The sequence below is a fragment of the Bombina bombina genome, unplaced genomic scaffold (genome assembly GCF_027579735.1).
Source record: "Bombina bombina isolate aBomBom1 unplaced genomic scaffold, aBomBom1.pri scaffold_847, whole genome shotgun sequence".
NCBI lineage: Eukaryota > Metazoa > Chordata > Amphibia > Anura > Bombinatoridae > Bombina > Bombina bombina.
Window position 1 is genome coordinate 1 of NW_026511124.1, and position 72,089 is coordinate 72,089.

The 72,089-nt window shown below is 37.7% G+C and overlaps 1 protein-coding gene across 1 annotated transcript; it reads right to left on the reverse strand.

Annotated features, from left to right (window-relative positions):
* Positions 1–2,596: 2,596 nt before the first annotated feature.
* LOC128643614 (anaphase-promoting complex subunit 1) lies at positions 2,597–26,070 on the reverse strand (the record flags this gene model as incomplete). The annotated part of the gene is made up of 9 exons (XM_053696456.1): positions 25,906–26,070; positions 23,286–23,522; positions 21,408–21,569; positions 20,762–20,810; positions 18,916–19,016; positions 9,397–9,479; positions 4,058–4,131; positions 3,718–3,863; positions 2,597–2,823 (listed from the first exon to the last, which is right to left on the reverse strand). Coding segments are annotated over exons 2-9 (1,055 nt in total), but the record flags the coding sequence as incomplete, so codon positions are not given.
* Between the last annotated feature and the right edge of the window lie 46,019 nt (positions 26,071–72,089).

Sequence of the window (72,089 nt, forward strand, 5' to 3'; positions counted from 1 at the left end):
TTTCCTTCTATACATACATATATTATCACAACACTCTTATACGTGTATATATACACATACACACACATACATACACACATACTATATTATCTCTTTCCTCTCTACATACATATATACACACATATATACTGTATACATACACACATACTATATTATCTCTTCCTCTCTACATACATATATACACACACATATACTGGATATATACACACATACTATATTATCTCTTTCCTTCTCTACATACATATATACACACACATATACTGTATATATACACACATACTATATTATCTCTTTCCTCTCTACATACATATATACACACATATATACTGTATATATACACACATACTATATTATCTCTTTCCTCTCTACATAACATATATACACACACTATATCTGTATACATACACACATACTATATTATCTCTTTCCCTCTCTACATACTATATACACACACACATATACTGTATATATACATACACACACATACATACACACATACTATTATCTCTTTCCTCTCTACATACATATATACACACATATATACTGTATATATACACACATACTATATTATCTCTTTCCTCTCTACATACATATATACACACATATATACTGTATATATACACACATACTATATTATCTCTTTCCTCTCTACATACATATATACACACATATATACTGTATAAATACACACATACTATATTATCTCTTTCCTCTCTACATACATATATACACACATATATACTGTATACATACACACATACTATATTATCTCTTTCCTCTCTACATACATATATACACACACACATATACTGTATATATACACATACACACACATACATACACACATACTATATTATCTCTTTCCTCTCTACATACATATATACACACATATATACTGTATATATACACACATACTATATTATCTCTTTCCTCTCTACATACATATATACACACATATATACTGTATACATACACACATACTATATTATCTCTTTCCTCTCTACATACATATATACACACATATATACTGTATACATACACACATACTATATTATCTCTTTCCTCTCTACATACATATATACACACATATATACTGTATACATACACACATACTATATTATCTCTTTCCTCTCTACATACATATACTGTATATATACACATACACATACTATATTATCTCTTTCCTTTCTACATTACTTATTATACACACCACATAACTGTATATATACACACATACTATATTATCTCTTTCCTCTCTACCATACAATATACACACACATATACTGATATATACACATACACACACATACATACATACTATATTATCTCTTTCCTTTCTACATACATATATACTCACCACATATACTGTATATATACACACAATACTATATTATCTCTTTCCTCTCTACATACATATATACACACACATATACTGTATATATACACACATACTATATTATCTCTTTCCTCTCTACATACATATATACACACACATATACTGTATATATACACACACACACACATACATACACACATACTATATTATCTCTTTCCTCTCTACATACATATATACACACACTATACTGGTATATATACACACTACTATATTATCTCTTTCCTCTCTACATACATATATACACACACATATACTGTATATATACACACATACTATATTATCTCTTTCCTCTCTACATACATATATACACACATATATACTGTATAACATACACACATTACTATATTATCTCTTTCCTCTCTACATACATATAAACACACATATATTACTGTATACATACACACATACTATATTATCTCTTTCCTCTCTACATACATATATACACACACAATAGAGATATCAAAAAGGTTAGGATCTGAAGTAAAATCCTGACTGCCAGAATTTAAGACCTGAACTATATATTAGCTGCATTACTTTATAGAAGTAGCAGCGTTCGCTCTGGATGCCATCACGTTTGAGTCCTATCTGAACAGTAACACAAACAGTGCATGTTTTTTTTCTCTATTTTCTTTCCCTTACTCACACTGCTATTATACCTGGGCAAAGGCTATGAGCCACTCACACCAATCCCCCATACTTGGAAGAAATCAGCAGCATATAATAAAATAACTGGTATTGTAAATGGAAACACAAACACCGGTGAGTCATTTTTTAGTTTTCTAGTAAATCAAATTCTAAATGGAACATTCATGATTCAGATATAACATACAATTTTAAACAGCTTTCCAGTTTACTTCTATAATCACATTTTCTTCATTTTCTTGTTATTCTTTGTTGAAAAGCAGAAAGGTAAGTTCGGGAGTGTGCACGTGTCTGCAGGTCTATATGGCACCAGTTTTGCTACAATGTTATACATTAGCAAGAGAATAGCACTATTTCCTGTCATGTAGTGCACCAGATATATGAAAGTTACCTATCTAGATATCTCTTCAACAAAGAACAACAAGAAAGTATAGCAAATCTGATATTAGAAATAAATTGGAACCTTTTTGTTTAAAATTGTATCCTCTATCTGAATCATGAAAGAAAAAATGTCAAGTTCATGTCCTTTTAAGCTTACATTTCAAATTGTCTTCTTACCTCAGAGCAGCCATGTTGGAGATGGAAGGAGAGTGGGAGCGTGAATGAATGCTGGGGGAAGACACCGAGCGACTCTGGCTGTGGAGTGAGGAATAGTTTTGGAAAGGAGAGGCCATTGGGGATTCCCCTTTGGAGACACTGCGAAGGTGTGCGGCCAGTGACCCAGCAGTTACCCCGTGTTGTGGGGTGCCAAGCTGATCTGCATACTTTAGCACCACATTCTGTTCCTGTTAATCAGAAAACAAATTTGCTTATTTTGGTATACATGCATATCAATTAAAAACGACACTGCAAACTTAACATTATTTTGCTGCTCAGACCCTTAAAAAGAATCATGAGTATGTTAGTCTTATCTTTGCTTCTAAATAGTGACAGGAATAAATGAGTTCTACTGCACAGAACTAATCACACAAGCAACTCTAGGGTCGTGGGGAAAATACACGCACACATTTTCAGAGTTAAAGGGATAGAAAGGTCAAAATTAAAATGGGCATAAGTATATTTCAATATGAAATATAAGCAATTTTACAATATACTTCCATTAGCAAAAATGCTTTTTTTTTTTATTTATTTTTTAGCAGCATACGCACATATCCTGTAAGGGCTCTTGCAGCAGTATTCAAACACTATGCATGCTCAGAGGTGTGGCTGCGGTGTGTATTGCTTCTGAAGATCTAATTTGTGTCATACAATGCTACAGCTGACCCTCTGAGGTTTAGTGGTTAAATACTTGTGCATGGGCCCTCACAAATTATGTGCATATGCCACACACACAAAAAACAGTAATAACTTATTAGAAGCATTTTTACTAATGGAATAAAGTAAATTGCAAAAATGCTTATATTTCAAGTTGAAATGCACATTTAATTTTTGACAATTCTATCTCTTTAAACTACAGAAAAATTGAGAAAAAAATAAGTTAAAAGGTACATTAAAATGTTACTATTGATTCATTTGTTTTTGTATTTTTGAATCTGATTTGTATGTCTCTTGAAACTATTTCAATAAAATAGAACTTGGAACAAAAAGTACATTAAAATGTTTAATGCATGTATGTAGACGTTTTATGGAGATAGCATCTGAAGATATGCACAAATACATACAATACTATCAAACCTTACCTCTGGCTTAACCTTGCGGAGAGCCCACACAGTGTGCAAGCACTGCAATGTATCATAGGTCATTACTATTGAAGGATCTGTATTGGTGAAAACTATTCTGAGGGTATTATCAGAAACATACTGGATGCGTGCGTTGCCAAATACACCTGCAATAAGACAGTGAATATAATACTAATTAGATGGTTAAAAAAGGTAGATCTTAAGAGTTTTTTTAATTACTAAGCTATTGCTACTAGTAAATATGAACTAAAAATACTACTCCTTACATATTACTACTTATAAATAAATAGATGCAGCTGTGTGATGTTTTTTCAAACTATATATATATATATATACCTACCGCCAGATCTGCAAACTAAAGGAGTTATTTCATCTAATGGATGCAACATGCTGAACATTGTTGGCAAAGGTTCTCTGGGAAGAAAAAGAAAAATTGAAGAAAAATAAAGAGTAATCGATTTTGCATAATTATCACATTAAGTATACTGGTTATAATAAAAGCAAAATGTGTCTTATAAAAAAAAAAATCAATAAAAAATCTATCAACTGTACAAAATTATGTTTGTTTATAAGGATTTTTTTATTTAATTATTTTGTTGAATTTTTCAAAAGGATTTCTGAAAACAAAAATTAATGGAAAAAGAAAATACAAATATGTAAAGATAGTGTTCAGAAAAGGTAGCAAAATATACTTCTACAAATATATACTATATGAAAAATTAGGGGGAAAACCCACAATGGAATATGTTTCTTTTACAATTATAAAAAATAGGTTTATGACATGGTGTTTGTATATTTAAAACCTCCAATATTTCTAAAAATTATATAAAATGAAGACATTTATGAAAAACTTACAAATCTTTAAAGGGACACTCAAGTTAAAACTAAACTTTCATGATTAAGATAGAGCACATAATTTTAAACAACTTTCCAATTTACTGCCATTAACATAATGAAGCACTTACTTTTGGAGTGTTCTATCTTGTAAATTAATTCTTTACTTAAAGGGATAGTAAACCCAATTTTTTTCTTTCAGGATTCAGATAGGGCATGCAATTTTAAGCAACTTTCTAATTTACTACTATTATCCATTTTCTTTGTAAGCTAAGGAGCCGGCCCATTTTTGGTTCTGCACCTGTGTTGTACTTGCTGATTGGTGGCTAAATGTAGCCACCAAATAGCAAGCACTATCCAGGGTACTGAACCAAAAATGGGCCGGCTCCTTAGCTTACAAAGAAAAATTGATAATAGTAGTAAATTAGAAAGTTGCTTAAAATTGCATGCCCTATCTGAACCATAAAATATATTTTTTTGGAGTTTAATATCAATACCTTCGTCACTTGATAGGCTGTGAGAATGGATAGCACAATCAAGTAGGGGACTGTGGTCTTGGCTAGCAGATAGTTTGTTTGAATAATCTTCTAGGATGACTGGAATCATCCATTGTTGAAATCAGTTGGTGTAAACCTAGAGACAGCAAACTGCATTCAACTTGCAAACGTGATTAACATCACTGTTTGGTATAAATAGGAAACGAAGGATTCGCAAAACTAAATAAAATCCAAAGTTTTATTGAGGTAACATTAAAATGAACATCTCAAAGAGGGGTACTGCAACCCGCAAAGTAAGCATGCATACAAGTGGCGTGGCACTGGGACGGCTTACGCATTTCGGCTTACACAGCTGTAATCATAGCCTGTAGTGCTTTGTGTCACACCTGTTAAAAGACCTAAATGGTTCCAAGTTGGTTAAAAAAACAACTACACCCACTTGCACAAAGCCAATAGTGGTAACAATTTACAAGCCTCTATTATGAATATCAAGCCTTGTAAAAACATACATAAAACCGGAAAAAGTGCAAACAGACAATAGTGAATGAACAGAAAAAAAATGGGACATAAAATATTGCATAATATCAGGTTGATATGATAGATCTATAAACAAAATAATGCGAGACATTTCATCTTATTAATGCATCTATGGTGGAAAGAGCCGCACTTTGTAATAGCACACTGTTTACAATGGCATAAAATCAGGGAACCTCTGTGGTTGCTGATTGGATGCACAACCTCACGCCCTCTTCAGCACAGCAAATAGCGGTGTGTTACATAGGTAACCAACTAATACATTACAAGTTGCAGACCTACAGTCACAAGATACAGCGCAATGGTTCACTCCCCTAGGTAAAGAGGAATGATGATATGCTAGGCTGACATATACTTAGCTACAATCATATAAGGATTAACTTCATACTTGCTACTTACTTATAGTATGGGGGAGGCTATTGCCATGTAATGTTTTCATTATACTATATCATACTATATCTATATGCTTGTGGGTTTTAAGTGCTGTGACATGTGGGGTTGCATATTGTCTGATCAAATTCTAAAGATAATAGAAAAAGGGGTGTCACCTGATAGGAGACAAACTAACATGTACCTGAATACACACACTGAATAGTCCTCAAGGCAATAAGTCTAGTATGACATACTTGGTGACCTAATAAATCCCTCTATGTGCGACGCTTTGGTAGAAAAATATTTCTACAGTCATACAATAGTGGACTGCTCTGGTTAAAAACATTGGACTAGAGTAACTTATTTAAAATTGCTGTATATCATAGCTACTCAAAACCTTGCCAGGGGGATAGGACCATGATTTTCGTCTAGTGCGCATGTATTACTAAATGGTATAGTTACTATAAGTCAAGTTGATAGTCTTATCTGGAGTACACCTATCTGCAATACAGTGATACGCTAAATATACTATTCTCTTTCTCAGCACAGAGAGTTATAATCCCATCTGGATACTGTTAAAGAGGGCAGTAAGGTTACTACAGCAGTTCCACTCAATCCATCATTAAACCTCCATCCTTAACTATATGTAAGCATTAAAACACTCCCTAATCAAAAACTGTCCTAGGACGATAATCCCATGGGCAAAGAATCACAGGGAGAAGCACTTCTTGGAGATAGGATAGAGTGAGCAATTGTCTTAGAGTAAACAGACTGACACACGGCCCTTATATTATATAACATTACATTGAACAAGAGTCACATATCAATGCCCCAAAACATCAAAATATCAGATACCGTCAAGGAAGGCCTACTCCCAATGGTTCATAACATCATACCTTGAGTTAAGACCCATGGGTACTCTGGTCCCCAGTGTAAAGATCCAGTACACTTCCCTCTTTGCCAAGAGGCGATCCATATCTCAACCTCTTTTGGGTCTGTGGATTTTTTCAATTGCACACCATGTAAAGGCGTTAAGGCCGCCTTTATGATAGATACCAAAATGCTGGACTATCGGGGTTGTTGATCTGGTGGTTTTAAATGAGGAAAAATGCTTCCTCATTCTGGTATTCACGTCTCTGGAGGTGAGTCCAACGTACTGGATCCTACACTGGGTGCATTCAATGAGGTACACCACATATTTTGAAGTGCAGTTCATGCATGCACCAATGTTGTAAACCTTATGAGTAACATTGCTGGTAAAGGTTGTTGTTACTTTAACATATTTGCACGGTTTGCACTTTTGGTGCCCGCATTTAAACATTCCCAGATGTTTAAGCCAGGAACTGTTAGAATGCTTTTTATTGGGTAGGAGAGTTGGTGATAAGATTGATCCCAATGTTGGACTCTCTTTATAAGAGCATCGAAGGCCCTTTTTGACTGTATCAACAAGCTTATCATCAGCCTTCACTGTTTGACATACCTGGACTTCTTGTAAAAGCATTTCCCATTAAACCAGATTATTTTACATTGGACAAAAATAAAAATGTATTGAGAATATTTGAAAAATAAAAATAAAAATACATTTTGAACCATGGAGCAAGATGAGGAGAACATGAAGGTCTGCAGTTCAGCTACTCATCAAACCAAATTTATGGTTAGCATTAAAACATGTTGCACATACAATAGCACACTAAGTAGTGCTCTTTCAGGAGGATGTAAATAATAGTATGAAAAAGGCCACTAAGCTTATAAATGCCTTGGAGGTCTGGTGATGAAGTCTGTCAATACATTGTCTGGATTCATTTCAAAGATGGACCAGCTGAGGCTCTGTAAGCAGCTTCACATGGACAGAAGGAATCATGATAACTATCAATGACTGAGATTGAAAAGATTAGCATGCAGAATATAACAAAGGAAGAAATCTTGCCTTTGACAAAAAAAACACAATATACCCAAAAATGAATACAAAGCTCGTAAGCTTACATTCCTGCTTATTGGGTTCAGTGTCCCTTTAATGAATGTTTCTGAAAAGATAAATTTTGCTAAAAGGGCAGATAAATAAAAATCATGAACTTCAAACATAAACCACAGCTACATGCCACTGGCCCTGTCTAGCTATATTAGCTGCCACTGTACTTTTTGCATTAAGCCTCATTACATCTGTAGTAGGTTTGACCAAAAAAGAAGACAGTAGGCAATATCTGAAACAATGTCCAGAAGAATTTGAAGGCAGGTGCAATAAAAATATTGCATACAGAGTTAGAGGAATAGCATTGAGAGGTTTTGCTTATGGAAGTTAATGCTAATAGGGAATGTAATAATGATGTCTAAGCAGGGCTCGATAAACTCAGGGAGCCACAGGCTCCTAGAATTGTAACCATACTTTTGGGTTGTTCTCCGTGTATCTATATACAAATACCCGTCTGGCTCCTAAATATTCTTACTGACTACTAAATTTTAAAAAGATTTGTCAACTCCTGGCCTAAAGAAGGAAAAGACAGATTAAGAATAGTGACTTTTTTTTTAACCAAGTAATCCTTAAATGCTCCAGAAACATCAACTGAGTATCTTATAATCTTTTGAAACATGTGTAATTACAGCCTCATCCCTAGACATTTATCACTATACAAGGTAATAGAAGCGTTCACAAAATTATAGACTGCAAATCAGGAAATGGTGGAAGATTATCATTTTAGGAAAATGAGAAACTAGAACCTACAAGTTAACACCTCTAAACTGCATTATTTAATTTTGGGATCAAAAAAAGAAAGAAAGAAAATAAAAGGGCCAGTTCACCCGTAAAATTGATTTTTAATTAATGTGTTCCCTGTGACTAGTTATCCCAGCTGCAGCGTATAAAAATGTATGAGAAAAAGCTAATATATGCTGCTTTTTGCAAAATAAATAGCTGGATTTGCTCTATGAAACCACAGCACATTAAAATAGGCAAAGCTTGCAGACAGATCAGATCTTGTTATCTTATCGCTCAAATGCTTCCCTTTCTTATCTCTGTCTCTGTACAATACTTAGAAAAAACAATTGAAAATTAACATTTTAGAGCTTTATCTCTTCCACCTCCCACTGAGTGTATTTTCTGCTGGCTGTGTTTACATGGTTTTCTCAATAGCCTATACCTAGGTATAGACATCTTTTAGTATAGGTAGAGATACTACAGGCTAAATCAGCGATTTCAAATGCCAATATAAAGGCTAAGGAGCTATTTGTAAACAATTTAATACACTCCAGTAGGAAAAATGGATCACTGGGAACAAATTAAAAAGGAGAGAACATTATTTGGCTAAACTGTCCCTTTTTAAGTGCCATGGATTTATCAAACCCTTTTTATCCTGGGCCATGTATACATATGCGATAATAAAAACAATGACAGTGATCATCCACTAGTAACATACTAGACATATAGAAAGATAAAAATAATGCATACCTAGGTGGACTCTGGGGAACTTCATGTGAGTAACTGTTGCGCTCAAACAGTAATCCATATTTTGTTGGCCAAACATTAGCAACCTTAAGAAAATCAAATGAAAATGTTTACAACATTAATATTTAAATTTGCAAAATAAAAGTGAAAACTGAAAACACAATCAGAACCAATGTAAAGAACAGAGATGTAGAAGTTGTCCTTATGAGTCAGTAAACAATCTGTGTACCCAGCAACACGCCATTAGCTTCTGTCTAATTTTAAAATACAAAAAAAGTATGACAATTGTTTAATAACAAAAGAAAAATAGTTTTAAGGGAGCTGCTAAAAATGAATATATATATTATAAGTCAAAATATGTATATGGTATACTTAGAGGTGCAGACCCTATAAGTTAATATAGTATCAACATTAGAAGAAAGAAAATAAGGATAAGTAGGCCTTATAAAAAGATAGGGAATTCAGCACTCTCTACGCATAAAGGGCAATAGAAAAAATTGTTCTGCCAATTTTAAAAAAAATATATATGTGGAGTAATAAGTGTGAGGACCTGAAACAAGCAAGAGACAAGAACTTGAAAAAACAAACATGTTCAAAGCACTATAAATTTATTAAAGAACAAAGTCATATTAAATAAAAAAAGAAAAATGATAAAATGAAACAAACAATCATTTGAAATACTATAGAGTTCAATTAAATGAGACGTCTCATGGGAAATGTAGCAGGAATATCAATATCCAAACAAAACAAGAGAATCCAGCGAGAATCGTTGAAAAAGGAGGTACTTTTATTAATTAAAAATAATGATACAACACACTCAAAAAATCGGGGAAATAGAAAATATGAGTTAAAAAGTAAAACAATTGCTCATGAGCAGCCAGTAAAGGTCTTACGCGTTTCGGCTGCAAAAATAGCCTTAGTCATAGACCATATTGTGTGTCTGGTTAGCATCCCTTTTAAAAGCCTGGTCAATACAATTAAGGATGTTCAGCTGATGAGTATTCGATACCTTACTTAACCCTTTATGGCACTTGAAAAACAATAATAAGGAAGTGATTCATATTAGAGTTTGCCTTTTGGTATCACACATGTATAAAGAGAGGAAAATTAGAAAAATAACAATAACATTTTTACATTTTGTAATATATGAAAATACAGAAATATAGGTCAGAAAAAATCATTTTAAACTATTAGTATAATTTCTCTATGTACTTGTATATGTACTTTTTCCTTTTATTTCCACAAGCTTTGAAAAACACTAGATCCTAACCTTAGGGAGATAATGTTTATCTCTTAACCAAAATAGATAAATCTTCCTCATGGGAAAATTATTCCAATTTATTGTAGTGTGCTAGTTAAGAAAACATTTTTAGCTTGGAACTAAGGAAACTTTAAGCAGACATAAATATAAAGAATTACTAATTCATTGCTTTATGAATATTTTTGTATGAAACTTCTACATTGGGCTACCATTGTGTACTATTTATGTTGCCAATGGTTAATGATATCACCAACTGCATTAAAGCCCTTTGGGCGTCTAGTTTGCAGGGTGAATATCCAAAAAGCCTCTCTATGTAGTAATTTTTGTTGCCTATCACCTCCTCTTGCAGTATGTGTGATACTCTCAATGACCTGCCATCTAAAACTAGAAACTGATTTATTATGTTGGTGAATAAAATGGTGTACTAAGTCTGATACATCAATATCCTTGTCAATGTTATTGAGGTGTTCCCTAATACGCGAGCGTGCTTCCCTTGTGGAGCACCCTACGTATTGCTTGTCACACTGCGTACATTCCACCAAATAAATCACAAACTTGGTACGACAATTTGTGCAACTAGATGATAGAAAAATTCTTTGTGTAGCTTTAGATTGAAACCTGTCAGTTACTTTTGCATGACTGCAAGCTATGCAGTTTGAAAAATGACATTTAAAATGACCTTTTACAACCAACCAGCTACTCCCTGTTGTTGCAGTTTTTCTAAGTGAGCTAGGGGCCACAATATTACCAATTGTTCGGCCTTTTCTAGGTATACAATTTATACCTTCCGTTGCCAAATCCTTGAGACTATCTTCACCTGTTAATACAGGGAGGTGTTTTTTTATAATATGACAAATTTCAGCAAATTGTGGACTGACATTTGTGATAAACTTAGGTTTCTTTTGGTCAAAGATTCTATTTGGAGGTTCTTTATGATGTAGCATGTTATTCCTATTCCTGTATAGGCCAATATAGTATAGCTTTGTTATAGAGAAATTACAACTCCTCAGTCAGAGGACAGCCCCAATTAATATTAAAGGGAACTGCTGTCATGAACAAAACATGGAGGATCTATGTAATTCACTCAAAAACACAACAGCTGACAATGTAAATTAATTAGCCAATGATAACAGCTATATGTACACGCAAATACACAAGTAAATGATGGAAAATATTGCAGCATTCCGGTATACCTAAAGCCAGACACAACACCACAATCAGAGGACAGTCCCAAAGTATAGAGGGATAACACTGTCTTGATATACAATGAGGATCTATGTGTGTGGCAAAGCGGTATAGCGTTATTAATAATGAAGTGAGTTGTCAAAACATAAATCACAGGTAATAACGACCAGACTTATTGTACATTCATTATAACCCTTGTAAGGGAGAAATTGTAATACAGAGTCCATCCAGGTGGTTTGTGAAAATAGATTTTGTGTCCAGGCATCCACTTAGAAATGCGGTAGAAAACATCAAATTCCTCTGCCAATAGGACAAACACATCCAGACAACACACAACTTAAGGATAGTTCGGTTAACGAAATTACTGCTGCTCCAGGAAAAGCATTGTCATCATGCCGTGCAAACAAGGGCTTCAGCAAACCCAACTTTTAATTTAATTGAACTCTATAGTATTTCAAATGATTGATTGTTTCATTTTCTCATTTTTTTCTTTTTTTTTATTTAATATGACTTTGTTCTTTAATAAATTTATAGTGCTTTGAAAAACATAATTTATGCTTACCTGATAAATTCCTTTCTTCTGTTGTGTGATCAGTCCACGGGTCATCATTACTTCTGGGATATAACTCCTCCCCAACAGGAAATGCAAGAGGATTCACCCAGCAGAGCTGCATATAGCTCCTCCCCTCTACGTCAGTCCCAGTCATTCGACCAAGAATCAACGAGAAAGGAGTAACCAAGGGTGAAGTGGTGACTGGAGTATAATTTAAAAAATATTTACCTGCCTTAAAACAGGGCGGGCCGTGGACTGATCACACAACAGAAGAAAGGAATTTATCAGGTAAGCATAAATTATGTTTTCTTCTGTTATGTGTGATCAGTCCACGGGTCATCATTACTTCTGGGATACCAATACCAAAGCAAAAGTACACGGATGACGGGAGGGATAGGCAGGCTCATTATACAGAAGGAACCACTGCCTGAAGAACCTTTCTCCCAAAAATAGCCTCCGAAGAAGCAAAAGTGTCAAATTTGTAAAATTTGGAAAAAGTATGAAGCGAAGACCAAGTTGCAGCCTTGCAAATCTGTTCAACAGAGGCCTCATTCTTAAAGGCCCAAGTGGAAGCCACAGCTCTAGTGGAGTGGGCTGTAATTCTTTCAGGAGGCTGCTGTCCAGCAGTCTCATAGGCTAAACGTATTATGCTACGAAGCCAAAAAGAGAGAGAGGTAGCAGAAGCTTTTTGACCTCTCCTCTGTCCAGAATAAACGACAAACAGGGAAGAAGTTTGGCGAAAATCTTTAGTTGCCTGCAAGTAGAACTTGAGGGCACGAACTACATCCAGATTGTGTAGAAGACGTTCCTTCTTTGAAGAAGGATTTGGACACAGGGATGGAACAACAATCTCTTGATTGATGTTCCTGTTAGTGACTACCTTAGGTAAGAACCCAGGTTTAGTACGCAGAACTACCTTGTCTGAGTGAAAAATCAGATAAGGGGAATCACAATGTAAGGCTGATAACTCAGAAACTCTTCGAGCCGAGGAAATAGCCATTAAAAACAGAACTTTCCAAGATAACAATTTTATATCAATGGAATGAAGGGGTTCAAACGGAACACCCTGTAAAACGTTAAGAACTAAGTTTAAACTCCATGGCGGAGCAACAGCCTTAAACACAGGCTTGATCCTAGCTAGAGCCTGACAAAAGGCCTGGACGTCTGGATCTTCTGACAGACGCCTGTGTAACAAGATGGACAGAGCTGAAATCTGTCCCTTTAATGAGCTAGCTGATAAACCCTTTTCTAAGCCTTCTTGTAGAAAAGACAATATCCTAGCGATCCTAACCTTACTCCAGGAGTAACCTTTGGATTCGCACCAGTATAGGTATTTCCGCCATATTTTATGGTAAATCCTTCTGGTAACAGGCTTCCTAGCCTGAATCAGGGTATCAATAACCGACTCAGAAAAACCACGTTTTGATAAAATCAAGCGTTCAATTTCCAAGCAGTCAGCTTCAGAGAAGTTAGATTTTGATGTTTGAATGGACCCTGTATCAGAAGGTCCTGTCTTAGAGGTAGAGACCAAGGCGGACAGGATGACATGTCCACTAGATCTGCATACCAAGTCCTGCGTGGCCATGCAGGTGCTATTAGAATTACTGATGCTCTCTCCTGTTTGATTTTGGCAATCAATCGAGGAAGCAGCGGGAAGGGTGGAAACACATAAGCCATCCCGAAGTTCCAAGGTGCTGTCAAAGCATCTATCAGAACTGCTTCCGGATCCCTGGATCTGGACCCGTAGCGAGGAAGTTTGGCGTTCTGGCGAGACGCCATGAGATCTATCTCTGGTTTGCCCCAACGTCGAAGTATTTGGGCAAAGACCTCCGGATGAATTTCCCACTCCCCCGGATGAAAAGTCTGGCGACTCAAGAAATCCGCCTCCCAGTTCTCCACTCCCGGGATGTGGATTGCTGACAGGTGGCAAGAGTGAGACTCTGCCCAGCGAATTATCTTTGATACTTCCATCATTGCTAGGGAGCTTCTTGTCCCTCCCTGATGGTTGATGTAAGCTACAGTCGTGATGTTGTCCGACTGAAACCTGATGAACCCCCGAGTTGTTAACTGGGGCCAAGCCAGAAGGGCATTGAGAACCGCTCTCAATTCCAGAATGTTTATTGGCAGGAGACTCTCCTCCTGATTCCATAGTCCCTGAGCCTTCAGAGAATTCCAGACAGCGCCCCAACCTAGTAGGCTGGCGTCTGTTGTTACAATTGTCCAGTCTGGCCTGCTGAATGGCATCCCCCTGGACAGGTGTGGCCGATAAAGCCACCATAGAAGAGAATTTCTGGTCTCTTGATTTAGATTCAGAGTAGGGGACAAATCTGAGTAATCCCCATTCCACTGACTTAGCATGCATAATTGCAGCGGTCTGAGATGTAGGCGTGCAAAAGGTACTATGTCCATTGCCGCTACCATTAAGCCGATCACCTCCATGCATTGAGCTACTGACGGGTGTTGAATGGAATGAAGGACACGGCATGCATTTTGAAGCTTTGTTAACCTGTCTTCTGTCAGGTAAATCTTCATTTCTACAGAATCTATAAGAGTCCCCAAGAATGGAACTCTTGTGAGAGGAAAGAGAGAACTCTTCTTTTCGTTCACTTTCCATCCATGCGACCTTAGAAATGCCAGAACTAACTCTGTATGAGACTTGGCAGTTTGAAAGCTTGAAGCTTGTATTAGAATGTCGTCTAGGTACGGAGCTACCGAAATCCCTCGCGGTCTTAGTACCGCCAGAAGGGCACCCAGAACCTTTGTGAAGATTCTTGGAGCCGTAGCCAATCCGAATGGAAGAGCTACAAACTGGTAGTGCCTGTCTAAGAAGGCAAACCTTAGATACCGGTGATGATCTTTGTGGATCGGAATGTGAAGGTAAGCATCCTTTAAATCCACAGTGGTCATGTACTGACCCTCTTGGATCATGGGTAAAATTGTCCGAATAGTTTCCATTTTGAACGATGGAACTCTTAGGAATTTGTTTAGAATCTTTAAATCTAAGATTGGCCTGAAAGTTCCCTCTTTTTTGGGAACCACAAACAGGTTTGAGTAGAACCCTTGTCCTTGTTCCGACCGCGGAACCGGATGGATCACTCCCATTAATAACAGATCTTGTACGCAGCGTAGAAACGCTTCTTTCTTTATCTGGTTTGTTGACAACCTTGACAGATGAAATCTCCCTCTTGGGGGAGATAATTTGAAGTCTAGAAGGTATCCCTGAGATATGATCTCTAGTGCCCAGGGATCCTGAACATCTCTTGCCCAGGCCTGGGCGAAGAGAGAGAGTCTGCCCCCCACTAGATCCGGTCCCGGATCGGGGGCTCTCGATTCATGCTGTCTTTGGGGCAGCAGCAGGTTTCCTGGCCTGCTTGCTCTTGTTCCAGGCCTGGTTAGGCTTCCAGCCTTGCCTGTAACGAGCAACAGCTCCTTCCTGTTTTGGTGCAGTGGAGGTTGATGCTGCTCCTGTTTTGAAATTCCGAAAGGGACGAAAATTAGACTGTCTAGCCTTAGCTTTGGCTTTGTCTTGGGGTAGGGCGTGGCCCTTACCTCCTGTAATGTCAGCGATAATTTCTTTCAAACCGGGCCCAAATAAAGACTGCCCCTTGAAAGGTATATTAAGTAATTTGGACTTAGAAGTAACATCTGCTGACCAGGATTTTAGCCACAGCGCCCTACGTGCCTGTATGGCGAATCCTGAGTTCTTAGCCGTAAGTTTGGTTAAATGTACTACGGCCTCCGAAATGAAAGAATTAGCTAGTTTAAGGACTCTAAGCCTGTCCGTAATGTCGTCTAGCGTAGATGAACTAAGGTTCTCTTCCAGCGACTCAATCCAAAATGCTGCCGCAGCCGTAATCGGCGCGATACATGCAAGGGGTTGCAATATAAAACCTTGTTGAACAAACATTTTCTTAAGGTAACCCTCTAATTTTTTATCCATTGGATCTGAGAAAGCACAGCTATCCTCCACCGGGATAGTGGTACGCTTAGCTAAAGTAGAAACTGCTCCCTCCACCTTGGGGACCGTTTGCCATAAGTCCCGAGTGGTGGCGTCTATTGGAAACATCTTTCTAAATATTGGAGGGGGTGAGAACGGCACACCGGGTCTATCCCACTCCTTAGTAACAATTTCAGTTAGTCTCTTAGGTATAGGAAAAACTTCAGTACTCGCCGGTACCGCAAAGTATTTATCCAACCTGCACAGTTTCTCTGGTATTGCAACGGTGTTACAATCGTTGAGAGCTGCTAAGACCTCCCCTAGTAATACACGGAGGTTCTCCAATTTAAATTTAAAATTTGAAATATCTGAGTCCAATCTGTTTGGATCAGAACCGTCACCCACAGAATGAAGCTCTCCGTCCTCATGCTCTGCGAGCTGTGACGCAGTATCAGACATGGCCCTAGCATTGTCAGCGCACTCTGTTCTCACCCCAGAGTGATCACGCTTGCCTCTTAGTTCTGGTAATTTAGACAAAACTTCAGTCATAACAGTAGCCATATCTTGTAATGTTATCTGTAATGGCCGCCCAGATGTACTAGGCGCCATAATATCACGCACCTCCCGGGCGGGAGATGCAGGTACTGCCGCGTGAGGCGAGTTAGTCGGCATAACTCTCCCCTCGCTGTTTGGTGAAATTTGTTCACATTGTACAGATTGACTTTTATTTAAAGTAGCATCAATACAGTTAGTACATAAATTTCTATTGGGCTCCACCTTGGCATTGGAACAAATGACACAGATATCTTCCTCTGAGTCAGACATGTTTAACACACTAGCAAAAAAAAACTTACAACTTGGTTATAATCTTTTTTAGCAAAAACGTACTGTGCCTCAAAGAGGTACTAAACGATTAAATGACAGTTGAAATAATGAACTGAAAAACAGTTATAGCATCAAACTTTAAAACAACACAACTTTTAGCAAAGGTTTGTTCCCATTAGTAAAATAACAATAATTAAATTTGACATAAAAAATACAAAGCAACGTTTTTATTCACAGTCACTATAAGAATTCTCACAGCTCTGCTGAGAGAATTTACCTCCCTTAAAAGAAGTTTGAAGACCCCTGAGATCTGTCAGAGATGAACCGGATCATGCAGGAAATATAAAAGTAACTGACTGGAATTTTTTGATGCGTAGCAAAGAGCGCCAAAAACGGCCCCTCCCTCTCCCACACAGCAGTGAAGAGAAACGAAACTGTCACAAATAAAAGCAAAAAAGGCTGCCAAGTGGAAAATAATGCCCAAATATTTATTCACACAGTACCTCAGCAATGTAAACGAATCTACATTCCAGCAAAAACGTTTAACATGATAAATAGTTATTAAAAGGATTAGTGACCTTTAACAGAGTAGTTCCGGTGAAATACCATCCCCAGAATACTGAAGTGTATACATACATGTCATTTTAACGGTATGGCAGGATTTTCTCATCAATTCCATTCAGAAAATAAAAACTGCTACATACCTCAATGCAGATTCATCTGCCCGCTGTCCCCTGATCTGAAGCCTTTACCTCCCTCAGATGGCCGAGAACAGCAATATGATCTTAACAACTCCGGTTAAAATCATAGTAAAAAAAAAACTCTGGCAGATTCTTCCTCAAACTCTGCCAGAGAAGTAATAACACGCTCCGGTGCTATTGTAAAATAACAAACTTTTGATTGAAGTCATAAAAACTAAGTATAATCACCATAGTCCTCTCACACATCCTATCTAGTCGTTGGGTGCAAGAGAATGACTGGGACTGACGTAGAGGGGAGGAGCTATATGCAGCTCTGCTGGGTGAATCCTCTTGCATTTCCTGTTGGGGAGGAGTTATATCCCAGAAGTAATGATGACCCGTGGACTGATCACACATAACAGAAGAAATATGTTTGTTTTTTCAAGTTCTTGTCTCTTGCTTGTTTCAGGTCCTCACACTTATTACTCCACATATATATTTTTTTCAAATTGGCAGAACAATTTTTTCTATTGCCCTTTATGCGTAGAGAGTGCTGAATTCCCTCTTTTTATAAGGCCTACTTATCCTTATTTTCTTTCTTCTAATGTTGATACTATAATTGTTTAATAACCTTTTAAAGGACCAGTAAATACAGTAGATTTACATAATTAATACATGCATGATAAAAAGACAATACAATAGCACTTAGTCTAAACTTCAAATGAGTAGTAGATTTTTTTCAGGCAAATGTCTGTTTATTTCCACTCCCCATGTATCATGTGACAGTCATCAGCCAATCACAAATGCATATATTTATATTCTGGGAATTCTTGCACATGCTTAGTAGGAAATAGTGACTCAAAAAGTATAAATATAAAAAGACTGTGCACATTTTGTTAATGGAAGTAATTTGGAAAGTTGTTTAAAATTGCATACTCTATCTAAATCATGAAAGTTTAATTTTGACTTGAGTGTCCCTTTAAAGCATTTTTTTTTTCGCTGAAGACTACCTTGAATACAAAGCTACATTTGAGTGTTTATTAGCTTGACTACTGAACATACAAAATACAAAGTCCTTCACCTGAAATGGTAGCGGTGCAATGTAATCCTTCCCTTCTGTGTTATGGACATTGATACAGGAACTTTGCAGTATACAGATACACCTCTCTACTGTATCCTGACCTAAATAAAGACAGACATGCTTCACAGATTTCTAGTAAAAAAAATTGTATACACAATCAACTCTTGCTTTACAGTGAGCTTTTATCTTTGTATTGTAGTTAAATAAAATAAATAATTTCAATACTCCCTAAACACACACACAACCCCAATTCCAAAAAAGTTGGGACTTTATGGAAAATGCAAAAAAAAAAGTTATTTGAAAAATTAATTCACCCTGTACTATTTTGAAAACACATAATTTGATGTTTTATTTTGTGAATTTAGTGTATTTTTGTAAATATACACTCATTTCAAATCTGATGACTGCAACATGTTCCAAAAAAGTTGGGACAGGGGAAATTTAGGACTAATAGCGATGTGACACGTTGAAATAACAAGGTGATGTGAAACAGGTGAGGCAATCGTGTAATCATAGTATATATGGAGCCTTAAAAAAAAGCATAGTCCTTCAAAAGCAAGGATGAGTTGAGGCTCTCCAATCTGCCAACAGATGCGTCAGAGAATAATCCAACACTTTGAAAACCACATTCCCCAAAGACAAATCGTAGGTTTTTGGGCATTTCACCTTGTTCAGTGCACAAAATAATTAAGAGATTCAAGGAATCTGGTCAAATCTCAGTCCGTAAAGGGCAAAGCCTAAAACCACTTCTGAATGTGCATGATCTCTGATCCCTCAGACTTCACTGTGTCAAAAACTGTTGTAAAGGATATCCTGACATGGGCCGTGGAATACTTTAGTAAACCTTTGTCAGTCAACACCATTCGCCGCTGCATCTACAGAAGCCATACATTAACACGGTCCTGAAGCGCCGCCAAATTCTCTGGGCTCAGTCTCATTTGAGATGGACAGTAGCACAGTGGAATTGTGTTTTGTTGTCCGACGAGTCAACATTTCAAATAGTTTATAGAAAAATTAGCTGTCATGTTCTCCGGGCCATCCAAGCTGTTATCATCATTAGGTCCAAAAGTAATCGTCTGTCATGTTATGGGGGGGGTCGGTGTCATCTGTGAGAGCACCATTAATGCAAAAATATATGTATATATTTTGGAGCAAAATGTGCTGCCATCCAGAAGTCGTCTTTTGCAGGGACGTTCCTGCCTTTTTCAGCAGGACAAGGCCAAATCACATTCTGCCCGGATTACAAGCGCATGGTTGCGTAAGCAGAGTGTGGGTGCTAGTATGGCCTTCCTGCAGTCCTGAACTGTCTCTGATAGAGAATGTGTGGCGCATTATGAAACACAAAATAAGACAACGAAGGTCCCTACAGTTGCGCAGCTGAAGACATGCATAATGGATAAATGGGGGGAAATTCTGCTTGCTAAACTTAAACTGGTGTCTTCAGTGCCCAAACGCTTAATAAGGATTATTAAAAGAAAAGGTGATGTTACACATTGGAAAAGACTGTAAAAGAAGAAGACTGTAAAAAATACATTAAAGTCACAAAGTAAAACATCAAATAATGTGTTTTCAATATAGTACAGGGTGAATTGAATTTTAAATGACACTTTTTGTTTTGTTTTTTTGCATTTTCCATACTGTCTCTACTTTTTCAGAATTGTGTGTGTGTGTGGACAGATAGATAGATAGATAGATAGATAGATAGTAAAGAGCAGAGATTCAACAATATACTGGAAGTCTCTGCTTCTCTAATAACAGGTTAAACATGTGAAAAATGTGTAATCCTTAGATTAACTCATTTTAATATAAATAGCCTAGATGGGAATACAAATTAATTAAAACTTACCATTCTCATTTTCCGTTTTACTAGATATAGTAAAATCACACCACAATGCCTAAAAAAAAAAAAAAGAAAGAAAACAACTTAGCAAATAACTTTAAAGCACACAATTTAAGAGCCCACAATACAAATCAAAAACACTGATGACAGTCTTATCTTTGTATCTATTAATCAGTCTGTGTTCAAAGGGTTACATTCAGCATCCCTAAGTAGTATAAAAAGTACAGGAAATACTTTGAGATGCCAATTGCTTCAGATGTGAAATGCAACATTATAATAATGCCAGCGTCTGACTTTTTCTATGACAATTTACCATAGCGAAACTGAAGCCGGAACTACTTCTGCATTTGTGGAACACAACTTAAAAAGGGACATTAAACACTAAATTCATTTAACACATATAGTATTGAGGTTATTCCCTATCTCCCTCTAGTCATGGGTGCTGCCGTGTTGAAATCTAGCTTTCACTGTATTCCAGTGCAGACACCTGCAGTGAAATCTAGGTTCCCAATGGCAGCACCCATAATTAGAGGGAGGAACATGAAATGTGTTTAGTGTTTAATGTGCCTTTAAGGAACTACATTTGTGAAAATAGTACTATTAAGTGGTATTTCACAATGGCTTTGGTAAACGCAACACCTGAATTGTTTACCTGTAAAACTGGGCTATCAACAGTAAAGGCCTTGTAAACTGCAGCCGCGTGAGCCTTACTTCCTTTACTCCAAATAACAATGTTCCCAGCCACGTACAGCTCTTCATCGTACTCCACATCCTCGCCAGGATCCCCTACACCTTTCCTCAGCTGCCAACTCTCCTGAAGCACATGGAAATGTGTTAAAGTAAAACCATAAGTCAACTCAGAACAGGACTAATAAAAAATGTACTGAGGAAATTCATAAGAAATATTCGACAAACATCTTCGATCTAGCATTAAAACACAAAAGGAAAAAACAAAGATCAATAATGAAACATTTTCCATGAAAACATGTTGATGGGTCAGGCATCTTTAGCAGATAACCACAACAATTCAGCACTGTCAGGGAAGCTATATCAAAAAGAAGCTATTTGTGACACCGTTTATAAAGTGACCATGCAATTTCACCTTAAAAATGTCAAAATCAAAACTGCATCTCCAGAAAAATGATTTAAAGTAAGTATAATAATTATATAATGTGCATTTATTCTTTATTTTGCCTGCTTTATTATTATTTTTTCTTACTAATGAATAGCTGCAGTCCATAATTCAGACTTAAGAATTTTAACTCCGCAAAGTGCTGCCCAATCACTGTAATCATTTACATCTGATCCCAACTGAACACAGAAAAAGAAAAAAAAACATGCCCATAAGGCTTTTAAAGTGGTATTTCCGTGAAGTACTCAAACAACATAGCCCAAGATGATTGCAAAACATTTTATTTATTTATGTTGAAGTAGTGTGTACTTAATTGTTAATATATACTATGTATATTTTAAAATACTTTAAATATTACTTTGATCTTGTTACTTATAATGGATACTTTTCAGATATTAGTTAATGCTGTTGCTGAATTTAGCTATTAAAACAGTATTTATTTTTTTTATTTTACAAAAGAAGTTAATCTTAGGACAGTTACACCAACAGCATAGATGTCCACCTCAGCTTCTACAGTCCTTATAACAATGTACCTGATATTATACAACATACTTGTAAAGCATTGCACATAAATATATGCAAGGTACAGATATAGCCTATAAAATTATGTTTGCCTAAAAAAACTACTGAAAATTTTAAATATATACATTCAATTTTTCCACCCCTCTAAAGAAGAGCCTTTTTCCTAAATGAAGAAGCAGCAGTTCTTCAGTCTGTTGTACAGCAGGGGCTCCGGGAATATATGTTGTTATAGCGAAGGGCATGGCTTCAAATTGGCTGAACAGACCGCTTTGTCATTTAGAAATAAAAAGTTGCTCCCTGCATCAAGCATGTTAGTGGATGACAGTGACTGTGCATTTAGCACATAGCAACAGGACTAAATTTGAAGTGACACTGAACCCAAATTTTTTTCTTTCATGATTCAGATAGAGCATGCAATTTTAAGCAACTTTCTAATTTATCCCTATTATCACTTTTTCTTCATTCTCTTGCTATCTTTATTTGAAAAGCAAGAATGTACGTTTAGAAGCCGGACCATTTTTGGTTCACAACCTGGGTTGTCCTTGCTGATTGGACAGCACCAATAAACACGTGCTGTCCAGTGGTCTGAACCAAAAATTGGCTGGCTCCTTAGCTTAATTGCCTTTTTTAAATAAAGAAAGCAAGAGAACAAAGGAAAATTGATAATAGGAGTAAATTAGAAAGTTGCTTAAAATTGCATGCTCTATCTGAATCATGAAAGAAAAAATTTGGGTTTAGTGTCCCTTTAAGAAATGTTAGCCAAACAGAGCATTTTTTTTCTTCGCTAGAATGCCCCTTTGTGTCTCAGATCTTTCTTGAACCTTGTGCAAGTGCATAAATAGATGACACAATTATGAAAGTCTAGCTATATATTACCTTCTGCTTTTCATGGATCGATACCTCCCGAAGTGATCCCACCAAGCCCGCTGCCCCATCAGAGGACCACAGCTCAGAGGCAGGCTGCAGCTGCCGTAGTTGAAGGTTCAATGCATTGGGATGGTGCTTGCTGTGGTCACGCCCAAAAGGAACAAACTCCTGCAAATCCCCTGCTGCAATCATTGTTTGCCTCTCTTCATAGATGTTCGACATGGGTCCCAAATATCCACATTATTTCTGGAGGGGGGAGAAAAAGGAAAATCAGTGAGGGAGAATATCAGATTGAATACATTTAATTAACAGACACACATTAACTATAAAGTCCTATAGATGAAGAGCATTCACTCGGTCTTATTTTCAATAAATTTGGTAATAAATTGCATTGAATATAAAAGACGCATTGAGTGCTCTTCATCTAAGGGACTTTGTTTACTTATGACTTGACACACCCTGGGCATTTGGATATTTAAAACATGAGTGCATAGCCTTTCTCAGATAGGTGGCTTAATAGACTAAGCTTATAGCACTTTACTTTTTCAGTATGTATATACGCTAAGAATGTATGTCTTATCACAATGTTATTTGTGTTTATTGGTGATTCTTGTATGCAACACTTTTTTCTTTACAACCTCAATAAAAAATGTATTTTTTTTAAAAAAAAACACGAGTGCTTGGCCTGGGACATGTGTGTATATATATATATATATATATATATATATATATATATATATATATATATATATATATATACACACATATACATACACACACACATATATATATATCTTGACATTTCCAGTGGTCCCGGACAACTTAGAAATTGCTGAGGACGACTTAGAAATGAGGCCTTTTCCTATCTTTAACATTTAGTGGACTACTAACTTTTCCCTCTGGACTAGTAGCTTTTAATCCCTGACAAGTAAACCAAACATCCTTGGACGAATAAAAAATATTTTATAAGACAGAGTTACATGTACAACTAAATACATTCTATATTTGTTACATTGTCCATGTGGAAAGTTTTATGTAGGGAAGTCCTAGGATGACTTGAGGACAAGGATGGTTAACCACTGGTCAGCTATCCGGGCAGCCATCAAAGCTGGTAGCTCGGAGCAGCCGATGGCTAAACATTTTATGGAGCATATTTATCAAAGTGCGAGCGGACATGATATAATGTAGCGTATCATGCCTGCTGCACATCGATAAATGCAGACAGCATACGCTGTCAGCATTTATCATCGCACAAGCAGTTCACCAGAACTGCTGGTGCAATACCGCCCCCTGCAGATTCGTGGCCAATCGGCCGCTATCAGGGGGTGTCAATCAACCTGATCGTATTCGATCGGGTTGATTTCTGTCCGCCACCTCAGAGCAGGCGGACAAGTTATGGAGCAGCGGTCTTTAGACCGCTGCTTCATAACTTCTGTTTCAGGCTCGCCAGAAACAAGGGGCATCAAGCTCCATTCGGTCTGATTTTATAATCTTCTGAACTTTACTGTTACTAAGCATTAATAACTAATGAGTATTGATTAGGCTTGTATATGACAGTGTGCAAGCGAGCCTTTTGTATCATAGCTTAAGTTATTATAATCATAGTTAATTTGCTTGAGGTAGTGAGTGTGGAGTTTAATGCATTAGAAACCGCTAGTTGCTAAGAGAAAGTAATGCTAAACATTACTGTCACTATGAAGGTCCCTGTAACTAAGGGTGTTTTGCTTTTTTAGTATGACTGCTTTGGTGCTTCTCTGCGCAATTTGCGCTTGATGGACGCCATGGAGTGCGATGACGGATTTGGCTGGAGCTGGGAAACGCATATTTATAGGGGTGAGTAATTCACTGTTAATGAGTCTGAGGACGGGGGTAACACCGAAAACGTTTAATTTAATAATTTATTTTATGGAAAACAGAGTGCCTTTCCAGTAGTATTGACAATTTCTTATGTAAACTTTTGAAGTGCATCCTGGCAGCTGATTATTGAAGTGTGTGCTGGATCCCCACACACACAGTCACAAGCACTTTGTATAAAATTATGGAAAAAAACACATATATACAGTATATATATATATATACACAGTATATATATATATGTATACACATACATATATATATATATATATATATATATATATACACATACATACACAAACTCTGAACACCACAAACAGTTGGATTATAACTCAAATATAGTGAAAAGGGTAACCGTATGAAAAAAAAGGTTAGGACACAGCAGCTTGGGAATGATTTTGGGGTGTTGCTGCTGTGCAATTTATACATATTCAACGTGTGTGCATATAGTTTAGATCTCTGATCACACAAAATCCAGACGTCATTTCTGTATTTTCGGCATGATGAACAAATAAAAAAGCAAAACTGGTGGTGATTCTGCTTTATCTTTTACTAACATTATAACCATTGTAAAGCAGAAAGCACAACTAAAGGCAAATAACGTATGTCTGTAACTCACTGTCTGCCAAACATAGAAGCAGCGTATTCCTTAGTAACAGAATACCGACGGTTCTGGCAACAAGGTGTTAAAATCGTTTACCATGCCAATGTACTGCTATGATGGATGCTGTAAAGCGCATTTTGCAAGTGATGACAGGATGAGAGTTGGACAGACCTGGTTATAAAGTAATGGTTCGTCAGTGCTCTCGGCGCTGTAGAGGAGCCTGGAGCAAAGCTTCTCTCTGATGAAATGTACTGACAACTAGATTTGCAGAAACCTGGCGCGCTTCACATATACTGCTAGAATTAAAATGGTTCAAATGCACGCGGCCATCTTGGATTTTCCCGTCAACCCGTGTGTTGACAGAGGTGGAGCTAATCTGATAAACTGGCTGATTTGACAGAACAGTGGAGACTGTGAACACTGTGGGAAGGAATGTGAAGCTAGCAGCAGCCATCTTGGTAAAGGTGAACGTCCTAATGTTTCCGACCTAGAGAGTACTGCCAAGTGCCAATACGATTACAAACATAAAATAACTTGATCATCCATCATATAAATATACCAATTTTATCTTTGCTCAGTTTTACACTTTTACAGGATTATGTAATTATTCATGATAAAACATAAGACCTAACGCTGAGAGCTAGTAAAGTAAAACTCTCTTTATCTCCTACTCTCTTAACCTTCTGGCTTTTACATAAACCTGTCTCTGTGTACCTTCTGGCTCTTACAAAAACCTGCCTCTCTGCTTCAGACACAGCATCCACTGCTGCACTGTCACATGGGGGTCTCCATTTCAGCCACACTCCTAGGTCTGGCAATAGACAAGGAGGTGGTGTTGGTATTTTACTTTCCTCTCATTGCACCTTTCAACAAATACAGGCCTTCTCTTCCCTCACATTTTCTTCATTTGAAGCACACATGATTCGTTTATTTTCTCCCCTCTCTATACGTGTTGCAGTCATATACCGCCCCCCTGGCTCCCCAACTCAATTTTTAGATCACTTTGCTGCCTGGCTTCCTTATTTCCTTTCCTCAGACAACCCTGCCCTCATTCTTGGTGACTTCAACATCCCTCTTGACAATCCCACTGCCTCCTCCGCAAAACAACTTCTGCAACTCACTTCCTCTTTCGGCCTGTCACAATGGACTGACTCTCCCACTCACAAAGATGGTCACTCCCTTGATCTGATTTTCAGCTATCGATGCACTATCTCAAATTTCACAAACTCCCCTTTTCCTCTTTCTGACCATCATCTCCTAACTTGCAACATCACTTCCCTCCCTACAACCCCCCTTCCTCTACCCCTTACACCAAACTTCACAGAAGCACTAAGTCATTAGATCAGTAACAGCTCGCTAGCTCTCTCAAACCTCTCCTCTCTTCCATCACCTCCTTTTCCTGCCCTGACCAATCTATCTGCCACTATAACTCCACCCTTACATCGGTCATTGACACTCTGGCCCCTCCTACCATAGCTCAGAACCCACACTCTCATCCTCAGCCTTGGCATACTCCTCTGACACGGTACCTACGCAGATGTTCCCGTACTGCTGAGCGACACTGGAGGAAATCTCGGAGCTCAACTGACTTTCTTCACTACAAGTTCATCCTGAACTCCTACTATTCTGCCCTTAATCTTTATAATGAACAATACTTCTCTAATCTCATGTCTACTCTTTCCTCTAACCCAAAATGTCTGTTTTCCACGCCCACCCCCACCTCCTAATACAACTTCTCTCTCAGCTCAAGATTTTTCCAGCCACTTCAATAACAAAATTGAGAAAGGTCCTTTAGAGGGCTAAAACGCGTAGACGCATTTGAAGGAGAATTTGTGAGGCTTTATATACATCTAGGATTAGACGTTTGGGTAAGTCGATTTTCGATAGAACCCTTTTTGTATTAGCAATTGGTAGATTGCTTTTTCTCTTCTTTTTATAGGTAACATCCGGATATCAAGCACTTTTTTGATTTTTTATTGGTATATCAACATACAAGGATTTCATTTTATTGGGACGTTTTTTGGGACTATATCATCTCCTATGGAATGAATTGGGCTCTTAACATACTACGTAGTAATAAGGATTTATGTGCCTGCACAACCTATTATTTTATCCTATTATTTTTAATCTTATTGTCATTTCCGTGAATTATTTTTAACCATATTGTCATTTCCATGTGTTGTGGTTATTTGGTTATTTTGATAATTTATGATAATTTGAATATCACACTTATTATATTTATTGAATATCACACTTATTATATTTTCTGACTATTTCAACAATTATATTTAGCTTTATATTTAGTACACTGGTGTATTTAACACCTATATACACATTATACACACATTTCTTGTGTTATATTTGTCACACGCCTTTTATCATTTTAATTTGTTTATATATATATATATACATATATTTAGTGTATATGGTTCATTAGACATTATCACTTTATGTGGTTTAGGTCATTTTTCACATTATTTACTATTCCAATCTCTATTAATTCCTCAATATTGGGGTAATTCAATTTAATTATATTGTATCATTGATATTAGTCTCTAATGGTATTAGTTTTTATTTGGATATTTTTACATTTTTATTTGGACATATTTTCTACTTTCATCCATTAGTATTGTTCAGTAGGGTCTTTGATACCACTCTAGTGTTAATACAATATAGCTTTTAGGTTTGATCCATAGCTTGGTTATTAATCTATTATAACGTTATTACTATATTTTTAGTGGTGTAATAAATATATTTTTTAAATTTAATATTTGGCCTCTTGGAATATATTGTACATTTTTGTTGTTAATTTATTTCAGTAATTTTATCCTACCTGTGGAATACTTTTGCCTGTGGCGCTCCTATATGTTCTCTATCTAATAACAAAATTGACTCCATCAGAAATGAAATCACCTCTCAACTTACTACCAATCTCCCACCCCCTCAAAAGCTCACAATCATCCAAAACCCAAATACCCTTAAATTTAGCTCTTTTGCTCCTGTTACCGAGGAAGAAGTTTCTGCCCTTATACTGTCCTCCCACCTCACTACCTGTCCCCTCGACCTTATCCCCTCACAGCTACTCCCCTCCCTCTCTTCTACCCTCACCCCCATACTCACACACATTTTCAACCTCTCCCTCAGCACTGGTATAGTTCCCTCATCTCTAAAACATGCACTGGTCACACCTATCCTCAAAAAACCTTCCCTTGATCCAACCTCCCCATCCAACTACTGTCCTATTTCCATACTCCCTCTTGCCTCAAAGCTCCTTGAAAAGCTAGTATATGCACATCTATCCCATTTCCTTACACTATACTATCTTCTTGACCCACTGCAATCTGGATTTCATCCCCATCACTCCACAGAGACAGCAATTGTCAAGGTTACCAATGACCTACTTACAGCAAAATCCAAAGGCGACTTCTCTCTGCTTTTCCTCCTTGATCTGTATGCAGCCTTTGACACTGTTAACCACCCTCTTTTGCTCCAAACCCTTCAATCCTTCGGCATCTGCGACACAGCTCTCTTGTGGTTCACTTCCTATCTATCTAACCGTACCTTTAATGTAGCCTTCTCCGGAGCATCTTCTGCTCTGTTACCTCTTTCTGTTAGGGTACCGCAAGGCTCTGTCCTCGGTCCCCTTCTCTTTTCAATCTATACGTCATCATTAGGTTCCTTAATAAAGTCCCACGGGTTTCAATATCATTTGTATGTCGATGACACCCAAATCTACCTCTCTGCACCAGACCTACCTCCTTACTTACTAACCCGTGTCACTAACTGTCTTTCTCATATCTCATCTTGGATGTCCTCTCACTACCTTAAGCTTAATCTCTCCAAAACTGAACTCCTTATTTTTCCCCCTTCTTCCAAAATCTCCAACCCCTCAATTTTCTATAACTGTTGATAATTCCATCATTACCCCTACCCCGCATGCCCGATGTCTTGGGGTCACACTTGATTCAGACCTTTCCTTCACTCCTCACATTCAGTCCTTGGCTAAAGCCTGCCGCTTTCACCTTAAAAACATCTCTAAAATTAGACATTTCCTTACACAAGACACAACTAAGATTTTAATCCACTCTCTCATCCTTTCCCGTCTCGACTACTGCAACTCCGTCCTCTCTGGTCTACCTAGCTGCCGCCTAGCTCCTTTACAATCCATAATGAATGCCTATGCCAGGCTCATCTTCGTTACACATTGCTCTTCATCTGCTGCACCTCTGCCAATCCCTTCACTGGCTTCCTCTTGCCTCCAGGACTAAACACAAAATCCTCACGCTGACATATAAAGCCCTCTCCAGACTGACCACCATCTTGTGGAACTCCCTGCCTCGCTCCACAAGACTCTCCCCTAGTTTTAACAGCTTCAAACACTCCCTAAAGACTCTACTATTCAGGGATGCATACAACCAACACTAACCTTTCCTAACTCCATTGTTTTCCTCTTGATCCCCTTTAGAATGTAAGCCTATGAGCCCAGCTGTTTGTAGATCGCCTTCATAAGAGCCGACTACAACAGTGCAACTCTCGGCAGGGCCCTCTACCCATTTGATCCCTATAAATGTTATCCTGTATAACAACTATGTTTATAGCGCTGCAGAATCTGTTGGCGCTCTACAAATACCTGTTAATAATAATAATAATAATAATAATAAAACAAAATGTCATCATACAGAGATTGGGCAATTTTATAAAACTTTTATTTTTACAATTCCTATGTTGAAACGTAAATAAGGTAGTTAGCTAATAGGACATGGAGAGACTGCAGGTGTCTCTATGGAAGCAGTTTTTGCAACAAAGATGCCTATAAAAATTGTTGCAAGCACTGCTGCCATAGAGTCCTAAAGACACATGCTTGCATCGAGGTCCTGTAAGACCACCTATTGTACTCTTCAACAAAAGGCACAAAGAGAACAAAGCAAATTATACGATAGAAGAAATGGGGGATTAATTGTGTGCTCTGTCTAAACTTTGAAAGTTTAATTTTCACTGCCATTTAAAAATGTGATTTATAGTTCACAAAGTTGTTACTGCCTTGTTTTGTAAAAACATCAAAGTTATTGCCATTTAATTCATCCCTTATCTATTCTTATGTTAAAAGAATATTGTATAAGTATGAAACAGGGTACTTTCCCATTATACAGAGTGGCACTCACCAACAGGGAGAACAGATCGCATCAGGACCTGATAATCTAAAGGACTCTCTGGGCCTGCAAAATTCTTTAAGAACACTTGCCACTCGCTAGTACTTCTATTTCCCTGGTTTAATTCTTTAAAGCCACATTTTACACTGAAAACAGGGTGTCTCGCTAAGGGGGCATATACTGCATTTTCGTATGGTTATACATGGTGCAGGGAGGAACATGCATTGTGCCTCTGGACAGCACATAGTGCTATTGGATAACACTATTCATATTCCACCCTGCGCCATGTGTAACTCATAACTGTCCAGGAAAACATGGCCGAGGTGGCAACCCCACTCATACCTAGTGCCTCTGCACTCGGCAGTATTTAGTTGCTGCTCTAAATATTATTGTATTGCTCCCTCTCTGGCAAACAAAAGTGGGTTAATCTGTTAAGCACACCCCGGCTCCAGTAGTGCATGCTGTGGGTACATCACTGTCGATAGATTTTTCAAGTCAGCTGCCATGTTGCTGCAATAAATTACACCTCATGTCCAACCTGATTGGTTCTCACCAGAGACCTGAGGGTCTGCAGCCGTAATGTGAGAGCTTTTCCAGGAGATCACAGTGTGACCTGCCTTTTTAATGATGTGTATGATGGCATTTGGGTGTGTACTATAACTGATGAGGAGTCAGTCATGTATTTTAACTATAAATAAACTGTCATAGATCATAGTAAGTTTCTCTACCTTCCCACTCACTCTAGCGTTTTGCAGTGACTGCCCCTACAGCTTGAGCTCTCTGACTCACGGGATCTGTTCTCACAGCAGTCCTGTATAATGGTATAAAGAACCAGAAATAGTGTTATAGAAAGAAGAAGAATGATTTGCCTACAGTTTTATGTATTGTGTATTATATATTGTTACACCCTTATCTAATTTGGTCTATTTACATTCTTTCACACAAACAATGTTTGAGGTCACCCACTTGTGATAAGTGCTCCTGTACATGTGGAGCAAAAGTTGCATATACTGTTTTAAAGCATACATTTTATATAAGTATATTACATTTACAAGACAATAACAGCATATTTACATTTTCGGTACTTTACAGTCAACTGACTTGTTTTGTATATCACTTTCTCAAAGATTACTTTTTTTTTTAGGATGAACTTCAAGAATATAACCTCTGTAAATAATAGCACCCGCAATTCAATAATTTTTCTTTTAGTGACATCACTCCTTACTAGGTATGACAACATATTCATACACCACTTGTTACTAGTAATTTTAGCTGTTCAGCTAATTATTCAACTTGTTATTAAGTAGAATAACATATATACACCAAACAGTCTATAATTTCTCTTTTCACTATTATTTTAGCTAAAATGTATTTCCACTGAAAGGGTTTAAAAAATGTAAAAAAAAATAATAATTTGGGGCGTGTCCGACCACGGACTAAGATGGCTGCTTTTTCTTAATGGCTGAATACTGGAGCTGATAAATCCGCTGTTTATCGTTCAGCAGACTCGCAAACTAAGGCTTTTTTCAGGAATATTATTACTTGAGAAGTGGATTATGGCAACTTCTATCTAAGATTTTGGCCTGGCAGATCAGTAAAGGTAATGTACGCAGCGGAGGCCTTATGTGGCCTAGATCCTCATCTCCCTCCCCATTTTCCTGAAAATTCAGGCAAATTAGCTATATATGCTGAAATAAGTTTCCTCGCTAACAGCTTTCTGACAACCTGTACTTTATAATTTGACTAGTCAGCACAATGAATAATTAACTTGTTGTACCATATACTACCGATTCTGGAGTAGTCATGCAGAGGGAAGACAAAGCAAGCAATACACTCCTGCTCTCCACTATAACTCTGCTGGATAGATGGGAAATGCAAGTAACCCAATTATTTTTTGACCAAGTCCACAGTTTTGAGCTGCAGCTCAGTTTAATCCTGGTAAGATCCCTCGCACACAATGTCAGTAAAACCGCCGACTCGTGCACTGATGATAGCCAAGCCTGGAATAGTCCTGGGTAGTCAGTCTTGTGCCTCTGTGGGGAATGCTAATGATCCTAGTAAGCCGGACAATCTAGATATTGTACAGTCCTGGAACCGAGGTCTCTGATCATCAGGTGGGAAGATCGACAGATGATGGGCAATGTTTCACAGCAGGAGATACTGTATATGTTGCAGTACTAGCTACAGAGGTTGACTGGCTATACTCCGCGAGATATTTGGCCCAAATTCTGGATCAGTGGATCCTGGTCAAGCGGACTAATTATAACTTCGGGGTCTTACCAATAGAGCCATCAGATGACCGGAGAACACATTTAGACAGAACAAAGTGTGGGATTTTACGATGTGTGGAAGAACTGGAATTGGTTAAGTCCATACAACTTTAATTTCCCCCTATATAATATACAGGGGGCATGCTTGTACATTATAAGGAACTTTTTTGCTTTATTGTGGACTATGAAAAGATTGTTCTGTCCAGGGTTACTGTTGTCTGCTTCAACTTGTCTCTCTGCATAAGTATTCCCAATAGGTAGGCTGTCTGTTTTGATATTCTAACTAAGTATTCTAATTAGAGGTGGTTCACCTATCAGTAACTGAGGTGCACTACACATAAGCCTACTGAATTCATATTTATTTAGGTAATCATTTATCACTTAAACCCATGACAGGTTACTAAATAAAGCTGTCTGTGTTGTATACTATTAGAGGAAGTACGGCTTAAAAGCTTATATTATAGTGTCACTTGTATCCCTCTCTGTTTCTTTGCTATATAAAATCAGTATAATTCCTTATGTCTAGTTGTTATATGAGACCCCTAGTCCCTAGCAGTATAGAGGTACACTACCATGATATTTAACTGATCTCCACTACATTATAGGTTTTTATTTGAGAGGTCTAGACGACTGGGACAACCTAGTCTCTACCCTTCTATGTAAACCAATTGCTCCACTGTCTGCAGCCGAGGCGGCGGGGCATATTTAACATATTTGGAGAAGTTGAATATAGGGAATATCAGCTTACCTACAACTATCTTTGGAATTATAATGTTACTATCCTGCAGATTACATCTCCATTCCAACAGAGGTGAACTCCTACAGGTTTCCCCTGCTTTTTTTAAAACAGGAACTTAATCTTTACTAATGAGGGGATAAATTATCTCTTTTTAAAAAAAAAAATTAAAAAAAAGATTGTTCCTCATGATTGGTACCACCTATATAGCTAATCTTTGACCAATTCATTTTAAGCTAATTCTTCGCAACAGCCTATAACCTGATAAGTTAAAGTAAAAGTCAATCCTAGCGTTTGTGAAATGCTAGGATTGACCATTAAAACAAATAAATGGGAGTTTCATTCATGAAGTATAAAATACTTCATCCTGAAAGCTCCTTTACTTGTTACAAGCGTTCACTGTTCTAAGCTGCTAAGGCAGCCCACGGCAGAACGCTGTTTTGCTAGAGAGGTGACTTTTTCACCTCTTAGCCAAAAGCCATGCAATATCATGAAGAAACAAAATTTAACTTGGAGTAAGATCAGGTTAGCATTTGCAGTCTATATATAAAAAAACTAAATCATACATTCCCATTTACCATTTAGAAGTTTTTGAATCTGGAGGTGTGTCCTCTGCTATCTTGGTAAACACAGAGAAAGGAAAAATTAAAGGTTAGATGGGTGGAAAAAATCCTATATACACTGACAGAAGGAAGGAAACATGGGGTTGCGATATTAGTGAGGAAGGGCCTCCCAATTACTTTCTCTGACACTATTATAGATCTTCAGGGAATGTACATAATTATTACATGTCTTAACTCCTAACAACTCTGTAATGTCTACAACCCAAATAATTATTGACCTGTATTTTTAACTGCCCTGCAGTCACTGCTAATACCCCATAGTGAGGCATTATTAATTTTGAGGGTGATTTCAATCTAGCACAGACCCTCCCCTTGGATCGATTTTTTGATCTCACCAACTCTTATTCTGCCCAAAAGAACCTTAACTGGCATAAGAGAGAAGTCCAGCTTATAAAGTCAGTTAAAGAAAATCTGGGATGTATAGATTTATGGAAGGAGCGCAACCTGGACAATCGTGATTGTACATGTATTTCTAAAACACATCATACTCTTTCCCGTATAGATTACTTTCTCACCTCTCCTCTCCTAGCTCCAAACATCTTAAATCCTTCCATACAGCAAGTAACACTATCTGGCCATGCCCCTTACAGTTAGAATTTCAGCCTGTCATTCATAAACTACCCCAGAGGACTTGTAGGTTCCCCAGCTACATGTATAATAAAATTGAGTTCCGGCAGCAACTGCATTTGTATTGGATTGAATTTGCATCAGATAATGACCAACATCAGAACAATCTAGACCTATTCTGGCATGCCTCTAAGGCTGTCTTGAGTGGAAGAATTCAAGCTCATTGCCATGTCTCTGCTAAGAATTTAACAGCGCAGTACAAGGCCTATAATAATTATTTACAAGATTCCACAGCCTTAACTAGGCAGCAATACTATAGATTGAAGCAAGAAGGGGACACTTAACTCCAGAAACAAGACTCCACATACACAGTTCATAGGCTAGGTCAATTTTATTGACACAGGAACAAGGTTAGGAAATTACTAGCAACTATGGTAAGGCTCCACACCCAAATCTATCTATTACATCAATCCAATCAGGTACCCATCTTAAGTCAGATTCTACTGGAATTATGGAAGAATTTCTGTCATATTATAGGTCATTATATGCTATGCAAGAGATTGTAGAAACAGCCAACATATAGCATACTATGTCTATGCCCCCTCCACTTATTGCTTGATGTTTTTAATTGCTGCAGCAATTTCGACCAGCTAATTTCCTTTGTCTTAGATATTATTATACTCTGAAATAGCTTAAGACTCAGGGGATTATAGTCCCTAGTGTAAATAGCTAAAATATATGTGCATGGTTGCTCACAGATTAATTATCTACATATGCTTTGAGATATTCCACATACAGTATATATCGTAGAGCCATACTATCATGATGTAGTACAGGGGTTTACAATCAATCTTTCAAGTACCAAATTAAAAAACCTAGTTTGGCACATATATAACAAATGCTCATGGGGGGGCGGAGCGAGCAGCCGACCAGGATGGCTGCGTTTCACTGAAGCTCCGTTATCAGACCGGGTGTAACAACATGAAACAGCCTAAAATCAGTAATTTTTTTGCACTATATAACTAACACCTACAACTACTACCAAAGCGGTCACATTTAAGTTCAGCTAAATGTCCGGAAAGCGCACTTAGCCGAGAACGGGCTCATCTAAACTTGCGGCCTACACCAAGATACTGACCCTGTGCGCAACACGCAGCTAACAGGAGTCACGGAGGAGATCAACCCAGACCAGCGCTCCAACACCAGGTATTACTGACCGGAGATCGCAACTCCGCTCACACTGACAATATCAGCGGCTGCTGTCTCCCTTGCAACAGCGTAGACAGAGAACAACAGGAAGAGATCGGTGAGTACAAAAAAGCCGATTACAACTTCACACGCACCAAAACACCCCCGATATGCTGATCACACCAAGGGGCACCTAAGCGCATAAAAAACTCTTTATAGTGAGAAGACCGGCGAAAGCCACTAACAGCGACTCCAGCAGTTACTTTATCTATAACTACACCTGCTATTTCTCTTTCCCTTTTTATACGCCCAAAAAAGTTTAATATATAAGGCCCTGATTTACCCAGCAGCTACTGAAAACTGGCTTAAATATACCAGCAGCGGTCTAACACGGCCAAAGCACCAGGGGAAAAAACAGGAGGATAAAAGGCCTAAGCAGGACTACCAGTTAAAAATATTGTGACGCACTTACTAACTAGGCCTGATACCCACTAACAGCACCTTTCAAGCTAATAGGTCATTGATTTAGTGTGACACTCCGCAAGAGACTTTTATTACACAGCTAACAAGGCGACACCACGGATCCAATTTCCAAGTACCACAGAACTATAATATAATCGAATCACACCACAAATTACCTCAACAACAGCCATATTAAAAAACTTTTGCTACATATACCTCTGGCACTTACCTTCATCCCTTTTCCCGTCACACTAAAGTGGTGACGGGTCATATCCTTTTTACCTTTTCCCGTGATCGCTCTGTGAGGGCACAAACCCCCAGGAGATACAGTGCCAATTTTTCAATACTAAAGAACAAACATCAAAAGAGGTCACTATGTCACAAAGGAAAAATACCCGACAGGATAAACCGCAGAAACCACCACAAAATAGCCAAAACACAGTCCACACCTTTTTTAAACCAGCGGACCTTAATACCAAAAGCAAGGAAGCTGATGATCTACAAGTCACCACCGCAGAAGATCCAGATCAAGATAATGCACTGTCCAAAACAGACGACAGACCAGCCTCTAACCTACCACATGAAGACGACACACCAATCACCTACCAAGCAATGGCTGCCCTGATAGAACAGGTAAAATCCTGTATTAAAGATGAATGTGCAGATCTTAAAAAAGAGATAACAGACCTTGGTCATAGAGTAGACACTCTGGAAGAGCATGAATACGTGGTCTCACAAAAACTGGCTAGACTCACTACCAACCAAGCACACCAAAGCCAATATCTAACTGACCTTGAAGATAAAATTGATGATTTAGAAAATCGTACAAGAAGGGGGAATCTTCGCTTCCGAGGAATCCCTGAAACGATTGCAAACCATGACATCAGAGACTACCTACAGGCTCTATTCAATGAGATCCTTGGGAATGATGAGACAGACAATGAGGAGATTTCCCTAGACAGAGCACACAGGGCACTTCGCCCAAAGCCTCCAGATGACATGCCTCCAAGAGACATTGTAGTTCACTTCCAAAACTACAGACAGAAAGAAGAAATATACAATCTCGCAAGGAAAAAACAAACCATAAATTTTAAAGGCCACAAAATTCAAATATTTCAAGATCTATCCCAGAGGACCCTTCAGAAAAGGAGAGACTTTCAGCCTTTAACATCTCATCTACGGTTACTACACATCCCATATAGGTGGGGTTTCCCCACCTCAATCATAGTTATGAGAAATGGAAAGAAGATTGAATGCACCTCCTTAGCAGATACCAACAAATTCTATAATCTATTGAACATCAATCCACCAGATTGTGGGAAACTACCATCTCCTCACATCCGACAAGACAAACTAGATCACCCCAAGTCACAAAGAAGACCAGGACCTGATACCAACGACAAACAGCCCAAAAGAAGGCAGATATCCCAGGACAATGCGGACAATGAGGACTCAGGATTTCTAAGATGAGTAACTATAATTATCCATCTGTTTTCATTATAATTTTAAGACTTTGATATACCTCATAGTTAAATTAAAATGGTCTAATAATGTTATCCTCCTTTGGTCAGGCCAGAGGAGGTAGAGAATTATTTTCCCATTTAAAACGTAAGAAGGTCATATAAGAAAAATGTGGACGCCTTAACGATGAAGAAACTAATCCACTTGAGACACAAAACAGCCTTACTCGTTATAAACTGTCCAGTACATCTATACGAACTCTCTTAAGTTTATAACTAATTCACAATTTAGTTAGCACTTAACTTCCTATATACTGAACAATAGGTTTGAATGATGTTTTGTTTTGTTATTGTTATTAATGTTATCTACCACTTCATTATCATACCTGAATGGTCGTATAGATGTTCTTTGATACCTCATTTATGCAAAAGGCCATTTAGTATTACCTGTAACTATAATTCACCATTATTCCTAATAGTCCAATTATAGAAACTTGACAACAATGTCCTTCTTAGTTATATCTATAAAGAGATAAGAGACCACTCTCACATCAAATACTCAATAGACGGTCCTAGAAGGGAAATATAGACACTTTCATATAGATGAAACGAATATACTTGAGATACAACAGAGTTTTATTCATTTTATGTTGATTTGTTTCTTTAAATATGCTTTATCAAGTTTACTATTACACCACAGTTTGTTTAAAATCATTTTATTATAGGTTAATCAATGTGGTTCAAAGATATTATGTTATAGGTGTTGCTTTTCATTTTACTGCAAGGTCAAAATACCGATATTGAAGCCCCCTAGTACCCCATTCACATATCCTAACTTATTTAGCACCATGTGAAGATGCAGTAACACATGCTTCTTTCCGGACTTAAATAACTGGAGGACCAATACTGTAGCCCACTCTCACATAACCTGACCTTAAAAGTCTAACGACTACTGATTAATCTTACGACTCTAAACAAGAATAGTACAAACCCATGCAGACTTCTATAGATATATGTCTAACAACTACTGCTAAACTATCCTAAAATCCCCAGTATGAAAAATACTCCTAATATTATCACTAACGTAAAAATTAAAGTGACCACTCAAAGAGATATAGACGTAGACCACATCAGGTCCAAGACAATTAGTAATCCCATCACAAAATAGATATAGTCCTCCCCCTGTTACTGAGTTCTTACTGAACACAAGATCTCAGACAGTAGACGATTAATAGGCTAAATGTAGAACTGTTAAGCAGCCCCATACTTTTTCAACACCCGGTCTGTAAAATACAGCTCCCACCTGAAACTTGAGAAAGAAGTTATTGTAAGAATTATTATTGTGTTATATTTTTTAAACGGTTGATATTGTTATTGCTATACATAACCTTATCTACACTGCTATTCTCTTCTAACACTTTACCCCTCCCCTCTCTTTGTCTTACCTAACTCTTTTCCTTTCCCATAGACCTCCTCCCAAGACTTGTACATCTCTAGATTGTGAACAGAAATATAATTAACGCCCCCTAGTGTTCTGGAAAATCCCTACATACCATCTAACTCATCACATAGTATAAATACCAAGATGACTCAAACAGCTCATTCAAAAACAGGTAATATACACATAGCTACACAGAATGTCAAAGGTTTCCTATCAGCAGAGAAGAGGTCAATTGCATTTCATGATTTCTATAAAAGAAAAATAGACATAATAATGACCCAAGAAACACATTTCAAGAAAAATCATGAACCTACGTTATCTAAAAGATATTTTGATCAACACTTCTATAGTTCTGGTACACAAAAGAAAAATGGAGTATGCATTTCATTCAGACGAAACTTTCACTTTGAATTACTACATAAACACTCTGACAAAGAAGGTAGAATTTTGGTACTAGTTGGCCTATGCTATGGAACCCCAGTAACTTTAGTCAACATATATGCTCCGAACAAACCTACCCCACATTTTTATAAACATCTCACCAATTTAATACTTGATGCAGCTAAAGGGCCGATTATTGTAGGGGGCGACTTCAACTTCCCTCTCAATCCAACTTTAGATACTTCAACTGGGAGATCATATCTGCGGAACAATACCCTCAAAGCTAACTGCTCAGCTCTGCACAACATTAACCTCTTTGACACTTGGAGGATTGTACACGTAGATAAAAGAGACTACACCTTTTTTTCACATCCACAACTCTCATACTCCAGATTAGACTATATTTTATGCGACCAACCCCTTCTCTCATCTCTCATATATTCAAAGATCACCCACACTTCATGGTCAGACCATAGTATGGTCACAACTATTTTTAAATGGTCTGATAAGCCACGTAACACATTTAACTGGAGACTAAACGATCACTTACTCACTAACCATGAAACAGTAGAAGATATCAGAAAACACACTGAAGAATATTTCTTACTAAACAAACCTGAAGATACCTCCACTGCAAACAACTGGGAGGCTTACAAATGCTTCATTCGAGGAGTTATCATGAAACACAATGCCCAACAACGTAAAAGACATACAGCCCAATACACCACCCTAACCGGAGAATTATCCGCCTGTGAGGCGGCTCTTAGAACAGACCCTACCTCAGCCTCTAACCTTATTAATTTAACAAAGGCAAGAGAAAACCTTAATAATTTCCTTATACAGAAAGCCCATATGAGAGCGATGACTACTAAGTCCAAGTTTTTTATAGAAAGTAATAAGGCAGGTCGATTACTAGCCAGATCCCTCAAAAAGCGCAGACTCACCAACTTTATTAGAACAATTAGAGATCACACAGGAAGAAACACTCATACAAATGAAGAAATCACAAAAGCATTTGTATCCTACTACACGAATCTATACAATATACAAGATACTTCAACAGTAGACAAAAAAGAGGCTGTAATGACATTCCTAACCACTGTAGATACTCCGATCATTACTGACGAAAATAAACAATTACTGGACTCCCCTATTACCCATCGTGATATCGTTTCAGTAATACAATCCCTACCTAACGGCAAATCACCAGGCCCAGATGGCCTTACCGCAAAGTTCTATCAACTTTTGCAACAACAAATTAGCCCTCACCTTCTCTCACTCTACACAGATATAGACCGTGGGACTACCCTTCCTAGCTCACTCTTGGAGGCTATGATTACAGTCGTCCCAAAGCCAGACAAACCCAAAGATATAGTAGGAAATTACAGGCCGATTTCACTCATAAACATTGATATAAAAATCTACGCGAAAATCTTAGCTAACCGTCTCAGTACGATTTTACCGGATATAATACACCCTGATCAAGTGGGCTTTATTAGAGGACGAGAAGCAAAAGACAATACCATAAGATTGCTCCACTCAATTCACCAAGCAGCCCATAACAGTACACCATTAATTTTACTCTCCACCGATGCTGAGAAAGCTTTTGACAGGGTGGACTGGCAATTTATGTGGTCCGTCCTGTCAAAATTCGGCTTCTCAGAAAAGTTTATCACTAGAATACAGGCCCTATATCACAATCCGAATGCCAAAGTCAAAATAAACAACACCATTTCACAACCTTTCCCTATTTCCAATGGCACCCGCCAAGGATGCCCGCTTTCCCCACTACTATTTGCCCTTACAGTAGAAATCCTGGCGATACAAATTAGGAAAAACCCACACATTCAGGGTTTAAAGTTTGGTAACATTACCCAGAAATGCCTCCTATTTGCCGACGATGTGATCCTCACACTACAGTCACCAAAGGAATCCCTACCAGCTCTTATAGAAACACTAGAACATTACAAAACAATATCTAACTTCTCCATTAATATGGAGAAATCAGGACTAATACCTATCAACATAACAGCTGAAGAAATACAGTCCATATCACAACTAACAAATTTCACATTGACAGATAGACTTAAATATCTAGGATTGGTGATCCCCAAAGACACACACAAACTATTCTCAGATAACTACACTGCCCTCCACAATAGCATCAAGAGCTCATTAGACTCATGGCATAAGCAGGGACATCTATCATGGTTAGGTCGAATAAACACGGTGAAAATGATGATAATTCCAAAATATCTGTATCTATTCCAAACCCTCCCTATGACTATACCTAAATCTTACCTCCAAGCTCAACAAAAGATGATAAACTCCTTTATCTGGTCATATAAACGACCAAGAATAGCCCAACACACACTATACCTCAGTAAAGAAGATGGAGGCCTAAATGTCCCCAACCTAACGAACTACTATAAAGCGACACATCTAGCTAGAATTGTGGCATGGAACCACTCTGTACCCTCAAAAATATGGATACAATTAGAAAGCTATCTATTACGAACTAATCACATGAGAGATATGCCCTGGATTCCTAAAGACTCTAGGCCCCACATGATACAACATAATGAATATATCAAAACCACACTAACAATATGGGACGAGATAATCTCGCATTCAAATACTCTATCAACGCCAATATCCCCCCTAACTCCTATCCTGCAGTATCATATATTTTTGAAACATAGCTTACACACACATGTCAATGATAACAGACTCCTGGTAAACCTACCAATATATCTAATAACTACTCATAAAGGTATTAAGGACAGACTTTCACTTAATGAAGAACTAGGACCTCCATTCCACAACTGGTATGCATACTTACAAATTAAACATGCAATTGATCATAGCCCCCACAGAGTAGAAATCCTAAGACCAATGACTAAATTTGAGCAGTTGTGCACCAACCCGAAAAATATGAAAGCTCACCTCTCGCAGACATATAAACTCCTCAGAGGTTCCTTCCCTGACAAACGCCCGACATACCTAGTAAGATGGTCTGACGAACTAAACACTGAGATAGAACCTGAATCCTGGAAACGGGGGTTTCGTCATACCCATTCCTCCTCCTCCTCACTAATTTTGTCAGAACTAAACTATAAAATATTAGCCAGGTGGTATTTAACCCCTCAACGACTACGAATCATCTACCCCACAGCCTCATCCAGTTGCTGGAGAAGATGTGGTGACATAGGAACCCTAACACACATTTGGTGGACGTGCCCAAAACTGGGAGATTATTGGCTCATGATAGAAAGACACATTAACAAAACCCTAAGTACAGACATCACACTAACACCACAAATAGTTCTTCTTAATCATATTCCAAACCTTACATGTCACTATCGTAAAAAACTTCTACTTTTAATGATAACCTGTGCAAAAAGATTAATACCTAGGCTATGGAAAACACAGGATAAACCTACTGTTACACAATGGAGATCTGAAGTATCACATGTCCTAACTCTAGAGAAAATGCATTATTGTTACCAGGGTAAAACAGACACAATATTAAACATTCAATTTATCTGGGATCAAAACTCCTGAAATTTCTAATAAACCTCTTAGGAATAAATAGCCATAACAGCTTTACCAGCAATTATACCTACCCCTCCCCACCTTCCCTAATCTTACTACCCTTTTCTTAACTTTGCCTCTCTTGGCGACTGTTTTCCAACCAATACGGTTACTAATAATTTTGAAAAATTCTAAGAAAATTGGGTCTTTGATAGAGCTAAAATGCAAATATCACACAATACACTATGCTGCTATATTGTTGTTATGCTAATGTACTATTTATAATATGTCATTGTACCAATTTTCAATAAAAATTATTTGAACAAAAAACAAATGCTCATAGCTCTTTTCTCTTAGTTTGTGTCTGGAGAAACCTTATATGCTTGTTACTGTCCTACTTAGGAGATTGTAAATTATAACATACTTGTTTACCAACCGACTAGGTATTCTTTACCAAATATATAGCAATATGTTAGTATCTTACGATCAGCCCAGGCGGCTGTCTTCATATAGCTCTAGACATGTGAAGTCTGTTTTACCACGGTAAGCACATCTCAGTTATCTCTATTCACTCTAGCATTGGCCTAATAGGCTTCTTATTGATTTTTATAATAAGGTTAAACCTCAGTAAAATCTTATGATTACATCATTTATTATTTAGCCCTAGAACATCTCCTCATAATGTCAATATTAGTTTGGCTATCTTCTGGATAATCTTTTTCCTAACCCAGGAATCCTCTAAACAAGTTGCTTCCTCCTAAATAGTACAACTATATTCAGTTTGTGTACAGCTACATTTTTCATGCTAGTTCTATGTTCTCCTTAGTATATCATGGTCCAAAAGTGGTCATATACATCACTCTAGTTCCTCCCTGTTTTATTTATGTTGTCAAGGGTCCAAGAGTGGCCCGTTCTATGATATGAGGATTTCAAAAAGATTTAAAAAAAAAAAAAAGAGGTTTTAATCTATATTATTCATTTACTCAATTTACTCATTTGCTTTCCAATATTATGTTTATTGTTCTTTAATATATGACATAGAATTGTAAAGTCCAATTCATGTATGTGATTCTTTTGATTGTTTTGTCATTACTATAAATGATCTTCTTACTACTGTAATTGTCTAAAACCTCAATAAAAAACTATTTAAGTGTACCTGATTTTCAGTTATCGATGCACTATCTCAAACTTTACAAACTCACCTTTTCCTCTTTCTGACCACCACCTCCTCACTTGTACCATCACCTCCCTCCCTAGAACTCTCCCTCCTTCTACCCCTCACACTAGCCTTCACAGAAGAATCAAGTCATTAGATCAGCAACAGCTCGCTAGCTCTCTCGAACCTCTTTTCTCTTCCATCCCCTCCTTTTCCTGTCCTGATGAATCTATCTGCCACTATAACTCCACCCTTACATTGGTCCTTGATAACCTGGCCCCACCTACCATAGCTCGGAAAACATACACTCATCCTCAGCTCTGGCATACTCCTCTGACACGGTACCTATGCAGAGGTTCCCGTACTGCTGAGCGACACTGGAGGAAATCTCAGAGTTCTGCTGTCTTTCTTCATTATAAGTTCATCTTGAACTCTTACTATTCTGCCCTTAATCTATATAAGCAACATTACCCCTATACTCACACACATCTTCAACCTCTCCCTCAGCACTGGTATAGTTCCCACATCTATTAAACATGAATTAGTTACACCTATCCTCAAAAAACCTTCTCTCTATCCAACCTCCCCATCCAACTACCGCCCTATTTCCCTACTACCTCTTGCCTCAAAGCTTCTTGAAAAGCTAGTATATGCATGTCTATCCCATTTCCTTACATTAAACTCCCTCCGTGACCCACTGCAATCTGGATTTTGCCTCCTTCACTCAACAGAGACAGCAATTGTTAAGGTTATCAACGATATACTTACAGCAAAATCAAAAGACCACTTCTCTCTATTTATCCTCCTTGATCTGTCTGCAGCCTTTGATACTGTCGACCACCCTCTTTTGCTCCATACCCTCCAATCCTTTGGCATCTGTGACACAGCTCTCTCTTGGTTCTCTTCCTATCTGTCTAACCGTACCTCTAGTGTAGCCTTCTCTGGGGCATCCTCTGCCCCATTAACACTTTCTGTTGGGTTACCGCAAGGCTCTGTCCTCAGTCCCCTTCTCTTCTCAATCTACACGTCCTCACTAGGTTACTTAATAAAATCCCATGGGTTTCATTATCATTTGTATGTCGATGATACCCAAATCTACCTGTCTGCACCAGAAATATCTCCTTCCTTGCTAACCAATGTCACTAACTGTCTGTCTCATATCTCATCTTGGATGTCCTCTCACTACCTCAAGCTAAATCTCTCCAAAACTGAGCTCCTTATTTTCCCCCCTTCTTCAAAAATCTCCACCCCCCCATGTCTCTATAACTGTTGATAACTCCATCATTACCCCAACCTCACATGCCCGATGTCTTGGGGTCACGCTTGACTCAGATCTTTCTTTTACTCCTCACATTCAGTCCTTGACTAAAGCCTGCTGCTTCCACCTTTAAAATATCGCTAAAATTAGACATTTTCTTACACAAGACACAACAAAGATTTTAATCCACTCTCTCATCCTTTCCCGCCTCGACTACTGCAACTCTATCCTCTCTGGTCTCCCTAGCTGCCACCTAGCTCCTTTACAATACATAATGAATGCCTCTGCCAGGCTCATCTTCCTTGCACGTCACATCATCTGCTGCACCTCTCTGCCAATCCCTTCACTGGCTTCCTCTTGCCTCCAGGATTAAACACAAAATTCTCACTCTGACACATAAAGCCCTCAATTGCATTGCTCCCCCCTACATCTCAGACTTTGTCTCCAGATACTCTCCCTCCCGTCCCCTTCGCTCTACTCATGATCTCCTACTCTCTTGTTACCTCCTCACATTCCCTTCTACAAAATTTCTTAAGACTGGCTCCCATCTTATGGAACTCTCTGCCTCGCTCCACAAGAATCTCCCCTAGTTTTAAAAGCTTCAAGTGCTCCCTGAAGACTCTACTATTCAGGGACGCTTACAACCTACACTAACCTTCCTATCTCCACTGCTATCCCCTAAAACCCCAGAGCATGTAAGCCTATGAGCCCAGTTATTTGTAGTTCACCTTCATAAGAGCCGACTACAACAGTGCAACTCTCGACTGGACCCTCTCTCCCCATTTGATCCCTGTAATCTTTTTTATATACCACCTATGTTCATAGCGCTGTGGAACCTGTTGGTGCTCTACAAATACCTGATAATAATAATAATAAATAATACCTTAGCCAGCAACCTATCATTTACTATCAAATTACACTAACATACTCATGGTTAAAGTTAATCCTCCTAAATATGGACCTTGCAAGTTCATATGTTAAAACACAATTGTTAATTTATTGCATCAATATTAAAATAATATCCAGCTAAATTCAATACTATGTACACTCAAAAATATCAAAAGTTTGCAAAAATGTCTCAGTTGAAATAAACGGTTAGTAAAAAAAAAAAACAGTCCCTTGGGCTCCATCTTGTGGCCACTAGAAATAAACAACAAGTAATTAAGACAGGAAATTGTTCATACGGTTCCATATAATGACCCAGTCTCAGTAATGAGCATTGATCATTTGCCTTGTAAGTATCAGGTAACCAGATGCAACACTAATGATTTCTACACTGCAGGTAATTGTGTTGAATTTTACTCAGTAGTGGAACTACTCAACAGAGGGCACTGGTGCAAACTTTTCTTTGGGCCTCCTGGAGGTAACTCAGTATGTTTACTCGGATAAATAGGTCCCCTATTGATACTTAGGAGCTATATCTCTGCCTTTATGTACTATGTTTAAATAAAGGACAATATTTATCTTCAAGGAAAAAGAGTAAGTACAACAGACAATACAAACCATTAAAATACAAAACATAGTCGGCTAGATTACGAGTTGTGCGTTAAGGTAAAAAAGCAGCGTTATCAGGTTCTAACACTGCTTTTTTACGCCCGCTGCTATTACGAGTCTTGCAGGTATAGGTGTACCGCACACTTTTTTGGGCTTACCGCAAACCAACTTACGTAAATTTCGTAAAGGCTTTTTTCTATGGGACTTCCATAGTGCCGGTATTACGAGTTTGTCCTGGGAGGCCAAAAAGTTGGCTGTACAGCCTCTACTGCCAAGATTCGTAACACATTTTAAAGTCAGTAGCTATGAGTTTTACGCTACAAAGCTGTAGCATAAAACTCATAACTAAAGTGCTAAAAAGTACACTAACACCCATAAACTACCTATTAACCCCTAAACCGAGGCAAAATCGCAAACACTAAAATTATTAACCCCTAATCTGCTGCTCCGGACATCGCCGCCACTAGAATAAACATATTAACCCCTTAATTGCCACACTCCCGCCTTGCAAACACTAGTTAAATATTATTAACACCTAATCTGCTGTCCCTAACATCGCCGCCACCTACATTATACTTATTAACCCCTAATCTGCCGCCCCCAACGTCGCCGCCACTATTCTAAATTTATTAACCCTTAAACCTAAGTCTAACCCTAACACCCCCTAACTTAAATATAATTTAAATAAATCTAAATAAAATTAATATCATTAACTAAATTATTCCTATTTAAAACTAAATACTTACCTATAAAATAATAGTTACATTGTAGCTAGCTTAGGGTTGATTTTTATTTTACAGGCAAGTTTGTATTTATTTTAGCTAGGTAGAATATTTACTAAATAGTTATTAACTATTTAATAACTACCTAGCTAAAATAAATACAAATTTACCTGTAAACTAAAACCTAACACTACACTACAATTAAATAACTTACCTAAATTAAATACAATTAGCTAAATTACAAAAAAAACACTAAATTACAGAAAATAAAAAACAAATTACAAGAGATTTAAACTAATTACACCTAATCTAAGAGCCCTATCAAAATAAAAAAAAGCCCCCCCAAAATAAAAAAAACCCTAGCCTAAACTAAACTGTAAATAGCCCTTAAAAGGGCCTTTTGCGGGGCATTGCCCCAAATAAATCAGCTCTTTTACCTGTGAAAAAAATACAAACAACCCCCCCAACAGTAAACTCACCACCCACACAACCAACCCCCCAAATATAACCCTAACTAAAAAACCTAAACTCCCCATTGCCCTGAAAAGGGCATTTGGATGGGCATTGCCCTTAAAAGGGCATTTAGCTCTATTGCTGCCCAAAGGCCTAACCTAAAAATAAAACCCACCCAATACACCCTTAAAAAATCCTAACACTAACCCCTGAAGATTCACTTACCGGGAGAAGTCTTCATCCAAGCGGCAAGATGTCTTCAACGAAGCCGGCAGAAGTGGTCCTCCAGACGGGCAGAAGTCTTTACCCAGACGGCATCTTCTATCTTCATCCTTCCGACGCGGAGCGGCTCCATCTTCAAGACATCCGGCGCGGAGCATCGTCTTAAATAGACGGCTTCTTCGGAATGAAGGTACCTTTAAGTGACGTCATCCAAGATGGCGTCCCTTAGATTCCGATTGGCTAATAGAATTCTATTAACCCCTAATCTGCCGCCCCCAACGTCGCCGCCACTATTCTAAATTTATTAACCCTTTAAACCTAAGTCTAACCCTAACACCCCCTAACTTAAATATAATTTAAATAAATCTAAATAAAATTAATATCATTAACTAAATTATTCCTATTTAAAACTAAATACTACCTATAAAATAAACCCTAAGCTAGCTACAATATAACTAATAGTTACATTGTAGCTAGCTTAGGGTTGATTTTTATTTTACAGGCAAGTTTGTATTTATTTTAGCTAGGTAGAATATTTACTAAATAGTTATTAACTATTTAATAACTACCTAGCTAAAATAAATACAAATTTACCTGTAAACTAAAACCTAACACTACACTACAATTAAATAACTTACTTAAATTAAATACAATTAAATAAATTAAATACAATTAGCTAAATTACAAAAAAAACCACTAAATTACAGAAAATAAAAAAACAAATTACAAGAGATTTAAACTAATTACACCTAATCTAAGAGCCCTATCAAAATAAAAAAGCCCCCCCAAAATAAAAAAAACCCTAGCCTAAACTAAACTATCAATAGCCCTTAAAAGTGCCTTTTGCTGGGCATTGCCCCAAATAAATCAGCTCTTTTACCTGTGAAAAAAAATACAAACAACCCCCCAACAGTAAAATCCACCACCCACACAACCAACCCCCCAAATAAAACCCTAACTAAAAAAACCTAAGCTCCCCATTGCCCTGAAAAGGGCATTTGGATGGGCATTGCCCTTAAAAGGGCATTTAGCTCTATTGCTGCCCAAAGCCCTAACCTAAAAATAAAACCCACCCAATACACCCTTAAAAAATCCTAACACTAACCCCTGAAGATTCACTTACCGGGAGAAGTCTTCATCCAAGCGGCAAGATGTCCTCAACGAAGCCGGCAGAAGTGGTCCTCCAGACGGGCAGAAGTCTTTACCCAGACGGCATCTTCTATCTTCATCCTTCCGACGTGGAGCGGCTCCATCTTCAAGACATCCGGCGCGGAGCATCGTCTTAAATCGACTACTTCTTCGGAATGAAGGTACCTTTAAGTGACGTCATCCAAGATGGTGTCCCTTAGATTCCGATTGGCTGATAGAATTCTATCAGCCAATCGAAATTAAGGTTGAAAAAATCCTATTGGCTGATGCAATCAGCCAATAGGATTGAACTTCAATCCTATTGGCTGATCCAATCAGCCAATAGGATTGAGCTCGCATTCTGTTGGCTGTTCCAATCAGCCAATAGAATGCAAGCTCAATCCTATTGGCTGATTGGATCAGCCAATCGGATTTTTTCAACCTTAATTCCGATTGGCTGATAGAATTCTATCAGCCAATCAGAATCTAAGGGACGCCATCTTATAAGGGACGCCATCTTGGGTGGGTGAAGACTTCTGCCCATCTGGAGGACCACTTCTGCCCGTCTGGGGGACCACTTCTGCCGGCTTCGTTGAGGACATCTTGCCGCTTGGATGAAGACTTCTCCCGGTAAGTGAATCTTCGGGGGTTAGTGTTAGGATTTTTTAAGGGTGTATTGGGTTTTATTTTTAGGTTAGGGCTTTGGGCAGCAATAGAGCTAAATGCTCTTTTAAGGGTCAAGCCCATCCAAATGCCCTTTTCAGGGCAATAGGGAGCTTAGGTTTTTTTAGTTAGGGTTTTATTTGGGGGGGTTGGTTGTGTGGGTGGTGGGTTTTACTGTTGGGGGGGTTGTGTGTATTTTTAAAGGTAAAAGAGATGATTTCTTTGGGGCAAGGCCCCGCAAAAGGCCCTTTTAAGGGCTATTGATAGTTTAGTTTAGGCTAGGGTTTTTTTTATTTTGGGGGGGCTTTTTTATTTTGATAGGGCTCTTAGATTAGGTGTAATTAGTTCAATTCTCTTGTAATTTGTTTTTTATTTTCTGTAATTTAGTGGGGGGGGGGTTGTAATTTAGCTAATTGTATTTAATTTATTTAATTGTATTTCATTTAGGTAATTTATTTAATTGTAGTGTAGTGTTAGGTGTAACTTAGGTTAGGTTTTATTTTACAGGTAAATTTGTATTTATTTTAGCTAGGTAGTTATTAAATAGTTAATAACTATTTAGTAACTATTCTACCTAGTTAAAATAAATACAAACTTGCCTGTAAAATAAAAATAAACCCTAAGCTAGATACAATGTAACTATTAGTTATATTGTAGCTAGCTTAGGGTTTATTTTATAGGTAAGTATTTAGTTTTAAATAGGAATAATTTAGGTAATGATAGGAATTTTGTTTAGATTTATTTTAATTATATTTAAGTTAGGGGGTGTTAGGGTTAGACTTAGGTTTAGGGGTTAATAAATTTAGAATAGTGGCGGTGACGTTGGGGATGGCAGATTAGGGGTTAATAAATGTAGGTGGCGGCGATGTTAGGGGCAGCAGATTAGTGGTTAATAAATATAATGTAGGTGTCATCAATGTTGGGGGCAGCAGATTAGGGGTTAATAAGTATAATGTAGGTGGCGGCGATGTCCGGAGCGGCAGATTAGGGGTTAATAAGTATAATGTAGGTGTCGGCGATGTTGAGGGCGGAAGATTAGGGGTTAATAAGTGTAAGATTAGGGGTGTTTAGAGTAAGGGTTCATGTTAGGGTGTTAGGTGTAAACATACATTTAGTTTCCCCATAGGAATCAATGGGGCTGCGTTACTGAGTTTTACGCTGCTTTTTTGCAGGTGTTAGACTTTTTCTCAGCCGGCTCTCCCCATTGATGTCTATTGGGAAATCGTGCACAAGCACGTATAACCAGCTCACCGCTCACTTAAGCAGCGCTGGTATTGGAGTGCAGTGTGGAGCTCAATTTTGCTCTACGCTTACTTCTTGCCTGTTAACGCCAGGTTTGTAAAAACCCGTAATACCAGCGCTGCAGGGAAGTGAGCGGTGAGAATAAACTGCAAGTTAGCACCGCACCCCTCATAACGCAAGACTCGTAATCTAGGCGAAAGGTAATAATAACCAAGAGAGAAGAAAATATCTTATAGGTTAGCATTGAAAAGTAGATTTGCCTTTTAAAATCCTTTGAACAGTTTAAAGGGACATTATTCACTAGATTTTTCTTTGCATAAATGTTTTGTAGATAATCCATTTATATAGCCCATACAGGTTCTTTTTTTTTATCTACGATACAAAATCACTTAACACCTAAGTAGATAAATGTTGCAGCAATAGAAACTGTTGAAAACTTGGTTTTTATATGACATCCAGAAAAAAATAATTACAATATCACTAGAAAACATTTCAGATAAGGGAGCTTGAAAATATATATTTATAAAACCAGCAGACAAAGAGTCATTATTTATGAGCCATTACTATATGACATCATAGATTTTTTCCCAATAGTTATTGGTGTAAGAATACTTACCCATATTTTAATTTTCATAATTAAGTCTGGTTACCTAATACAATAACAGACATCCCAACCTGCAAAAACTTATTGCAAGGAGGTGGCTTCACCCGCTACTGTGCCTCCACACCCCCCCCCCCCCAGTTATATATTGGACACCTTGAAACCCTAAATAAGATTAAAAAAAGTAGTTTTATTGCTAAACCACATACAACAAACCTATTTTCCAGTGATCGTCTGTGTGTCGTTTGTGTTTTATTTTATTAAAATCAGTGGGGGCTTTTTGGTTACTGATGCATGCTTTGAGGGTTCTATAACGTCCCAGCAACTAAAGGCATTCCTTAAAGAAACACTTTTCTGGATTTGGGCCACATTGGATCATGGTACTTGGAGTTTCAGGGAGATTGCATTCCATTTGCTGGCATTAGGGAGGCGCTATTACAATCAGGGAGACTCCCTGAACTTTAGGGAGAGTTGGGATGTCTGCAATAAAGTCTATTTGTTTCATGTCTGCGTTTTTCTGACAGGACTCTTTTGGACAATGTGACTTTTTCATTCAGGATTGGAAAGCTTCTTACTATGCAAATCCACCACAAGGTGTGGCCTACCTACTTGTCTTAGTGCCATGCAAGAGGCAAACGTTTAGAATTCATAGGGTTCTGGAATTTAGATATGGTTATGGGGCATATATTTATTTATAAGTGCGAGCGGACATGATACGATGTATCTTTGGACCTACGATTGTTGTCCTAGAAGGTTCTGTTTTTGTTAGCCATCTCCACAGCTAGGAGAGCTTTGGAGTTGTCGGCTCTATCTTTTAAGTCATTTTTACTTTTCTTTAACACGAAAGAAAAGTAAACGTAGTTTATAAGATAAGGTTGTATTTTCAGAGACTATTAACCAAATTATTCTTTTGGACAAGGAAAGAAGTCTTCAAAATTTAGATGTGGTAAGAGCTTTAAAATACTATATAGAATTCACAAAAATCTTTTAGTAATTCCATTGCAATTTTTTGTGCATTTTTCTGGGGCTCAATGATGGTGGGAGAGTGGCTACCTGAATAGATTATGGCTCATTCTAACAAATCAATGGCTACTTCCTGGACTTTTCGTAATAAGGCCTACATGTAAAATTTGTCTTCTGTTCATAGTTTTTTGCAGAAAGGTTTGTGAGTCATTGTGTCTGATTAATCACCTGCTTTTCTTTTATCCCAGTCAAAAATACATTATATTATTATATTTATTTTGCTTGAATACAGTTTTGTAATTTAAAACTGAGTAATATATAACAAATTATCTGCTTATTTACTGAGGTTGCAGTTTTGTAACTAAACATTTTTATAGTAATTTATCATACATATTATTTAATTCTAATGAGTTTGTGAGTAAAATAGCTTTATGTTGTAAAAAGACAACCCTATAATCAATAGTTCTCAGCAGGTCTCTCCTTTTTGTACCTGTGCACGGTTATACATTTCTTTTGTGAATATTGAAAAGTTATCACAAGTAAGATAAATACATTTTTTTATTTTATTTTTTTTATTTATTTTTTTAGATAATTTTTATTGAGATTTTGTTACACAATACAGAAAATGAAAAGCAAATAGAGTTCATCATCACAGTGGGTTCAACAACCATATATATTAATAACATCCATTCTATATTTTTAGCAAATGGAACCAGTTTAAGAATATAAACATGACAAGGTAAAATCTATAAGATCTAGAGATGTCCTACAGTTATTATGATGTAGATGATATTAGATGTAAGTCAAATAATAATATTAATGATAAATGTGTTACCATAATTATTCTGTACCTGTATATATGAGGTAGACAGGAGGAAGAAATCTATCACAACATATCTAATATTAGGTGATGTAAAACTAGAATAGACTAAAAAGATATACGACCATTAGCTAAGAACCAAAATTATCGACATGCGGATTTGTATATGGTAAGCTTGCAAAAAATCAGTATTAAAAGCCATGGTCCAAAAGATGCTTAGAACTCGATGCCACCCAGGGCCCTTGGGTTGGCACCAGACTCCCGCTATACTAGGATGAGTAAACATATAGTACTCCTTTTCAAATACTTACATCCTTTGCTAAAGTTGAATAATAGTTGAATATTATAGATCCTTTTTCCAATCTATCTTCCCCTGTCTAATAAGTAATTACATATTCCCTTTCAGTTGTTTAACAGGCTATAATATAAAGAGGTGTAAATGTAGGAACTAACACCTAGATTTAGAGTTCTGCGTTATCCTTAAAAAGCAGCGTTAAGGGGTCCTAACGCTGCTTTTTAACGCCCGCTGGTATTACGAGTATGGCAGGTACAGGTGTACCGCTCACTTTTCTTCCGCGACTTTTGGCTACCGCAAATCCCCTTACGTCAATTGCGTATCCTATCTTTTTAATGGGATTTGCCTAACGCTGGTATTACGAGTCTTGGAAGAAGTGAGCGGTACAGCCTCTACCACCAAGACTCCTACCGCATAAAAAAGTCAGTAGTTAAGAGTTTTTTGGGCTAACGCCGGAACATAAAGCTCTTAACTACAGTGCTATAAAGTACACTAACACCCATAAACTACCTATGAACCCCTAAACCTAGGCCCCCCCCACATCGCAAACACTAAAATAAAATTATTTAACCCCTAATCTGCCGCCCGGACACCGCCGCCACCTACATTATAGCTATGAACCCCTAATCTGCTGTCCCTAACATCGCCGACACCTATATTATATTTATTAACCCCTAATCTACCCCCCCAATGTCGCCGCCACCTACCTACACTTATTAACCCCTAATCTGCCGACCGGACATCGCCGCCACTTTAATAAATGTATTAACCCCTACACCGCCGCACTCCCACCTCGCAAACACTATAATAAATTTTATTCACCCCTAATATGCCCTCCCTAACATCGCTGCCACCTACCTACAATTATTAACCCCTAATCTCCCGCCCCAACGTCGCCGCTACTATAATAAAGTTATTAACCCCTAAACCTAAATCTAACCCTAACATCCCCCTAAGTTAAATATAATTTAAATAAAACGAACTAAAATTACTATAATTAAATAAATTAATCCTATTTAAAACTAAATACTTACCTATAAAATAAACCATAAGATAGCTACAATATAACTAATAGTTACATTGTAGCTATTTTAGGATTCATATTTATTTTACAGGCAACTTTGTATTTATTTTAACTAGGTACAATAGCTATTAAATAGTTAATAACTATTTAATAGCTACCTAGTTAAAATAATTTTAAAATTACCTGTAAAATAAATCCTAACCTAAGTTACAAATACACCTAACACTACACTATCAATAAATTAATTAAATTAATTACCTACAATGATCTAAACTAAAATACAATTAAATAAACTAAACTAAATTACAAAAACAAACAAACACTAAATTACAAAAAATAAAAATATATTACAAGAATTTTAATCTAATTACACCTAATCTAAGCCCCCTAATAAAATAAAAAAGCCCCCCAAAATAATAAAATTCCCTACCCTATACTAAATTACAAAAGTAATCAGCTCTTTTACCAGCCCTTAAAAGGGCTTTTTGCGGGGCATTGCCCCAAAGTAATCAGCTCTTTTACCTGTAAAAAAAATACAAGACCCCCCCAACATTACAACCCACCACCCACACACCCCTACTCTAAAACCCTCCCGATCCCCCCTTAAAAAACCTAACACTACCCCATTGAAGATCACCCTACCTTGAGCCATGTTCACCCAGCCGGACACCACTGGTCATCCGATCCGTCCAGAAGTCTTCATCCAATGGGGCAGAAGAGGACATCCGGACCGGCAGAAGTCTTCATCCGATCTGGGCAGAAGAGGACATCCGGACCGGGAGAAGGCTTCATCCAAGCGGCATCTTCTATCTTCATCCATCCGGCGCGGAGCGGGTCCATCTTCAAGACATCCGACGCGGAGCATTCTCTTCTGACGACGGCTAACACTGAATGAAGTTTCCTTTAAATGACGTCATCCAAGATGGCGTCCCTCGAATTCCGATTGGCTGATAGGATTCTATCAGCCAATCGGAATTAAGGTAGGAAAAATCTGATTGTTTGATTTAATCAGCCAATCGGATTGAAGTTCAATCCGATTGGCTGATTGGATCAGCCAATAGAAATGACCTCGCCTCTTGAGGTTTCCAAACACCTTGTGCTGTCAGAGATCCCCAGGCAGCTTCCCAACCTGAAAGACTTGCATCTGTTGTGATTACAGTCCAGGTTGGATGAACAAAAGTGGCCCCTTGAACTATACGATGGTGGGCTAACCACCAAGTTAGAGATAGTCGAACATTGGGATTTAAGGATATTAACTGTGATATCTTTGTATAATCCCTACACCATTGTTTCAGCATCCAAAGCTGGAGAGGTCTCATATGAAAACAAGCAAAGGGGATCGCGTCCGATGCTGCAGTCATGAGACCTAAAACTTCCATGCACATAGCCACTGAAGGGAATGATTGAGACTGAAGGTTCCGACAAGCTGAAACCAATTTTATTCATCTCTTGTCTGTTAGAAACAGAGTCATGGACACTAAATCTATCTGGAAACCTAAAAAGGTGACCCTTGTCTGAGGAATTAAGGAACATTTGGTAAATTGATCCTCCAACCATGTCTTTGAAGAAACAACACTAGTTGATTTGTGTGAGATTCGGCAGAATGTAAAGAGTGAGCTAGTACCAAGATATCGTCCAAATAAGGAAACACAGCAATACCCTGTTCTCTGATTACAGAGAGTAGGGCACCGAGAACCTTTGAAAAAATTCTTGAAGCTGTTGCTAGGCCAAATGGAAGAGCGACAAATTGGTAATGCTTGTCTAGAAAAGAGAATCTCAGAAACCGATAGTGATCTGGATGAATCGGAATATGAAGATATGCATCCTGTAAGTCTATTGTGGAAATATAATGATCTTGCTGAACAAAAGGCAGAATAGTCCTTATAGTCACCATTTTGAAAGTTGGCACTCTTACAAAACAATTCAAAATTTTCAGATCCAGAACTGGCCTGAATGAATTTTCTTTCTTTGGGACAATGAATAGATTTGAATAAAACCCCAGACCCTGTTCCTGAAACGAAACTGGTATGATTACCTCTGAAAGCTCTAGATCTGAAACACACTTCAGAAAAGCCTGAGCCTTCACTGGATTTGCTGGAACGCGTGAGAGAAAAAATCTTCTCACAGGAGGTCTTACTCTGAATCCTATTCGATACCCTTGAGAGACAATACTCTGAATCCAATGATTTTGGACAGAATCTGCCCAAATGTTTTGGAAAAATGTTAATCTGCCCCCCCCCCCCCCACCAGCTAAACTGGATTGAGGGCCGCACCATCATGCAGACTTGGGGACTGGCTTTGGTTTCTTAAAAGGCTTGGATTTATTCCAACTTGAAGAAGGTTTCCAATTGGAACCAGATTCTTTGGGGGAAGGATTTGGTTTCTGTTCCTTATTCTGTTGAAAAGAACGAAAACGATTAGAAGCTTTACATTTACCCTTAGATCTTTTATCCTGAGGTAAAAAAACTCCCTTCCCCCCCAGTGACAGTTGAGATAATTGAATCCAACTGAGAACCAAATAAATTGTTACCTTGGAAAGAAAGAGATAGTAATCTAAACTTAGATACCATGACAGCATTCCAATACTTGAGCCACAAAGCTCTTTTAGCTAAAATAGCTAAAGACATAGATTTAACATCAATTTTGATAATATCAAAAATAGCATCACAGATAAAATGATTAGCATGTTGAAGCAAGCGAACAATGCTAGACAAATCAGGATCTGTTTCCTGTTGCGCTAAGCTTTCCAACCAGAAAGTTGATGCAGCTGCAACATCAGCCATAGAAATGGCAGGCCTGAGAAGATAGCCAGAATATAAATAAGCTTTCCTTAGATAAGATTCAAGTTTCCTATCTAAAGGATCCTTAAAGGAAGTACTATCTTTCATAGGGATAGTAGTACGTTTGGCAAGAGTAGAAATATCCCCATCAACTTTGGGGATTTTTTCCCAAAACTCAAATCTGACTGCTGGCAAAGGATACAACTTTTTAAACCTAGAAGAATGAATAAAAGAAGTACCAGGCCTATTTCATTCCTTTGAAATCATATCAGAAATAGCATCAGGAACTGGAAAAACCTCTGGAGTAACCACAGGAGGTTTATAAACAGAATTTAAAGTTTACTAGTTTTAGTATCATGAGGACTAGTTTCCTCAATATCCAAAGTAATCAACACCTCTTTTAACAAGGAACAAATATACTCCATCTTAAAGAGATAAGTAGATTTGTCAGTGTCAATATCTGAGGTAGGATCTTCTGAATCAGATAATTCAGTATATTGACGGTCATTTGAAATTTCATCAGCTTTATGAGAAGTTTTTAAAGACGTTTTACGTTTATTAGAAAGCAGACAAAGCCTTCTGAATTGCATCAGCAATAAAATCTTTTATATTCACAGGGATATCATGTACATTAGATGTTGAAGGAACAACAGGCATTGTACTAGTACTGATGGATACATTCTCTGCATGTAAAAGCTTATCATGACAACTGTTACATACTACAGCTGGAGATATAATCTCCGCTAATTTACAACAGATACACTTATCTTTGGTAGAACTGTTATTTGGTAGAACTGTTATCATAACAGTGATTTCTGAGACAGGATCAGATTGAGACATCTTGCAAATGTAAGAGAAATAAACAACATATTGTCAGTATATTTATGAAAATCTTAGCAGTGCTATCCAAATAATATATATAAATTTATGGCAGGGTTATTAACACAATACAAAGAAATAGAAACCCTTATCAACCATGCACCTACTAGACCATACAATTAATATAAATATCTGAATTCTTTTATTTAGTTAATATCCATAAACATATTGAACTATATTTGCAGTAAAAGGAAACTAAATAAAAGTTTATATGCGTTAAAACCAACTCTTAAGATATGCTATCCTTCTTACAAAACCCAGAAAAATATACCTTCACAATTCAGCCTTTTATTTATTTAACACAATGGGACTAAAAACCTTTAACATCCAAGCAATACAATTCTAAACAGTGTTTATAAAACAATAGGATAATATATATATATTCTGCTATTTAACTGCAATTTATCCCAATACAAAATTAACTGACAATATCAGAACTTGCATAGATGAGTTACTTGGTCAATCAGACGCAGATTTAAACAATATATATATATAGGCTGTGAAATGCTAACTTGAAAAAAAAAAAAAAAAAAAACACACTGCTTCTTTAAATCTATTAAATACAAATTAACTATGCATATAACTTATCTTACAAAACCTTGAATACGTTACCAAAGTAAAAAGCAGTCGATATCCAATATTTCTTGGTAGGAATTATTTTACCTCAGATCACCAATAAGTGTATATCGCAATCAATGAGAAGGGTAGATTAGCTTTGCTCAAGTAAAGTGGTATCTCGCGTCCAGCAGGAACCAGTTACAAGTTTTAGCTTCAGCAGAAAATCTGTCCCTTTCTCTCCATTGCATTCACTTTTTATTTGGTTTTCCCATCACTGGTAAATTGTGGGTGGCCCTGCGGGAGCTGAACTTCCCATTGGTTATCTGGGAAGTCTAAATCGGATTGGCCCTTGGAAATTTCATTTTTAACAGCCAGAGAGAACCTTCTGGCTGTAGTTCTCGCAACATAACACCAGGTGGCAGCACAAACAGACACCGCAACATTTGAAACAACTTAAGTCAGTATTTCTATGAAATGGTTATTAATTTTATCATAATTTACTGCGATAACTATTCATAATATTTGTTTTGGATAAGTTATATCTTAATGAATTTTCTGATCATTTTGATATGAAACATCACATATCTAACATTATATTAAAATAACTTATATTTCATAGTTATATCACATCAAATATATATCTCATAGTCATATCACATCAAAGTAACTTCCATATTTTCATCTCACTATATTTTAAAAGATGTATGTGAAACTTTATAAACATTTATTTGTATGTTTATATGATATGACTTAATTCATTTCATGCGGCATTCCGTCTCTTTCTAAGATTGATGCTCATGACCAATGGTTGTCTGCAATAAAAATAGAAATAATTATTAGAGATGATCCTATCATTAGTTTGTGTATGGTCCATAAGTATTTATTTATATTCTTAAAAACACAGAGGCTAAGTAAGATCTTTTGTGTTTTCAAAACATATATATCATTTCTATGTATATCTGAATTTATCTGTCTGAAAAATATAAGCAAAACAGAGGTTATTACACATTTTTGACTGACTAAAACAGTTACCTCCCAAGCTTAGCAAATACCCATGTAATAATAATATAGAATTAGACAATTTCCCAAATTTCTATATTTAATACATTCTGGGGCATGTATTTAAACAGAGAGAGAAAAAAAAAATGTTTATTTGCTGTCTGCTTACGTGAACTTCCAGAGTCACACCTTAGCATTTGTCTGTGTTTCCCAAGGCCTTTATTGCTCCACATGGGGTCAATCCATGAGGAGTTGTAAGAGTCTTTAAAACAGCATATTTCCTGTTTAGCCAGCAGTGCAGATGTGTATTTAAAAATTAACACCATGTGCATAAAAGCTGTCTCTCCATGATTTTGATCAGTTCCAAAAGGGTAATTCAGACATTTCGTCTCCATATATTTGCCTGTATCCTGAAACTATGTTATATTTTAGTTCCTTGCTAAATTATACAATTGCATAATTTAACATATTGAGTGTGTGAGATCTCCCAGAGATAATCCTTTGTTCTCCTTTCAGCCAAGAATGTCTCCTGTGCAATTGGAGTGGGGGAGATCTAATCCTTTGTCCTACAGACCATGTTCATATCCACAGATCTATTAAATAAAGACAAATATACCTCTATATATTATTTAATAATATTTCAAATACCTTGACAATATAAAGCAAAATTATCAATTTCCTTATATGGCAGTTTCAGGAATGGGAAAAAAATACAAACAGCATAGCCCTCTGAGCATAGAAAAAGGCAAGAGGCATATCGGAAGTGGGGTTTAAATAATTAAATTATTTGGCGCCAAGTATGACGCGCAACGCAAATTGAAATTTTTTGGCACTAACAACATCCGAAAATGACGCAACTCGCGTCATGGCAGACGCAACCTTGTGCAAGGAGACCTGGCGTCAACTAAGACGCTGGAAATTACGAATTTGCGTTGCCAAACGTACCTTTGTGCCAAAAAAATTCTCGCGCCAAGAATGACGCAATAAATATCAGCATTTTGCGGCCTTGCGAGCCTAATTTTGCCCGCGAAAATGAAAAACAGTCAATTTTGAAGAAAAGACTATACCCCAGGTATGAAAAAATAACTTCCTAAATATGTTTTTCCAATTTTGAAACTGAAAGGCGGCAAAAGGAAATATACATAAACCTGACTCATGGCAAATATAAGTACAATACATATATTTAGAACTTTACATTAATACATAGTGCCAAACCATAGCTGAGAGTGTCTTAAGTAATGAAAATATACTTACCGAAAGACACCCATCCACATATAGCAGATAGCCAAACCAGTACTGAAACAGTTATCAGTAGAGGTAACGGAATATGAGAGTATATCGTCGATCTGAAAAGGGAGGTAGGAGATGAATCTCTACGACCGATAACAGAGAACCTATGAAAATATTTCCCGCAAGGAAAACCATAGAATTCAATAGGTGATACCCCCTTCACATTCCTCGGACATTCACTGTACTCTGAGAGGAATCGGGCTTCAAAATGCTGAGAAGCGCATATCACAGAAGAAAATCAAGCACAAACTTACTTCACCACCTCCATAGGGAGGCAAAGTTTGTAAAACTAAATTGTGGGTGTGGTGAGGGGTGTATTTATAGGCATTTTGAGGTTTGGGAAACTTTGCCCCTCCTGGTAGGATTGTATATCCCATACGTCACTAGCTCATCGACTCTTGCCAATTACATGAACGAAATATTAATTGTGGTATGTTTGAAGGGAAACCACAAAATTAGCCTCTGGGTATTAAGTAAGTAACCAGAGGGCTTTATGGAGATGGGGGATAAGGAGTATGGAGCCACCCGGGCAAAGATCTAGAAACTGCTATCTATACTATAATCGCGTTTGTAACACGTCCGTCGCCGTCGGCAGTTGCGCACGCATCCTCAAAGGAATGTTGGCAGCGCGAGGCAGCCAACAAAATGTTGGCTGCGCGCGCATCCAAAATAAATCACCTGAATGCAGAAAATCCATTTTCGTAATCCACCGGGATGCAGTGAAGGCAAATGGAGCATTTACAAAAAAATAAAATAACCGCCGCAATAAGTATTAAAAAAAAAAACCTAACCGTCCACAATAAGTAATAAAAAAAAAAAATAACCGCCCGCACAAAGTATTAACCGTAAATCCGCAAACCACAACATCGCAAACTACCTAATACATCTATTAAACCCTAATCCGCCAACCCCCCCACAACGCATTAAACCTAATTTACCTATTAACTCCTAAACCACCAACCCCCACAACGCAAAAAACTAATTTAATGACTAAGCCCCCTAACATAACACCCTCTAAATTAACCCCTTAATAATAAAACAAAAAAATCCTGCATTACAATTAAAATAAAAAAATGACATTACATTAATCTAACATTACAGAAAAAAAGGCTAACATTACAAAAAAAAATAAATAACACTATCCAAAATAAAAAATAAACCTAATCCCTATAAAAATAAAAAAGCCCCCCCCAGAAAAACACCCCCTAATCTAAGAATAAACTACCAATAGCCCTTAAAAGGGCTTTTTGTAGGTCATTGCCCTAAATACATCAGCTTGTTTACATTACAAATAAACAAAGTCCTCCTAACAGTAAAACCATCCACCCACCAAACCCCCCAAAATAAAAAAGTCTGGTGGAGAAGGTCTTTTTCCAGGCGATTCCATCATCTTCATCCACAGCGAAGGCGGCGTGGAGCGGAGGTCCGGAGCGGTCTTTCCAGATGTGGCTGTCTTCCCAGATGTGCGTGGAGTGGAGGTCCAGAACTGTCTTCCCAGATGTGCCGATCCTTGGCGAAGGCATGGAGGTTCCTCTTTATGCAATCGTCTGCCGCACACTGAAGATTGAATTCAAGGTACCACATATTTCTTGGGTACCTTGCATTCCTATTGGCTGAAATTTTCAAAATCAGCCAATAGGATGAGAGCTACTGAAATCTTATTGGCTGATTTGAACAGCCAATATGATTTCAGTAGCTCTAATCCTATTGGCTGTTTTGAAAAATTCAGCCAATAGGAATGCAAGGTACCCCAAATTGATTGCGGTACCTTGCATTCAATATTCAGTATACAACTGACATCGGATGAATAGGAGCCTCCATGCTGCCGAGGACCACCGTTGAGTACCGCCTCCGCCGCCACAGATGAACACCGCCGAGGATCGCCACATCTGGGAAGACCGCTCCGGACCTCCGCTCTGCGCCGCCTTCGCTGTGGATGAAGATGATGGACCCACCTGGAAGAAGACCTTCTCCGCTCGACTTCTGAAATGGTGAGTACCTATTTGGGGCTTTAGTGTTAGTTTTTTTTCTAATTTTTTTGGGGGGGTTTGTTTTTTAGATTAGGGTTTTTTGGGCAATTTAAAAAAGAGCTGAATGCCCTTTTAAGGGCAGTAAAAAAGAGCTGATTGCCCTTTTAAGGGCAATGCCCATACAAATGCCCCTTTAGGGGCAATAGGTAGTTTAGGTTTATTAGTTTTAGTTTTTTTTATTTTGGGGGGTTTAGTGGGTGGGGGGTTTTACTGTTGGGGAATTTGTTTATTTTTAATGTAAAAGAGCTGATTTCTTTAGGGCAATGGCCTACAAAAAGCCCTTTTAAGGGCTATTGGTAGTTTAGTATTAGATATGGGGTGTTTTTATTTTGGGGGAAAAAATTATTTTTATAGGGGTATATGTTTAGGTTTAATTTTATTATTTTGGATAGCTTTGTTTATTTTTTCTGTATTTTTACTTTTTTATTTTTTGTAGCTTGGGGGGGTTTCATTTTTAACAAATAGACTGTCCTCTGGGCAGGCCTATCAACTAGTATGAACATAATAGAATTACTGTAATAGGTAACTTAGGCACTATCTATACAGATGGAACATAGTGGTTTCAAACTCAGTCTGAAATATTGTACATAAGGTCTTATAGCTATGGAGCATTAACTATTTTTTAATTTAGTTTTAATATTGAATTTTAAAGAGGCAACCAGTTCCCCTAGCACCAACTATAACACAGAAAGCATATAGGGAGACACAAATTTGGTATCTCTTACCCTGAAAACTATATTAACATTTTTGGACCTATAAGTAAATACTAAGGAAAAATACCAAAAATAGCATATTCTAAAAAGTAAAAAATAGTTGAAATGACTGGCATCCACCATGTCCATAAGCTGTCTTATAGTTAAAACTCAAGATGAGTAATAGACATATGAGTAATAGACATATGTTAATATTTATGCAGAATACAGCTTCTACTATTCCTGAAGTAGTTCAAATCTTAGAAGAATTTAGCTCTTTTGCAGGGTATAAAATTAACATGGATTAGAGTGAAATTATGTGGCTTGGTAGAAAAGATCTGAAGCAAATCTCAACTAAGTTTCGGAAAGTGAAAAGTATTAAATATTTAGGGCTCAAAATAAATAAAAATCCGAAATATTGGTATCGGGAGAATTTCTTATCTCTTTTTCAAAAGATTAAAGAAGATTTAGAACTTTGGGCGGCCTTCCCATTATCTATTACAGCATCTATTAATCTTATTAAAACTATAATCTTTCCACGCATTTTATACTTGCTACAAAATCTCCCGTTATTTATATTAAATAAAGATCTTTGTATGATGGCGTCCTGGTTCTCTAAATTTATCTGGAGAGGCAAAAAGCCACGTGTATCACTTAATAGACTGTCCCATAAATTCCCTGCAGCCGGTCTGGCTCTTCCTAATATTAAAATGTATAATTGGGCTACTTTGGTGAAATTTGCTTTTGACTGGATTGCACAATCGAATCTTGTTACTTCGTATGATATGGAATAATATTTTGTCGCTCCCTGGTCACTGAAGGCTCTCTTGCATTGTCCACTGCAGAATCTCCCTTCAAATGTTATAATCTTATGCTCATTTAAAAACATAATATCTGCTTGGCATAAATTTTCTCAAGTTTTAAAAATCGATCCTTTATTCTCCGAATTTCTTCCTATTAGGGGTAACCCTTTTTTTTACCCCTGGCATAGATCAGAAAATGTTTATAGAATGGCAGGACAGGGGACTTAAAGACATACATCAACTACTAAATGTAGACTTTCAGGTTCTCCCTTGGGCGACTTTATGTCAACTTTTTGCTCTTCCTTCTCGAAATCAATATGCGTATTTTCAGATACGACATTATATCACCTCGCAGAAATGGTATACCTCCCCCTCGTCCGAATGGAGAGATATCAAGATTTGTATACAGAAGATCAGAGCAGGGGATGCGTCAATATCCCTCATCTATGATCTTATGCTCTCCAAACAAAGCATATTAGTCATGGATAAACTTTGTAATTTCTGGATATCGATTATCCCGACAATTGATGTGGACAAGATTTCAGGTAGTTTGACGGCTGTTTCTAAGTATCCTATATCGGTTAGCTGGAAAGAATCCCATATGAAACTAATTAACAACTTTTATTTAACTCCGTTTAAGTTAGCCAAATTATATCCAGCGCAAGTTGTAGTATGCGCCAGGTGCTCTAGTTCCTGTGCCGATCTTTCTCATATGCTTTGGTTTTGTCCAAAAATCCAGCAGTTGTGGCTTAAAGTTCAATATTAGGTAAATAAGGTTCTCAATGTGACGCTCTCCTTTTCTCTGGAAGACATTATTTTTTTAATGTCTGATCCTAGACCTAGTCCTTTTAGGCGAATTGTCAACACTATTATACTTATAGTTAGATCAAATATCTTTAAGAACTGGAAGGCTAAAAATGCTCCAAGCCTGGCACTTATATTAAAAGGAATTAAAGCACAAATCATATTTGAGTCTTTCCATTTACAGTATGTTAAGGAGAACAGAATTAAAAAATTCTTGACTGGGTGGGCCCCTATAATTATGACCTATCCGATTTTAGTGCAGAAGCAGATTTTATCCCCATTTCTTTCCACTATTAGTTTCGCAGAACTCGTAATACTAGAGATGTTCCCCCATACATGGATTAGGAACTTTAGAGATACCTAGCAGGATCCACGGACCCTTCCCCGGCCTCTTTGTTTTTTGTTTGTTTTTTCTCCTCTCTTCTTCCTTCTCTCTCTTCCTTATCTGATCAGGGGCCAACGCTGGTACCTCGGATCCGGAACAAAAATAATAAAAGTTAGAAATACAGCTTAAAATATATGCATCATACAGCTCTGTCAGGACCTAGACGGACAATTTGTACCTTTATGTTTTTTTCTTTATTTTCTCGCTATGTATCAGGTACTATGTCATTTTATTATTTGTCTTGTTGTTTATACTAATATTGGAAGATATTCTTTACATATTGGTCCTGTGTGACGCAATTTACTCTGATTATGTAACGCTTTTTTAATTTGCCCAATAAATATAATTTAAAAAAAAAAATAGACATATGAGGGTGTCAGTTTGAAAAAAGTCACAACACAACATAGCATATATACCAACGGTGGAAAAAAAAAATACAATACTTTACGCCTTACTGTAATGTCATCTAGAATAATAAAAAGAACTATTCAGCGCTAAGTCAGTGCCACTATAAATGTTAAATACACATATATACATATAAATTGAAAAAAAACAATATTAAAAAATGTTTAAAAATGTCCTTATTATGAACATATATAAAGTCCAATAAAGACCTTGGCCTCTATTTATCAAGCCGTCAACCGCAAATACGCTGGAATTCCGCAGCGTATTTGTTGGGAGCCTGATTCGCCTTAGTTATCAAACCCTACAAACCGGCAAAAGTAGAATTTAGTGACGTAACATACGATCCGCCAGACTCAGTCTGACACAGATCGATGCTTACGTCACCACAGATGTTCCAAACGCAAGTTCGGCACTATCTGACTACTTTTAGAAGTTATCAAATTCCTACCAGGTACGCTCGGCACTATTCCGGTCCAGCGTACCTGGTTTTCAATCCGCCGCCCCGGAGGCGGCGGATGCCATAGGGATCAATGGGAGTCGGAAAGCAGCGAGAGCTTATGTTCGCTGCTGCCCGATATCCCATTGATTCCTATGGGAATGTGTACACCTAACACCCTAACATGTACCCCGAGTCTAAACACCCCTAATCTGCCCCCCCTTCACCGCCGCCACCTACATTATACTTATTAACCCCTAAACCACCGCTCCCGGACCCCGCCGCAACTAAATAAAGTGTTTAACCCCTAAACCGCTGCTCCCGGAGCCCACCCCCACCTACATTATATTTATTAACCCCTAATCTGCCGCCCCTACACCGCCGCCACCTACTTTATACTTATTAACCCCTATTCTGCTGTCCTGCCACCGCCGCCACCTAAATAAAACTTATTAACCCCTAAATCGCCGCTCCCGGAGCCCACCGCCACCTACATTATACTTATTAACCCCTAATCTTCCGCCCCCTACACCGCCGCCACCTACATTATGTTTATTAGCCCCTAATCTGCCCCCCCTACACCGCCGCCACTATATTAAATTTATTAACCCCTTACCTAAGTCTAACCCTAACCCTAACACCCCCTAACTTAAATATAATTAAAATACATCTAAATAAATATTCCTATCATTAAATAAATAATTCCTATTTAAAACTAAATACTTACCTATAAAATAAACCCTAAGCTAGCTACAATATAACTAATAGTTACATTGTAGCTATCTTAGGGTTTATTTTTATTTTACAGGCAACTTTGTATTTATTTTAACTAGGTAGAATAGTTATTAAATAGTTATTAACTATTTAATAACTACCTAGCTAAAATAAATACAAAAGTACCTGTAAAATAAAACCTAACCTAAGTTACACTAACACCTAACACTACACTATAATTAAATAAATTACCTAAACTAAATACAATTAAAAACAATTAAAAACAATTATCTAAAGTACAAAAAACAAACAAACACTAAATTACAGAAAATAATAAAATAATTAAAAAAAATTAAACTATATACACCTAATCTAATCCCCCTAATAAAATAAAAAAGCCCCCCAAAATAATAAAAAGTGCTACCCTATACTTAATTACGAATAGCCCTTAAAAGGGCCTTTTGCGGGCATTGCCCCAAAGTAATCAGCTATTTTATCTGTAAAAAAAGTACAATACCCCCCCAACATTAAAACCCACCACCCACACACCAAACCGTACTCTAACACCCACCCAATACCCCCTTAATAAATTCTAACACTAACCCCTTGAAGATCACCCTACCTTGAGACGTTTTCACCCAACTGGGCCGAAGTCCTCAACGAAGCCGGGCGAAGTGGTCCTCCAGACGATCAGAAGTCTTCATCCAAGCCGGCCAAAAGAGGTCCTCCAGACGGTCAGAAGTCTTCATCCAGACGGCATCTTCTATCTTCACCCATCCGGCGCGGAGCGGGTCCATCTTCAAGACATCCGACGCAGAGCATCCTCTTCTAACGACATCCGACGACTGAATGAATGGTCCTTTAAATGACGTCATCCAAGATGGCATCCCTTGAATTCTGATTGGCTGATAGAATTCTATCAGCCAATCGGAATTAAGGTAGGAAAAATCTTATTGGCTGATGCAATCAGCCAATCGGATTGTATTGGCTGATTGCATCAGCCAATAGGATTTTTCCTACCTTAATTCCGATTGGATGATAGAATTCTATCAGCCAATCGGAATTCAAGGGACGCCATCTTGGATGACGTCATTTAAAGGACCATTCATTCAGTCGTCGGATGTCGTTAGAAGAGGATGCTCCGCGTCGGATGTCTTGAAGATAGAAGATGCCGTCTGGATGAAGACTTCTGACCGTCTGGAGGACCTCTTCTGGCCGGCTTGGATGAAGACTTCTGCCCGTCTGGAGGACCACTTCGCCCGGCTTCGTTGAGGACTTCGGCCCGGTTGGGTGAAGACGTCTCAAGGTAGAGTGATCTTCAAGGGGTTAGTGTTTGGTTTTATTAAGGGGGTATTGGGTGGGTTTTAGAGTAGGGTTGGGTGTGTGGGTGGTGGGTTTTAATGTTGGGGGGGTATTGTACTTTTTTTTACAGCCAATCAGATTGAGCTCGCATTCTATTGGCTGATCAGAACAGCCAATAGAATGCGAGCTCAATCTGATTGGCTGATTGGATCAGCCAATCGGATTGAACTTCAATCTGATTGGCTGATTCAATCAGCCAATCAGATTTTTCCTACCTTAATTCCGATTGGCTGATAGAATCCTATCAGCCAATCGGAATTCGAGGGACGCCATCTTGGATGACGTCCCTTAAAGGAACCTTAATTCGTCGTTAGTCCGTCGGTGAAGAAGGATGGCTCTGCGTTGGCTGCTTGAGATGGTCCCGCTCCGCACCGGATGGAAGAAGATAGAAGATGCCGCCTGGATGAAGATGTCTGCCGGTCCGTATCTCCTCTTCTGCCCGGATAGGATGAAGACTTTGGACCCTCTGGAGGAGCTCTTCTTGCCGGATAGGATGAAGACTTCGGACCCTCTTCTGGACGGATCGGTGATACCCGGCGTGGTGAAGACAAGGTAGGGAGATCTTCAGGGGCTTAGTGTTAGGTTTATTTAAGGGGGGTTTCGGTTAGATTAGGGGTATGTGGGTGGTGGGTTGTAATGTTGGGGGGGGTATTGTATGTTTTTTTTTACAGGCAAAAGAGCAGAATTCTTTGGGGCATGCCCCGCAAAAGGCCCTTTTAAGGGCTGGTAAGGTAAAAGAGCTTTACAATTTTTATTTTAGAATAGGGTAGGGCATTTTTTTATTTTGGGGGGCTTTGTTATTTTTTTAGGGGGCTTAGAGTAGGTGTAATTAGTTTAAAATTCTTGTAATCTTTTTTTATTTTTTGTAATTTAGTGGGGGGGTTTTTGTAATTTAGTGTTTGTTTTTTGTAATTTAGTTTAGTTGATATAATTGTAGATAATTGTAGATAGTTTATTTAATTTATTTATTGATAGTGTAGTGTTAGGTTTAATTGTAACTTAGGTTAGGATTTATTTTACAGGTAATTTTGTAATTATTTTAACTAGGTAACTATTAAATAGTTATTAACTATTTAATAGCTATTGTACCTGGTTAAAATAAATACAAAGTTGCCTGTAAAATAAATATTAATCCTAAAATAGCTACAATATAATTATTATTTATATTGTAGCTATATTAGGGTTTATTTTACAGGTAAATATTTAGCTTTAAATAGGAATAATTTATTTAATAAGATTTATTTTATTTCGTTAGATTTAAATTATATTTAATTTAGGGGGGTGTTAGGGTTAGGTTTAGACTTAGCTTTAGGGGTTAATACATTTATTATAGTAGCGGTGAGGTCCGGTCGGCAGATTAGGGGTTAATAATTGTAGTTAGGTGGCGGCGACGTTGGGGGCGGCAGATTAGGGGTTAATAAATATAATATAGGGGTCGGCGGTGTTAGGGGCAGCAGATTAGGGGTACATAGGGATAACGTAGGTTGCGGCGGTGTACGGAGCGGCAGATTAGGGGTTAAAAATAATATGCCGGTGTCAACGATAGCAGGGGCGGCAGATTAGGGGTTAATAAGTGTAAGGTTAGGGGTGTTTAGACTCGGGGTACATGTTAGGGTGTTAGGTGCAGACTTAGGAAGTGTTTCCCCATAGGAAACAATGGGGCTGCGTTAGGAGCTGAACGCTGCTTTTTTGCATTGTTTCCTATGGGGGAATCGTGCACGAGCACGTTTTTGAAGCTGGCCGCGTCCGTAAGCACCGCTGGTATTTAGAGTTGCAGTGGAGGTAATTATGCCTGTACGCTCCCTTTTTGGAGCCTAACGCAGCCCTTCTGTGAACTCTAAATACCAGCGGTATTTAAAAGGTGCAGGGGGGAAAATACACGCGTAGCTAACGCACCCCTTTGGCCGCAGAACTCTAAATCTAGCCGTTATTTAATTATAGTGTAGTGTTAGGTGTAATTGTAACTTAGGTTAGGATTTATTTTACAGGTATATTTGTATTTATTTTAACTAGGAAGTTATTAAATAGTTAATAGCTATTTAGTAACTATTGTACCTAGTTAAAATAAATACAAACTTGCCTGTAAAATAAAAATAAATCCTAAGATAGCTACAATGTAACTATTAGTTATATTGTAGCTATCTTAGGGTTTATTTTATAGGTAAGTATTTAGTTTTAAATAGGAATAATTTATTTAGATTTATTTAAATTATATTTAATTTAGGGGGTGTTAGGGTTAGACTTAGGTTTAGGGGTTAATACATTTAATATAGTGGCGGCGGTGTAGGGGGGCAGATTAGGGGTTAATAAATATAATGTAGGTGGCAGCGGTGTAGGGGGGGCAGATTAGGGGTTAATAAGTATA